Here is a 72,089-nt window from a genome sequence, read left to right as displayed (position 1 = left end):
CACTCCCTTCGCTATTCTTGTTGCTTGCAACTTTTCCCTGTCCTTACCCCTCACAGTCTTCTCTGTCCTTTTCTCTGTTTGCCATTGATTCCACTAGTTTGAGCCCTCATCCACAATCCTTTGCTTTCTCCCTCTTACTCCTTCCCTCATCTACCTCTATCCATCCTCTGTTTCTTCCATCCCCTAATTCCCTTTTCCCCCTCCATCATCTTCCTAATTTTGATCCATCATCTCTCTGCCGCCTATGTTTCCCACGTTTTGTTGCGGATCTACAAGAGGGTGTGTAGAGCTTTGGCTCGGGTGTTCGCACCACCAACTTTGTCAGCCCTTCTTGGTCTTTCCCGGTGTTCGCTCTTGTTGGCGATGTTGCTCGTGGGATCTCTTTGCATGTTTCCTTTGTTTCGTGGTGGTAGTTTATTTGTTGGTCATGGGATGATGATTTGGTCTTGTTCTTCCTTACTTCTTGGGTTCTTGCTGGCGTGATCTTCGATGCTTGTGGAGGGTGACAGTTCATGTTGATTGTTAAGTGGTTTTCTGTTGACAACGGCTGCAACTTCGAGCGGCCTAGTTTAGGTTTTTTTGTATGGAAAACTAATGAAAACACCCAAAAAGGTTTCCTTTTAATCATCAAGACAAAACAATTTGATAATACCCAAATTGGGCATGGGAAAGAAGACAAGGAAGACAAAGCATTTCAAAAAGATCACATGCATGTTCAAAACAAAAGCGAAAAATAGGCTCTAAGAGACAACCATGCAACAAGCTCACATGCATTTATCAAGACAAAGCAAAAGAAGACAAGCAAGTTCACATGCAAAGCAAAAGAAGACAAATAAGTCAGACCACGTTAAAGGAATAGTGCTAAGAATTTCAGCAATGGTAGAAGATGACAAGTACCAAGGAGATGTCCATACCATTCATTTGTAAAAAATTTAATTTTTTATATCATATTATCCTCATTCAGTGTATATAAGAAGAGTTCCATTCATTGTGAACATACACTGCACTAACACTAGATACACACCATACTTCAATCTTTATACACTCAAGCATCCAAAACCTTCCTAGCATCCTTTGTAAACACTTATTTGTAAGCACTTCTCCTTGTAAACATTCTATATATCAATAAAAGTTCAAGTGTACATATTCAAGCAATCTCCAAGTCTTAAGTAAGTTTTCTTTCTTTCTTTAGTGTGTTTGTTTAATTAGACTTCTAGTCCAAAATAGGGAAACACTATTGTAGTTATATTATTAACCTGCTAAACTGACGATCATACTTTGCTCGAGCACTCTGTTATAGTTGAATGCTTGTCATACAAATAACTGGACATTAACCAGGGTACCTTTAAGTTCTTTGTACCTCTAAGTTCAGTCGTTAAGGCCTTATACGTGCATTGTGAGTGGTCATCATGCTAAAACATGTCGAGTTTGATGTGCAAGGTTTTATGAATTTGGTATCAGAGCCAAGTTTAGCATTTTAGTGGTGTAATTATAATAGTAAAGTACCTTGACGACAGAAGTCATTAACACAACTGATATCACACTTGTTTAATTTTGTATGAATAACAGATATTATTGTCGTTGTAGACTTTGTCAACCACAACCAATAGGTACTTATTGTCCTAGACACCCAACTATAACTAGCATAAAGAGAAGATTAGCATATATATCCAAAAGAATTAGCAGGATTTTGAAGAAGCAGAAGTTTTATCTTGGTTATCTTGAACATCCTTCATTTATTTGTAAATATAATAACACAGAAGTGCAACATAAAGTTTTAGAAGCAAAAAGAACAACAGATCAAACTTTAGAGACACTGAGAGAAGAAAGAGAGTTTCTAAGAAACCAGTTAGCCATAACTTTAGAGAAAGGTAGACTGTGGTTTATGATAGATTACCTTAATTTAGAAATTAGTGAACCACAAAAGGAAAAATAACCTTAGACCAAAACAGTTTAGTTTGTTATTTTCCATTGAGAAAGCATAATCATATTTTGCATAGTGAAGAAAATTCACAAGCCAATAGTATTATAGATTTTATTATTAGTCAAGCATAAAATATAAAATTAGAAAATAATAAGCATAATAATTTGTTAAACTAGTTGTTAGAGCATTTTCAGAAAAATTTCATAAAAACAATTAGACAAAATTTAGATTATATTACATCTCAGTTAGCCGATAATAATAAAAGTATTCAAAGGTTTCCTAGCAAAAGAGAGATAAAAGAGATTATTGACCTCATAGATTGACACACCCCGACCTAGATAGAGAAATGCTGGCTGTCACGTGAGGGTGACGTAGCCATGTGCATAGTGTAGAAGCAATAGAGATATAAGGAAATGCAGATAACTAAAAACCAAACCAACTAGAGCACTAGATCAGATAAGGTGCAAATGCGATATTAAGTGTGAGTTCACAATCAGAGCATAAGTAGACTAAGTGCAGTCCAATAGGACGAATACTAATTATACAACCATAAAGATAATCCTACATTGGTGATAATCTGTCAGAATTGCCGTGAATTCCTCGTAAGCCACCGACAAGCACTCTTAACTATAACCTGGAGGGGCGCAAAACAGAAAGTGTGAGTGGGCGAAAACAAAGCTTTTCAAAACCATTTCATTTAACAAAAGTTCTAACCCCTCGCCGTAAAACCTATATAATTTCACAGAAAATAGAATGTATATATATAGATACATATCTCAAAACCATGCTCAGAAAACGATATTCCTAAGCATGCCATGCCAAATAACTCAAAATAACAGAATAATTAACTCAAGTGAAATGATATATCAGCCGGATCCACCTAAAGTAGCTTGTACGGCTGAATCTATAGCTCAACAAGTATACCTGCACACGAGTCGGAACCACCTAAAGTGCTCTGTACGACATGATTGGATGTAAATATATAAATATGCTCCAGTGCTACGATCACGTGAAGGTTGTACGAATAATCGTGGGTCACCTACGAGTCGGAACCACCTATAGTGGTTTGTACGATAAAACTGTGCACCTAACTTGGATCCAAGGTGAGCGTATGGTGTGAGAGGTGAACATCATGTGAAGGCCTATGCCTTGGCCACGAGCTGGAGCACTAACAACGGGGTGCAGGTTTATAAATTCTCAACACATCTCAATTCACATATAAACAATCTACAACTTCCCTGGTACTTACCTGGGCGTCCACATCATCAAATCACATTATGTATACTATAGTAATTCATACTCTAAATATAACTCAATATGCATGGCATTTCAAAACATAATTTCTTTTAAACGCATTTTCTAGGAAAAATGCCAAATGTATAAGTATATACTGAAACCCAAAAGCCCACTCACTGATATGTGGAAGGGTCGTAACCCCCGAGCCTTGCTTGACTGCACTCGTCCTCAGGATAGGTCTCATTTATATACGAACCAACTATATAAACGTTATTTAAAGCACATACACAAAACTAGGAAATAACTTCTCATACAATGCTCAAATGGGATGTTTGAATATACCAACGTGATCTACTCAACCTCAAGAACATCCCCATATTTTAAAAATAATTTTTGGACGTCCCACGCGCCGGCCAAACCCTAACTGAGCCTAACAGCTGTTAGGAATATTCCGTTAAAACCTTAATAAAAGTTAACGACGTTACCTGACGCCATTAGAATATTCTGTCAGACTTGACGGAATATTCTTCTTCGTCTTCCTTGGTTCGACGAAGACCGTTGCCGACGCCGTTGCGATCGTCGGTTTCTGGAAAATATTCAAACCTTCATTTCTCACTCATTTTTGCACCAAATCCATGAAATTTGTCTCCAAATGAAGATTAGAGTTAGTAGAACACATTCTTACCACTTTCAAGCCTTGAAATCCACCGGATCTCGCCGAAGAAACCTTGATAATCCTTCCAAAATTTGAAACTCGTCAAACTAAGCTTCCCGATGTCCAAAACACTCCAACTTTCTTCCCCGAGCTTCGTGAAGATGTTCTAAAGCTTCTTAGGACCTCAAAACTCCTTGAAAAGTCCACAATTACGATCACATGAACAGTGCTCAAAATCAGGGTTTTTCGTTTCTCGGGAAAACGAAGGCTTCACTTCATAGTTGTACAGACTTTCAAAAAAATCCGAGAGAATGAAAGAGGGAAGGGTCAACGAGGTTGTTTGGGTGTGTGTGTGTGTGGTCCTAGTTTGGGCTACCAACCAAAACAAACAAAAGCTTAAGTCCTAAATGGGTCCAAACACTTAGGAAAGATTTAATTGGTCCAAATCCTTAGCCCAATAACACAGACCACCACCAACACGCTCAAGGGCAATTTAATCATTTCACGCCATCGATAAAAATAATTTGGGACGGGCTGTGACAACCTAACCCCCTTAAGAAAATTTCGTCCTCGAAATTCAAACAATAATTACAAACCACTAATAATCATAAAACAACCTTGGATACATATCTCTCATCTGTTCCTCTGTCTCCCAGGTGGCTTCTTCTACCGATTGATTTCTCCACAAAACCTTCTCCAAGTGCACGGTCTTATTCCTTAGAACCTTATCTTTCCAATCCAAAATCGTCACTAGCTCCTCATCATAAGTTAAATCCGGATTAATTTCCAATGGTTGAGGAGGTATCACATGCGATGGATCAAAAACATAATGACGAAGCATAGAGACATGAAAAACATCTTGCACTTTAGATAACTCTGGAGGCAACTCAAGCCTGTAAGCAACGTCACCGACTCGCTCAGTGATCGTGCACTTAGCTTACCTTTTTTCCTGAACCATACCACGCCTCTCCACGGTGATAGCTTTAAAAGCACCCAATCACCAACTTTATACACTCGGTCCATGGCATGCTTGTCTACTAAACTTTTCTGCTGATCCTGGGTCGCTTTCAGGTTAGACTTAATTACCTGAATATTCTGAGTAGTCTCATCTATAATCTCAGGGCCCACCAAAACTCATTCACCAACCTCTGACCAACATAAAGGCGTACGACAAGATTTACCATAAAGTGCCTCAAATGGTGACATACCAATGCTCGAATGGTAGCTGTTATTATATGTAAACTCCATCAAATCTAACCGCTGATGCCAGGTGTTGCCAAACTATAAGACAGAAGATCTTAGCATATCTTCCAGTGTCTAAAAGTCCTCTCAGATTGTCCGTCTGTCTGAGGATGATATGTCGTACTATAAAGTAATCTTGAACCAAGAGCTTCCTGGAATGCTATCCAGAACTTAAAAGTAAATCTAGGATCATGGTCCGAGATAATACTAACTGGAACTCCATGGTACTTCACAATCTTCGATATGAACAATTCAGCTAATCGGCTTAAAGAATACTTCTCCCTCACAGGAATAAACTGTGCTGACTTAGTAAGCCGATCAACTATCACCCATATGCCATCATAACCATTATGTGTACGAGGAAGCTTGGACACAAAATCCATGGTAATATTTTCACATTTCCACTATGGAACGGGAAGTGGCTGCATTAATAAAAAAGGCTTCTTTCTTTATGCTTTGACTTGCTGACAAATGACACACCTACGCACATACTCAACAATTTCTCTTTTCATACCCAGCCACTAATAAAATGGTCGAATGGTATGATACATTTTAGTACCTCCTGTATGCATTGCATAAGCTGAAATGTGTGCTTCATCATGAATTGCTTTCTTTAATTCCATATTATTCAGCACATACAGTTTACTCTCTTGCATAAGCATGCCATCAGTCTCCCGAATTCTGAGATCATTCTTTTTCCCATCATTCCTTGCCTGAATTAGTTCCTGCGTTTCCTCATCATTCATTTGAGCCTCGAGCACTTGATCAATTAAAATTGGCTTGACTTGAAAATTAGTAAGTAAGGCTTCCTCTCGATCTTCCACTCCTAACTTTACTCCCGTGGACCTCAAATCCACAAGAAGATGAACATGACAAGCTTACAAAGCATTAATTCTCCCTTGAGACTTCCTACTAAGTGCATCTGCCACTACATTCGCACGACTAGGGTGATACTCAATCATGCAATCATAATCACTGAGCAATTCAATCCACCTTCCTTGTCGAAGATTAAGATCCCTCTAAGTAAAAAGATACTAAAGACTTTTATGATCTGTGAAGATCTTACATTTCTCACCATAAAGATAATGTCTCCAAATCATCAAAGCAAAGATGATAGCTACTAACTCCATACCATAAGTATGGTAATTCTTCTCATGAGGCTTCAATTGTCGTGAAGCATAAGCAATCACCCTACCATTTTGCATCAACACACAACCTAGACCATTTAGGGAAGCATCACTGTAGACCTCAAAATTACCACTATCATCTGGGAGTGCCAAAAAGGTGCATGCGTGACATAATACCTCAACTGCTGAAAACTTTGCTCACAATTATCATCCCACTCAAACTTAACTTCCTTTCTAGTCAACCTCGTTAATGTCAAAGCAATGACGGAAAAATCCTTAACAAACCGTCTATAATAGCCTGCTAGACCAAGAAAACTCTGTACCTCAGTGACGGTTCGTGGTTGTTCCCAATTCTCCACCGCTGCTACCTTTTGAGGATCTACTAGAATACCTTGAGCAGATATAACATGTCCCAAAAATGCCACTTGATTCAACCAAAATTGGCATTTGCTAAATTTAGCATATAATCGATGTTCCCTTAATCTTTTCAACACCAAAGTAAGATGTCGAACATGCTTTGTTTTAGACTTAAAGTATACCAGAATGTCATCAATAAAAACAATGACAAACCTATCTATATATGGCTAGAATACTTGATTAATCAAATCCATGAAAGCTGCTGATGCATTCGTTAATCCGAATGGCATCGCAAGAAACTCATAATGACCATAACGAGTCCTGAAAGAAGTCTTAGGGACATCCTCACTGCTGATCTTCAATTGGTAATAACCAGACCTCAAATCCATCTTAGAAAACACACAGGCACCTCGAAATTGATTAAACAAATCATCTATATGCGGCAACGAATAACGGTTTTGAATTGTTACTCGATTTAATTGCCTATAATCAATACATAGCCTCAAAGTCCTGTATTTCTTCCTTACAAACAAAACTGGAGCTCCCCAAGGTGAAGTACTAGGCTGAATAAAGCCTTTATCAACTAATTCCTGCAACTGGACTTTCAATTCCCTCAATTCAGTAGGAGCCATTCTATATGGAGTTAAAGATATAGGATCCGTACCTGGAAGCAAATCAATAGTGAACTCCGCATCTTGGTCTGGCAGCAATCCAGGTAAATCCTCAGAGAATACATCAGGAAAATACTTGACTACTCGAACATCCTCCACAGTACTAAAAGCAACATCATTTAGCACTACATGAGTTATATATCCCTAGCAACCTTTTGGTAACAACCTTTTTGCTCTTACAGCAAAAATAACACCATGCCTCACCCCACTACGTTCACCCACAAAAGTAACTTCAGGTAATCTAGGACAATGGAAAGTAACTATTTTCCCGAAGCAATCTATATTGGCACGATTATAATGCAACCAATATGTGCCTAAAATCACATAAAAATCAACAATATCTAACGGGATAAGATTAGCTGGCATAATTACCTCCTCCACCATCATTGGACATCCTGGATATACATAATCAAAATAACATCTCTCATCTCTAGGCATAATAAACTCTAAATGATACCTAGAGGTGTAGGATGAGGTTGCATCACTTGAGAAAATGTAGGACAAATGACAGAATGTGTAGCACCATAATCAATTAAAGCTCTAGCAAAGTGACCAAGAATGTTTAACGTACCCATGATCAAGTCCAGATGATTCTGAGCATCCTTCATAGAGATATTGTTAATATGTCCATGGGGTTGTTGTTGTCCCCCACGACCTCTATTAGCTTGATTACATCACCCCTGCACACCTCGCCCCTGACTTTGTTGACCAGATTACCTTGAAGATCCTGCACTATTGGAAGCAATCTCTACTTGTTGGGGCTATCCTCCTGGGTACCACTGAGATCCACTAGCTAGAATGGAAGGATACTGAGAATATCCACTCTGCTAATAAGGATCATGCAAATACTAATATGGTCCTGGAGCATAAGGAGTGGCATCGCCCTGATAATGGTAAGCACCACCTGGACCCATCTGACCATAATTACTAAACCCTGGAACTTGTTGGATCGGTGCTGGTGGTGGCATGAAGGCTGTTGAGGCCTCTGCTGATTATGGGGACAATTTATAGCTCTATGTCCCATCTGCCCATAAGTAAAACATCCACTGCTACCCCGCCTACACTTTCCAAAATTCCTATTATTACATTTGCGGCACAAATGAGCATTTCCTCTTCTAGAATATCCCTTCCTCTGGAATTTAGGACCTCTTGAAAATCTACCACCTCTCTTCTGACCAGTGGCACTAAAACCTCCGCTGGAAGGACTCGAACTAATTCCACTTCTCTTAAAGCTCAAAGTCTTGCGAGATCCTTGAGAAGACTGACCTTTACCTTTATCATCTCTCCTCTGATTCCCATCATTTTCTTCCTCCTCACTGTCGCTGGGCATATTCTCTAAATCTTCAATCCGTAGCAGAACCTCATAAAACTCTTGGTAAGTAGCACAGGAAGTTGTGGTCGCCATAGAACGCCATTTCTTTTTAGTACCCAATCTGAAGTGACGAAGCATCTCAACCGAATTAGCAGCAACCTCTGGGTGATAGCGAGATAAATCAGTAAACCTCCTGTAGTACTCATTAGCCTTCATCTTTCCTTGCTTCAAATTTGTAAACTCTTTTTCTTGTGAACTATATACTCTGGAGGAATGAATCTCTTATGAAATAACTGCTTAAAAACTTCCCAATCAGTAGTTTCTTCTGGTAACAACTAATAAGACTCCTGTCTCCACTAGGATACAGGCTGCTCCCTTAAAAACTAGGTAGTCATCTCAACCCACCTATCCTCCGGAAGATTTCCCTGTCTATGCATCAAACGGAAAGTCTTCTCCAGATGATTAATCCATTTCTCTGCTCCTTCAGACCCTTCATTACCCAAGAAATTATTCAACTTCAAATTATATACAATCTCCAGATAAGTCATTTGGGGAGGACGAAGCGAAGACTGAATAACATTAGCTATAGCTTCCCCTAATTGAGCAATATCAGGCAAACTAGGCTCAACTGAGGGACGTAGCTCTCTACGATGTAGCATAATTCTGATAGAAGACACCAAAATAATTAGAATATTCACAAGATATACAGGACTGCTAAACCTAGGCTCTAATGCACAACTGACACACCTCAACCTAGATCAAGGCATGCTGGCTGTCACGTGAGGATGACGTAGCCATGTGCATAGTGCGAAAGCAATAGAGATATAAGGAAATATGGATAACTAAAAACCAAACCAACTAGAGCACTAAATAAGATAAGGTGCAAGTTCGATATTAAGTGTGAGTTCACAATCAGAGCATAAGTAGCCTAAGTGCAGTCCAGCAGGACGAATACTAATTATACAACCACAAAGATAATCCTACATTGGTGATAATCTATCAGAGCTGTCATGAATTCCTCGTAAGCCACCGACAAGCACTCTTAACTAGAAGCTAGAAGGGTGCAAAATAGAAAGTGTGAGTGGGCGAAAACAAAGCTTTTCAAAACCATTTCATTTAACAAAAGTTCTAACCCCTTGCCGTAAAACCTGTATAATTTCCCAAAAAATAGAATGTATATATATAGATACATATCTCAAAACCATGCTCAGAAAATGATATTCCTAAGTATGCCATTCCAAATAACTCAAAATAACAGAATAAGTAACTCAGGTGAAATGATATGTCAGCTGGATCCACCTAAAGTGGCCTATATGGCTGAATCTATAGCTCAACAAGTATACTTGCACATGAGTCGGAACCACCTAAAGTGGTCTGTACGACAGGACTGGGTGTAAATAAATAAATATGCTCTAGTGCAACGATCACGTGAAGACTGTGCGAATAATCGCGGGTCACCTACAAGTCGGAACCACCTATAATGGTCTGTACGACAGGACTGTGCATCTAACTTGGATCCAGGTGAGCGTATGGTGCCAGAGGTGAACATCACGTGAAGGCCAGTGACCTGGCCATCGGCGGGAGCACTAACACCAGGGTGCAGGTTTATAAATTCTCAACACAACTCACATAATCATCAATTCACATATAAACAATCTACAACTTACCTGAGCGTCCACAGTGTCAAATCACATTATGCATACTATAGTAATTCATACTCTAAATATAACTCAATATGCATGGCATTTCAAAACATAATTTCTTTTAAACACATTTTTTGGGAAAAATGCCAAGTGTATAAGTATATACTAAAAACCAAAAGTCCACTCACTGATATGTGGAAAGGTCGTAACCCTCGAGCCTTGCTTGACTGCGCTCATCCTCAGGATAGGTCTCACCTATATGCGAAACAACTATATAAATGTTATTTACTGCACATACATAAAACTAGGAAATAACTTCTCATACAATGCTCAAATGGGGTTCTTGAATATACCAACGTGATCTACTCAACCTCAAGAACATCCCCATATTTTTAAAATAATTTTTGGACATCCCACGCGCCGGCCAAGGAAAGGCTAGACAGGCCCCCACGCGCGGCCAAACCCTAACTGAGCCTAACGGCTGTTAAGAATATTTCGTTAAAACCTGAATAAAAGTTAACGGCGTTACCTGATGCCGTTAGAATATTCCGTCAGACTTGACGGAATATGCTTCATAGTCTTCCTTGGTTTGCCGGAGACAGTTGTCGGAGCTACTGCAATCGTCGGTTTCTGGAAAATATTCAAACCTTCATTTCTCACTCATTTTTGCACCAAAATCCATGAAATTTATCTCAAAATGAAGCTTAGAGTGAGTAGAACACATTCGTACCACGTTCAAGCCTTGAAATCCACGGGATCTCGCTGGAGAAACCTCAATAATCCGGCCAAAATTTGAAACTCATCAAACTAAGCTTCCCGATGTCCAAAACACTCCAACTTTCTTCCCTGAGCTTCGTGAAGATGTTCTAAAGCTTCTTAGGACTTCAAAACTCCTTGAAAAGTCTACAATTACGATCACATGAACAGTGCTCAAAATCGGGGTTCTTGGTTTCTTGGGAAAACGAAGGCTTCACGTCTAATGAAATGTATGGATGGGTGCCTAAGCTCACAAGGAACATGAAAGCAGGCTCCTCGACGTCGATTCATGAAGAAATGGTCTGGTTTGTGGTTTGTCCGTACAGTTGTACGGACTTTAAAAAAAATCCGAGAGAAGGAGAAAGAGAAGGGTCAACGAGGTTGTTTGGGTGTGTGTGTGTGGTCCTAGTTTGGGCTACCAACCAAAACAAACAAAAGCTTAAGTCCTAAATGGGTCCAAACACTTAGGAAAGATTTTAATTGGTCCAGATCCTTAGCCCAATAACACAGACCACCACCAACACGCTCAAGGGTAATTTAGTCATTTCACGCCATCGATAAAAATAATTCGGGACGGGCTATGACATAGATAGTAAGCCTAAGCAAGTAGAACTTAGATCATTAGAAATAGTTGAGCAGTTAAAATTAGAAATTCAAAAAATTCAATTAGTGCAAAAGGATTTGAGTGAACAAGTAGATAAGTTGCATAAAAAAAATAGATAGATTATTAGTTTAATGATCGAATCTAGAACTAATACAAAATATATTCAAGCTTTGAAAGAAATTAGTAAGTTAGATAAAGATCCAGTAGGTTTAATAGATTTTTCAACATCAATAGGTAGTAGTAATATTCTCATTAGACAAAATAATTTAATTATCCAATTAGTTTTAAATTTAGCTGAAAAATTAGATCAAGTTGAAGAACAAATAGCAGAAATAAACCAAGTTTTACATAACGCATCTTCATCACTTCCACAATCTTTGTTAGAAAAATTAGAAAATTTAACTTTAAGTACAAATAATCATATTAGAAGACCTAAGATAAATCCTTTTGATAACAGAAAATGGAACACTTTAGGAGAAAAGGAAAGGAAATAGTTAGAACTGAAGATATTTATCCAAATCAAGCACAAGAATTTATTAGAAGAGGATTTAAAAAACACAGAAAAATAAATATAATTTGTACCAATTAGGTTTATTTGAAAATAGAAGTAGAATTGTAAGTAGCATCAGTCAACATGAAGTTAGCTGTATTGATAAAGAAGTTACACTTAATTTACTTAGTAAGGAAGCAGTTATGCATTTGAGAAAATCATATTTTAGTCAGATTCTGAAGGGAAAATTATGAGTTTTCATATGGGATTTCGAAAATGACTATCATGCATATACAAATCAAAATTTATATACGAAAGCAGCGGAAGCATTTAACACATAATATCAAAGCTATAGTCATGCAAATCCCCTTCAAGGTTCATAGGTTTATATATAATGCATAAAAACATTTAACTTTAGAACAAAGACAAGGAATAGATCTATACCTCTTGATCTTGATTTTAGACCAAGGATGGACCACCTCCAAGCCCTTTGATCCTTGAAGTCCTTGAGCCTAGCCTCCCTCCTTGCCTCCTCCACTTTGTTAGTAAGAGTGCTCCTAGGTTCTCTCCAAGTTTCCAAAGTAGAAAACCTCTAAAGATCCACACCCACTAGTGTAGTGAGATGGATGGAGGAATAACCAAAAGGGTGAAAAATGTGTTAGTAAAAACACCCCTAAGGTGGCCGGCCTTTGTAGTGTTTTCGAGAGATATTTCTTTTGCCTCTTTGTTGTTTTAAAACACACAAAAAAACCCTAATGAACAATATCTCTATAAAGTTCCTTATATAGACAAAAGAAACCTAGTCAACAACTTGACTAAATATCTCACCCTCTTCACCTTAAAGTGGCCGGCCCTCTTTGTGTTGTTTGGGCTTTGGGCTTTCATTTATTTCAAGTCATCCAATGCTTGAATAAAAGCCCAATGGGTTTAGGCCCAATGGGCCCAATTAAACCCGAACGTTTCTTTAAGCCCAAAACGATCTTTATCGCTTTTATGATTTCTTTAGACTTTCTAAATTAATCACAACACTTAATTAATCCAATTAATTATTTCCATCATCCATTAATTACTCACTACAAGAGTGTATCGGTGTACAATCATTTTAGGTTCTAATTAGCAAGGCAGTGAGGTGATTGGCATCAATCCAATTGATTATATTTAATTCAATCACTTAGTGAATTAAAACTTCATTTTAATTCACCTTTCTTCTTTGATGACTACATTTAATCATCTAGAAAAACTCACAAGCTATGAGTGACATCTAACCATATGTCATAGCTACCCAAGCTAATGTAGAAGTTGTTCGGAGAACCTATTCATTTGGAATTACAATGTAATTCGATCCTTCTCTAAAACAATACTCTCAATCACATCACTAGGGTATGGATATATTATGTCAAACCCCTAATGTGATTATTCCTTCTTATATGATTCAATTGAGTCGTATAGGAACGCTTTCCTTTATTACGCTTGATACTTCGGCCGAAGATTCCCGAATCATATCTTAGAGTATTCTTCCTCTCTTATCGAGGATTAGAGATTCCTTGTTGCGCATACACTTGCCTTCATGACTAAGTGGCTTAACCCCAACTATGCCGTTGACATTCTAATAGAGTGACTTTTGACATAATCAAAGATCAAGTACTTAACCACAAGACAACGACGATGCCTCAGGTCAAAGGACTACTTACATTATTCCAACCATTAGAGTTACTTGCTTGACATGTGAGTAGACCTCCATGCAAGTACTCTCGTTCGATTGTGTTCAGTGAACTCATTCCCTTAATGAGCACCTACATACTTGTCTTAGTGTCACCACACGAATGGGATGAGACTTTCCATCCTTCCAATTGAAGCAGACACAGTATGTACCGGTCTAAGCATTGTCGTATCCCTCCGACAATCCAATGACCAGGAACCTTTTGGACATAATGGTTATGTGAAGAAGGTCTCTGTAGTCTAACATCATTAGATTACTTCTTCAATCAATCCATTGTCCATGGATTCACTATTTAGGACATATATCGTTTATTGAGATAGTCCTAATTAGTATCTTTGCCATTTGATGTATAAGAGTCATCTATACATCGATTCATTTGTCCTGAAAGGTTTCTTCCAAAGATTGACTTTCAGGGCATATTTCCAACAGATTCATATAGGAACAATATTAATTGGAATAGCAGGATTAACCAGAGCACAATTAGGCACAAAAGCTTTAGTATACATATATGATGATAGATAGGACAATCACCAATAAGCGGCAATAGCAACAGCTGAAGTAAACTTAAGTTCAAACTTAGCAGTCATAGGATGTTTTCTAAATTATGTTATGACAATAAATGAATTTAGTAAATATATTAAAGTAATCATAAGAACAAAAAATTATAATATGAAAGGAGAGTATAAAAATTTGTGTATTATCTTAATGTATATTGATAAAGTGTCTGATAAATATAATCATAAGTTTAATTTAGAATTTCAAAATTTAGTTCAATATTTGGTAGTAAACATGTAAATATGATAGAAGCAAAACCCGTAGATAATAGCTTTTTAGAAGGAACTTAGTGGACATTACCTAATTTACAAGTAGCGAAGTAGACAACTAGATAAAGTACAAATATATGAAACTAGTACATGTAAAGCAACAATTAGGTTTAGTAATTACAAGCAACTAGAAAATATAGAAGAGGATGAGAGTATTCATATGGCTCTTGATAATTTAGATATTAATTTAGTTAAGCAAAATTTTGATCATATTGTAGATAAGCTTACAGAAGATATTGATCATTTAGATGAAAAACAATATTTAGAAAAATATAAGACATATGATTTAGGACTACATAGAATTTCGGACGAAGAGATGAAAAAATTAATTTTAAGAAATAGGAGTATAACATATTTTAGGATCAAAAGAATATAATAATTTATTAGAATTGAAAGTAGAATGTAATCCAGCAGAAGAAAGTAGTACATTAGGAGTAGAAAATCCAGGATATACAGGTAGATTGTGAAGGAAATATTTGTGAAAACTAGTTCATTTGAGCAACATCTATGCATGCTATTAACAATTAAAAGGCTGAATCATGCTTGTATACACTTAAAAACAAACTTTACCCATGAAATTCAAGGCCTAGTGAACGTGGTAAACCAAGACTCAACTCAAGAACAAAGTGAGTTGAGAAATATTATACCTTTGTTGATTCCTCTTTGCATAAACAAAGGCTAATCAGCCAAGAGATAAGGCCTTCATTCCTTACTTCTTAGCTCCATGGATTTCTTGGATGAGGATGGTAGAATGGATTCTCCAAGTTCCCAAAATAAAGAACCTCTAAGTCTCCACACCAAGGTAAGATGTGAAGAAGAGATGAGTGACCTAGAGGAAGGAAGATTGCTAGCTTCGTTCCTCTAGTGTGGCTAGCCTCTTAGAGAGAAAATAGAGCTTTGTGTTCTCATCTTTTCTCCAAAAGAAACCCTAATGATAAAAATGTTATAAAGTCCTTTATATAGTCCTTTCAATTAAGAGACAAAAGAACCAAACTTCATCCTCTAATGTGTTGGAAATGTGCCCTAAAACCAATCATATGATGATACTTTACGGACATTTCACATGTTAAACTAATCTAGTTTAATATCAAGGGCAAAGATTATTGTTTTAAGCCGTCTCATATAAATGTTATATGCTTAAACGATAAGTCCAAGGAATATGTAATTAGGAGAATGTAATTTAAACAAGTTAGATTAATGAGACCATTCTCTTTCGTATACATATCCTAAACGTTCCTGATCATAGGATTGCCAATTGGGCATTGACAGTCCGTTAAGATCAGTACATGCTATGTCTTCTCTTAGTGAGAGTGACTAGTCTCGAGTCATTGGTGTGATTGACACCAAGATAAGCATGTAGGTGCTCAATAACGAATGAGTCCACTAAACACGATCAACGAGGAGTTCTCATACTCATGTCACATGGGAACTCATGGTTGGGATAGTGCAAAGTAGTCATTTGACCTGAGGCATCATAATTGTCTTGTGGTTAAGTCCTTGATCTTTGATTATGTCAAAGTCACTCCATTCGAGGGTGTCCACGGCATAGTTGGGGTTAAGCCACTTAGCCATGGAGGCAAGTGAATGCGCAACAAGGGATCTCTAACATTCAAACCGTTTGAGGGAGAATACTCAATGATATGATTAAGAATCTCTGGCCAGAGTATGAATGAGATTTAGGAAGTCATTCCAAATCACATTCAAGGTAATCATATAAGTAAATGAATCACATTGGATAGTAGACATGAATAAACTATCAAACCAAACAATGTGGTCAAGAGTATTGTATTAGAGAAAGACCGTATTGCATTGTAATCCTAAACTGAATAGGTTCTCCACCTCTTCTGATTAGCTTGGGTAACCATGACATACTGCTAGGTGTCACTCATGGTTTGTGGAAGCCCTAAACGTGTATAATCACTAAAGGGAGAATTGAAAGTAAGTTTCAATTCACAATCGATTTGAAAGAGTTCTAATCGCCCACTGCCTCGCTAAAAGAAACCTAATGGATTGTACACCGTGTAAGGCAGAGATTGAAGAAACAACGGAGATGAGTAAGGATAATTAAATGGTTTAATTATTTATGGCAAGGATTAATTAATATGTTAATTAATCAAACGAATGAAGTTCGTTAAAAGACCACGGGTTAGTTTTGAGCCTCAAGGCCCAATAGGCTTCAAACGTCAAGCCCATTGACCTAAGTTGTATGACAACTTAATGACAAATAATTCACAAAGGCCTTAAAAGCCCAATGAAACCCTATAGCCGGCCATTTAGTTAAAGGAGTGGGTTTTGGACGTAATTACAAGTTTGCCACTCCAATGAATAAAGGTATAAATATGACTTTATAGCCAAAATTCATTTAGGGTTTTCTTTAGAGAATTGGAGAGAACATATCTCTCTCTTTTCTCTCTAAGAGGCCGGCCCCCTTGGAGGGATTAGCTAGTAATCTTTCTCCTCCAAGGTCACTCATCTCTTCTTCACATCTTACCTTGGTGTGGAGACTTAGAGGTTCTCTATTTTGAGAACTTGGAGAAACATATTCTTCCATCCAAATCCATGGATCTAAGAAGCAAGGAACGAAGGCCCTCTCCTTGGGTGATTAGCCTTTGCTTATGCAAAGAGGAATCTACAAAGGTATAAATTTCTCAACTCACTTTGATTTGAGTTGAGTCTTGGTTCACCAATCTACTAGGCTTTGAATTTCATGGTTCATGTCTTGTTTTTAAGTGCATACAAGCATGATTCCGCCTTTTAATTGTTAATTGCATGCTATAGATGTTGCTTAAATGAACATGTTTTTCACAAAATTTCCTTCATAATGTGGTTGGCCTTAAGGGTTTATTGGGCTTTCAAGCCCTTTGTGTATTCAAGTTGTCATACAACTTGAGTTAATGGGCTTGGCATTCAAATCCCATTGGGGCTTGCGGCCCAAAACTAACCCGAGGTCTTTAACAAGCTTATTGGTTTGATTTATTAACATATTAATTAATCATTGCCATAAATAATTAAACCATTTAATTATCCTTATTCATCTCCGTTATTTCTTCAATCTCTACCTTATACGGTGTATGATCCATTAGGTTCATTTTAGAGAGGCAATTGACGATTAGAACTCTTCAAATCGATTGTGAATTGAAACTTACTTTCAATTCTCCCTTTAGTGATTATACACCTTTAGGGCTTCCACAAACCAAGAGTGACACCTAGCAGTATATCATGACTATCCAAGCTAATCAGAAGAGGTGGAGAACCTATTTAGTTTAGGATCACAATGCAATAAGGTCTTTCTGTAATACAATACTCTTTGCCACATTGTTTGGTTTGATAGTTTATTCATGTGTATTATCCAATGTGATTCATTTACTTATATGATTACCTTGAATGTGATTTGGAACGACTTCCTAAATCTCATTCATACTCTGGCCAGAGATTCTTAATCATATCATAGAGTATTCTCCCTCAAACGGTTTGAAGGTTAGAGATCCTTTGTTGCGCATTCACTTGCCTCGATGGCTAAGTGGCTTAACCCTAACTATGCCATGGACACTCTCTGACGGAGTGACTTTGATATAGTCATAGATCAAGGACCTAACCACAAGATAACTATGATACCTTGGGTCAAAGGACTACTTTGCTTTATCCGAACCATGAGTTCTCATGTGACATGAGTATGAGAACTCTTTGTTGATCGTGTTTGGTGGACTCATTCTTTATTGAGCACCTACATACTTGTCTTGGTGTCAGTCATACCAATGACTTGAGACCAGTCACTCTCTTTAAAAGAAGACATAGCACGTACTGATTTTAATGGACTGTCAATGCCCAATTGGCAATCCTATGATCAGGAACGTTTAGGATATGTATACGGAAGAGAATGGTCTCATGATTCTTACTTCTTTATATCACATTCTTCCAATTGCATATTCCTTGGACTTATTGTTTAAGCATATAGCATTTAGATGAGATGCTTAAAACAATAATCTTTGCCATTTATATTAAACTAGATTAGTTTAACATGTGAAATTTCCGTAAAGTATCATCGTATGATTGGTTTTAGGGCACATTTCCAACAATCTCCCACTTACACTAGAGCCAATCAGCTTGGTGATCAGTGATGATACCTCTTCTGATTTCATTTTAAAAATGGCTGAGTAATAGGCCTAGCCAATGGATTATGTTTTCCATAGAAGCAACCTTAAGACTAACGACGTCACCATTATACATGATTCTCAATCATGTGGTTCAGTCTCTCATTTGAGTTCGGATCTTGATGAGACCTTGATTAGCTTTTGCCCCATTAGTGTCGTAGTGTCGGTATACTAGAGACACTTTCTGGTTGGAACAAAATAGAGAGTTGATAAATGAACTTTCCCATCCAAACAACATTGTTGTAAGGTTCTATATGGTGATATATTTTGCATGCACGATGGAACACACTAAAGTCATTACTTTTAATGTTTCCACCTAAATATCTCTTTAGTCATAATAAAGAGATATCCAATTATCTTTTCATTTAAAATGAAGTGACATCCAATGATGGATACAATAGTAGATTCATAATCTAATACATTTACTCTTCCATTGCGTTACTCTAATTCTTCCTCATTCTTAAGGAATCTATCCTTTAGTATTTCTTAAATACATAAGGACTCACTTGACAGTTGCCATGGTTCTGATCCTGGGCTTGCACTGATATCGTCTTGTACTGATCTTGGCACAACTCATATTAATGTTTTTCATACAATATGAAATACGTAAATCACCTTTCTGCGTATGCATAAAGGATTCTATTTACGCTTTATGCTTCTTTGAGAGTCAAAGGGTACGTTCTCTTTGAGAAGGGTAACTTCCTAGTCTCACTAGAATTGTCATTCTGATTGAAGTTTATCATCATATGTGAAACTTCCTACATCTATCGTCTATCAATAAGGATTGAGATAATCCAATTATATCTTGAAATCTATGATTATAGATTTCCATCCCATGTATATAGACTATGTCTCCCATATACATTCTATCGTTATAGAACGTTTAAAGTCATAACTTTAATGAAGAAGAATTCCTAAAATTAATATATTATATATATGTTTAAATTTAGGAATATGTTTAACTCCCACTAATCTTTTGTAAACCTAGTAAACAAAAGATTCATTTACATCTTATGAGGAATCAAACGATTTGATCTCTCTCATAAGATGCTTATAGCTCCCACTAGCTTGCTAAGATTCATGATGGATGGATCTCTACAACTTACATGTCTTGTGATTCCTAGTCTTAGACATATATTATCAAGACTATCAGGATAATGGTTTCATAAACCCATATTATGTACCAACATTGAATCACCGTTTAGTTGGAGCTAGCAATCTTCGAATTAATAGAAACCAAGACTACATCAAAGATGGTTTCTTCCAAGTCAACCAATCTTGTTGATTGCAGTCACCTTAAGCTACCATTTAGCTATGTAGGTTTCATCATTCATTAATAAAGAACAATGTTTTTCAAACAAAACATTTATCCATCTCTTAAAACTATAGTGATGGAATTAAGTTCCTTATTCAAATTGGAATGTAAAGACTATATTTGGTTCTCCAATTTCTTTGGTTGTTTATATGAGGAAGTAAGCACTATTTGCTTTCGTAGAGATCTATATTTGATTCACGTTCCGAATGTGAAGTACTTTCTCATCTCTCATTAATCTTCTACTTCTTATTAGCCATACTTTTACAACGATTGTAAAACAAAGTTACTAATACGGAATCAAACATTCAAGTAGAAGAACCAACTATTTTGAACTATTCAAGAACATTTTACAACACCTTCGAAAGGCGTGTTCTTGACACTTGCAAGACATTTCTTGCAAATACCCCTTCCAATGTCCATCCTTTCATTAAGAAAGTTTGTTCCCTTGGAGTTATTCACCTTCTTCATTTGACTTCTCCATTGACTACAATAGTCATGGTCCCTAAACTCCCACTATCTCTCTTGAAACTTATTTCACTTGTGTTATACACATCAAACGATTTGAGAGAGTGTGGTTATTGTTCACCATATAGTTTACAATAAACTTAGTGAACCATTTGGATAGGGACACAAAAGTGAAGTCCTTGCCTAGTTTCCGTCTCTTGAAGTGGTTTAACACTTCAACACTCAATGATTCAAATCATCATAAGTCCATGTTGATGGACTATTTTTGTCAATCAACCATTATGTTCTAAACATAATTACAAACTTTCAAGAGTCAAGGCAACTCTCATTTCTTCGTACAACAATTTGTAAGTGAAGAATCGTGGCACTTAAAGTGTCCATGCCCTTGTGTTTACTTCTCAAGTTCCTTTTTCATTTAACAAAGAAACAAGCACTAGTGTTTGCGTTAACTAAGGGTTGTTCAAAGCAAAACAACTTTTCTTTCTTCATACAACGATTTGTAAGTGAAGAACTATGACACTAAAAGTGTTGTCCTCTTTATGATAGACTTATCTAACATGTTCTTCCAATGATACATTATCAATAGGAAGATTGTGAGGATGAGACTACTTAGGTACATATACAATCCATTCAAGACAATCTATGGGATTGTGGCACCAAGTCCGGAAACTAAAGCATTCGGCTTTTCTTTGTCAAGTTTTGGATAACGTTTGCAAATATATCTATAAATAAATACATAACAAATATAAATTGATTGATTTTAAGCCATTTGATCTGGGTCTTTAAATCAAATAGCACCACCCACTATTTTTGGCAAATTCCATATCCCTCATCGGAATTCAAGAGTTTTGGAGGAAACTCTTAGTAGGGTATGGGATGCTCACTTTTACCAAGCCCACCTCACAATGATATGATGTTGGCTAGCAACAATAATAATGAGAGAGTATGCTTACTCATTTACATCTCATGTAAGTACCATCTTATTTGGCCTCTAGAGAATGATGCCTCACGATGATATGATGTTGGCTCCATTGCACTTAGTTAATTCATTCCCACCATGCAAGTTTGGGTAGGGGTTCAAGAACAACCTCAGAACGATATGATGTTGATCATTCTCATTGCCTACCTTCACAACATCATGTATGCATATAGGACGCCTCCTGAGTGAAAGCACGCACTTTGTACTCCCCCATGATGAAGTCGGTGTACGAGTCACAAACGATTGGAGCCTGCCACGGTGGAAGGCCACGAAAGAGTGTTCAAAGCCCTCTCATGCTTGTCAACTTAATAAAGGTTTGGTTGAGGGTTTTTAGGTCTCATCACATATTAGCATGCATTTTAATCACATTAAAACAATTTGGTCCTATTATAACTATTGGTCCATATGATTGATTTAGTAGTATATAATACTCCCACTATACTTGTAAAACGGTTTTTAAAGCAAGAATATATGGTACTACCAACATAAGCTTTGCATTCATTGATGGACTATTTAGTTGGCTTAGGGCCTTAGGATGACTATGAGCCATTGATTTTAGTTATGCGTTTAATCACATTAAGGCGTGTTTTCTTATTGGGCGTTGGACCCTACTACTCCAATTTCATGCATATCAAATAAAACAAGAAATGAGTACTTCAAAGTAAAGAAGAGCTTATGCTCTTTTATAACATTTGATCAAAACAAATTACTTTAAAGTAAATAAGAGCTTATGCTCTTTTACAACATTTGATCATACCAAATTACAACCAAAATCTAATCTACACATTCCCATGGTTCAAACAATTTGGGAGACGGCCTTTCGCATAGCTCAATTATCGTAGGCTTAGGTTCATAATCGCTCTTTCTTTAATTAATTAACGCTTTAACTAATTAAACTGGAATGCAACATTGTCATTTGGTTTTTTGTATCCATAGAATTGATTTAGATCGAGCTAAATAAAATGACAATCCAATTCTCATATAAAGATGAAAAACTATTTTGTTCTCAACTAATTTGGGCCAAAATGCAATACCCTCAACTGTTGGGCTATATTGCAAAGCACAAACTTTTGAGGTCACTTTGTAAAAACACAAAAGTCCACTACTTCATGTAATTACAATTAGAACCCAAAAATTTCAACAAATGCAAAAACTTCATTAAAGGAGCAAAACAATTTGTCCTTTAGTGATTTTAGGCCTTTACGTAAAAACGTAAACTTTTAGGTCAAAGTGCAAATACACAAAAGTATCAAAACTTTATGTAATTACACAAAAGCCCCAAAAGTACCCATCTTATAGGGTTGGACGGTTATTGTGAGTTGTAAGTGGTTGTATGGTTTTTGATGAAAAGCAAAGTCTTAAAAGTCAAGTAGGTTGAAAAGGTGATGGGTATGGTGTTGAAAAAATAGGTATGGGTGTGTAAGAGAAGTAGCAATCATGTACAAAAATTCAAACACATTTTCAACTTTCAATCACTATTTCAAAATTGTCTTGTTGATTGAAAAGTCACACCATCCATCATAAAACAAGACTTTATGTATATAACCTAAAACTTTGAATCAAAACACCAAACTTTTTGTTCTTGGTATGAACAAAGCAAAAACATTGAAGAACATCCATGAAAACCCATAAGAGCTCCACAAATGTTTTCACTCAATAAAACTCAAATTTTCACTACTCAAAAGGGGGTTAACATCCTAGGGTACTTAGGGGTTCCAAAAGTCACTTTAAAACACTTTTAACAAGACAAACATGAACCCAAAAATCCACCATTTGGATTTGGCCGAATATCCCCATAAACATGGCACCAAATTTTAGCTCCAAAATCATGCTCATATGAACTACATGTACAACATTTGAGATGGCAAATTTTCTAACAAAATTTACATTCAAAGAAGCAAGAATAAAGCTTGTAACCATTACAACATTCAAATCAAGGACTATGAACTACAAAACCCAAAAGGATTCACCAACCACTAGACCTAGGCTCTGATACCACTTAAAGGAAATATTTGTGAAAACTAGTTCATTTGGGCAACATCTATGCATGCTATTACAATTAAAAGGCGAAATCATGCTTGTATGCACTAAAAAACAAAACTTTACCCATGAAATTCAAGGCCTAGTGAGTGTGGTGAACCAAGACTCAACTCAAGAACAAAGTTAGTTGAGAAATATTATACCTTTGTTGATTCCTCTTTGCATAAGCAAAGGCTAATCACCCAAGAGATAGGGCCTTCATTCCTTACTTCTTAGTTCCATGGATTTCTTGGATGAGGATGGTAGAATGGATTCTCCAAGTTCCCAAAATAGAGAACCTCTAAGTCTCCACACCAAGGAGAGCATTGATGAAGAGATGAGTGACCTAGAGGAAGGAAGATTGCTTGCTTTGTTCCTCTAGGGTGGCCGGCCTCTTAGAGAGAAAATAGAGCTTTGTGCTCTCATCTTTTCTCCAAAAGAAACCCTAATGATGAAAATGTTATAAAGTCCTTTATATAGTCCCTTCAATTAAGAGACAAAAGAACCGAAACCCTTCATCCTCTAATGTGGCCTGCCTTAAGGGTTTATTGGGCTTTCAAGCCCTTTGTGTATTCAAGTTGTCATACAACTTGAGTTAATGGGCTTGGCATTCAAATCCCATTGGGCCTTGTGACCCAAAACTAACCCGAGGTCTTTAACGAGCTTATTGGTTTGATTAATTAACGTATTAATTAACCTTACCATAAATAATTAAACCATTTAATTATCCTTACTCATCTTCGTTATTTCTTCAATCTCTACCTTACACGGTGTACGATCCATTAGGTTCCTTTTAGCGACGCAGTGTACGATTAAAACTCTTTAAATTGATTGTGAATTGAAACTTACTTTCAATTCTCCCTTTAGTGATTATACACCTTTAGAGCTTCCACAAACCATGAGTGACACCTAGCAGTATATCATGGCTATCCAAGCTAATCAAAAGAGGTGGAGAACCTATTCAGTTTAGGATTACAATGCAATAAGGTCTTTCTCTAATACAATACTCTTGACCACATTGTTTGGTTTGATAGTTTATTCATCTCTACTATCCAATGTAATTCATTTACTTATATGATTACCTTGAATGTGATTTGGAACGACTTCCTAAATCTCATTCATACTCTGGCCAGAGATTCTTAATCATATCATAGAGTATTCTCCCTCAAACGGTTTGAAGGTTAGAGATCCCTTGTTGCGCATTCACTTGCCTCGATGGCTAAGTGGCTTAACCCCAACTATGTCGTGGACACCCTCTGACGGAATGACTTTGACATAGTCAAAGATCAAGGACCTAACCACAAGACAACTATGATGCCTCAGGTCAAAGGACTACTTTGCATTATCCCAACCATGAGTTCTCATGTGACATGAGTATGATAACTCTTTGTTGATCATGTTTAGTGGACTCATTCTCTTTTGAACACCTACATACTTGTCTTGGTGTCAATCACACCAATTACTTGAGACCAGTCACTCTCTCTAAGAGAAGACATAGCACATACTGATCTTAATGGACTGTCAATGCCCAATTAGCAATGCTATGATCAGGAACGTTTAGGATATATATACAAAAGAGAATGGTCTCATGAATCTAACTTCTTTAGATCACATTCTTCCAATTACATATTCCTTGGACTTATCGTTTAAGCATATAACATTTATATGAGATGGCTTAAAACAATAATCTTTGTCATTTATATTAAACTAGATTAGTTTAACATGTGAACTATCTGTAAAGTATCATTATATGATTGGTTTTTGGACACATTTCTATCAAACTGATCAACAATTTTTTAGACCAACAAATGAACAAGCAGGAGTAGATTACATAGAAGAAAGTATAATGAAACCACCTAGAAAAAATAGGATTCCATATTTGAGAGGGTTAGAACAAATTAATATAGCAAGTAATATATTAAACTTAGATAAAGTAGATCCACAAGATTGAGAGAGAACAATTGAGAGATGGGAAAAAGGTTGCGTACATGCAGCACTAATGTTAGATTTTAGTAATTCACAAAATATGTTAGATTATTTTGAGCATACTTTAGATGGTTTAGTTTTTTACTATTTCCAGTCATGGAAAGTTCAAAATTTAGAACAGCATCAGGTAGCTAAAACACATTTTAATATTGATGGTTTTGTTACTTTGATTAAACAAGAATTTTTAGATCATAATAGGCTAGATGGAAGAAGCAAACAAGAACAAATAAGAGCAATTAGAAATTTAGAACAATTACAAATTTTTGATGTACAATATATAGCTGAGTATACAACAGACTTTTTTAAATATTTAGAAAGAACAGGTAGAATTAGGTATATTAATTTATTAGATACTTATATGACAAAAATAAAAGGACCAATAGGAGAAAAGATTTGGAATGAATGGCAAAAGCATCTAAAGAAAAATGATATTGCAATAGGACCTAAAATTCAACATGTATATGATATACTTAAACAATAGTGTAGTCAAATAAAAGCTAAGAGCCAAATTAGGAAGCAATTTTATATGAGCTGTAAAAATATAGATTTACCACAACGGTATTGTTGTCATAAGAAGAATAAGCATAAGAAAATATACAAAAAGAAATATAAGTCATATAAACCCTACAAACAACATAAGACCTTTAAGAACATAGAAAGAGAAAATATATTCCAAAATAATTTAGGAAAATAAGTGGTAGACCTTAGATTAGAAAATATAAAGCACCAAAAGATAAGGGTAGTTGTAAATGTTATTTATGTGGAGAGATTGGACCCATTAGACCAAAATTTCCAAAATTAGGAAAACAGCCGAGAGAAAAATACATTTGATGGAGTTGTTTAAGTTAGAAGAAAATGAAGATATTCAGTCAATATACAGTTTAGATGATTTAAGTGATAAAGAGAGTATTTATAGTATATAAAGTATAAATATGATAGATTCAGAATCAGAAGATTCAAGAAGTTCAAATAGTGATTTAAAAGAGTATATGTGTGCATTCATAGAAGAACAACATGAAGAAGAGTATAAATATAAAAATTTAGGTTGGCCAGAAAAAAGTCATAAGTGTAGCAAGTTAGTTGCAAATAAATACTATAATACATATTCAATATTGTGTGAAAAGTGTTATAGTAATAGGTTATTAGAAATTAATTCAGTAAAATCACAAGAAAGTACTGAAATATTAGGAAATATTGTTTATAGTTCAGAAATTCCAAAAAATAGTTCTTTAATTACCATAAATTGTGAAATAGAAATAGCAAAAGAACACAAAATACAAACAACAACTATGATAGATACAGGAAGCACCAAGAGTGTCATGAGAGAAGAGTTAGTACCAGAAAAATATAGACAAAAATTAGCAAAACTAGTGAGAATAACACAGTTTGATGAGAGATCAGTCTATTTAACACATTGTATTAATAATGAGTCTATAAAAGTATAAAAACAACAATTTAATTTACCATTAATATTTGTTTCACTGGTAGGATCATACCCATTCATTTTAGGTTTAAACTTTTTGAAAAGTTTACAAGGTTTTTTATTTATGAATACTAACATAACATTTTGCAAAAGAGGTATCACAATAACTGACCAAAGTAATATTGTAGAAGCATACAAAAATATATGTATAGAAGAGTATAGTTGCCAAAATAATTATTATTTAGAAAACTCAAACGAAAATGATGAGCATAATAATATAGAAGAGTTTGATGAAGAAATATTTGAATATGAGTATCCGATTTTAGAAAAAGGAACCCATATAGAAATATTACAGTTAGATAGACCAAAGAGTTTAGAAGAATTATTACAATTAGCATAACAAACTAGAATTATAGGAGAAGACCCACAATTACATTGGAGTAAAAATAAAATACTAGCAAAATTAGATATAATTAACCCAGATTTAACCATTAAAACAACTGATATACCTTATAGTTTATGAGATAAATAAGAGTTTGAGCAGCAAATAAAAGAGTTTTTAAATTTAAATGTAATTAGACCCTCCAAGTTTAGACATAGATCAGCAGCATTGTTGTGAGAAAACATTCAGAGCTAAAGAGAGGTAAGGCTATAATAGTTTATAATTACAAGAGATTAAATGATAATACATATGAAGATAGTTATAAGTTGCCAAATAAGGATGAACTTATAAATAAAATTCAAGAGAGTAAATATTTTAGTAAATATGATTGTAAATCAGGATTTTGGCAAATATGATTAGCAGAAGAATCAATTGAGTGGACAACTTTTACTTGTCCAAGAAAACATTTTGAATGGCTTGTTATGCCATTTGGACTTAAAAATGTTCCATCGATCTTTCAAAGAAAGATGGATCAAATTTTTAAGAAATATGATAATTTTTGTAGTGTTTATGTAGATGATATTTTAGTACATAGTAAAAATAGAAATGAACATAGGAAGCACTTAGAGATAGTTTTACAAGAATTTATTAATAATGGAATTGTGATTAGCAAAAATAAAATAGCATTAGAAAAATAAGATATAGAATTTTTAGGAATGTATATCAAGTCAGGTACAATACAATTACAAGATCATATAGCTAAAAAAGTATTAGTATTTCCAGATAAGTTAGAAGATAAAAAAAAATTACAATCATTTTTAAGATTGTTAAATTATGCAAGAAATTTTATCCCTGATTTAGGAAGAAAAATAGCGGTATTACATAGTAAAACTAGCAAAACATGACAAAAATATTTTGATAGTGAAGATATTAAATTAGTTCAAAATATAAAGGAAGAAATTACTCAACTTAAGCCATTAACATTACCATTAGATGATAGTTACAAAATAGTTGAAACAAGTGCTTCATTATTAGGATGAGTAGGTATACTATATCAGAAAAAGCATAAGGAGTCACCAAAGTCTAACGAACAAGTTTGTAGATATTCATCAGGAAAATTTAGTGATGTACAGTCAAGATTACCATTAATAGATTTAGAAATTTTAGGAATAATTAACCCACTTGAAGCATTCTCTTTATTTTTACATAATGAAGTATTTACAATTAGAATAGATTGTCAAAATATAGTTTCTTATTATAACAAGATACATGCTAATAAACAAGCAACTCGAAGATGGGTTAATTTTATTGATTCAATCACAGGAAATGATTTTAAACCAATTTTTGAACATATAAAAGGTAGTGACAATATATTAGTTGATATCTTATCAAGTTAATTCGTTGAACATGAACGGAATATCGTGGATCATCATCCTCAAATAGCACAAGACCACAAGGTAGAAGAACACCTTTCAATAGAATAATGATGCACCATGGACCTCCATCATTCAATAGATTCCAAAATAGCATAAGTAGACCAACATCACCACCAGTACCCACTTTCAACTTTAATGGCACTCTTGTTGAAGGAATCAGAAATCCAACTCTGAGGTATAGGCTACGAGTACCAAGACTCACTAATAGACAACAAGTTCTCTTAGAAAATTTTTGGAATATCCAAATCAAACAATCAAGCATGAGGTTAGGTCATGAAATACTGATTAGAGCCTTAGAACAAGAGTTTGATAGTTTTAATTTTAATTTCCATCAAAGCCAACATCATATTCATTCTCTTGAGCACAACCTTCAAGTTATTACTTAGTAAATTTACCAAAATGAACCAAGAACTCCAATCTCTTAGATTGCAGCAAAAGGCACACCTTGAAAAGAGAATTGAAAATAGGTTTGGAAACTGATCAGCATAAGAATAAAGAAAAAGATGTTATTGAACCCATAGAACAAGAGACTAATGAGCCTATATAAGAGATTAAGATTAAGCTCTTAGAAGAAGACATTGAAATGGAGAAACATCAAAATAATGAGTAGCATCAGCATCTGCATCTGAGTGACAAAGAAAAACAAAAAAGATATGAAAGTTTTCTTAGTAATATATCTTTAGACTTAATAATAGATGATATCCTATTAGAAGAAATTTCAATAGCAAAATTAAGAATAATGCCACCAGATATGCAATGTGTTTTGTATCAATCCATCTTTGATCCAAAACCAGGGATGGATATTATTACAAAGATGTATCAACCATGTCTTTGTGATAGTACAAAGAGTTGCATTTGTAAACCAGAGGTTATCATAGTTGTAGCCAGGATTAACATGAGAGATTTTAAACCATGACATTTTAGTTATGAGCATCATAAAAAGCAAAATGTAGTAGAAGTTACCTCGGCCTTACTATTAGAGTTTGGTTATCTTGATAAAATCTTTATTAACCATATTTCCCAACTAGACTCATTTCCTGAAAAACTTATAAAAGTAGCAGAAGATTATCCAGAACAGTGAAAAGAAATTTGCATAAGTTTTTATCAGTAATCCCCCTGATTGGTATGCACATATGCATAAGGAGAAAGCTAGGCACATAGTCATAATTAATGAAGAGCCCTTTAGACTATCTTCTATCTCCCCACATAGGTGGACTCCTTCATACAAAAATATTCTAAGATTTCAAGGGATCTAAATGCTAGCCTTAGATGAGTTTGAAGATTTTAGGTATGATATGTTACTAGTAGCAGAAGAAGAAAAAATGTATATTTACAGTAAGACAAGAATCAATCATCAGCCATTCTAGAAGCCTCAAAATGGAAGCATGGAAACAGTAGATATGTATTACAAGGTAAAAGAAGATAGAGAAAGAGATGCAGAGCTAGCAGAAGGCGATGAACAGTACTGGAACAATTTGACAGAAGAAGAGATGCATAACATCGAAAACATGATGGAAGCATGAAGAGCTGACAACAAATTAGCATAATTTGAATAGCATCATTTAAAATAATGTATTTCCAGACAAAAATGTCAACATCATTGTGGATCCCACTATAATGGCATAAGAGTAAATAAAGAAAAGAGTTTGACCTATTATGGATTTGTCATACACAAAATGTCATTTTGATTAAGAATGAATAATGAAAATCCCTTTTCATTAAGACTCCCTTTTTGGTATTGTTGTTGTGTGGCCTTTTTCTCTGTGTTGATGGGCCTCTGTTGTATTTATTTTTGTTGGTGATGAATTTATCATTGGTATAAAAAAGTAAAAAAAATAAAAAAAAGGGAGTTAAGGGGCCTTCATGATTCTCTTGAGATGCCCTCAAGTCTTTTGGGAACTAGTGGATTTCCTTAAATCAAGGTTATTTTAAATAAATATTAAAAAAAGTGCTAGTAAAGATGATAAATTTGAAGCAAAGCTATTTTTAATTGATGGGTTTGTAACATGCTAATAAAACCCAATTAGCCATTGCAATATGAAAAGTTCGATTGTCAGATTGTCATGACATGACATATAAATATATATTTGAACCTAAAATTGGTGACGCCAACACTAGCCATTCTTAGTGTCTTCCCTTTAGATTGCACTTAAGAATAAGACCATAAAAATCGATATAAGTAGTTTATGAGATTATCAATCGTAAATCATTTAAGGAATTTCGTAATTTGTCAATATTTTTGATAAATTGTGACGTGCATGATCACATAACTACCTTTTCGAGGTTATTTTTGTCAAAATTAATTCCTCTATTAGGATATTGACAGATTTTTAGCATAAGAATCAAAATGATTTACGATGGATAAATTTAAGGACCTCTTTTATTGATTTTCATTGCCAGATATCAAAGTAAAATGTTATATCTATATAGACCATTTTAATTAAAAAAACATTTTGTTTATTCAAATGTGTACAGAGAGAAGTTGAAATATGAAATGGAAAATCACTAAGGAATGGAATGGGCCAACTACGCCTGGCAAACGGGTCGTGTCTATCGTGTTCGTGTAACACATGTTATCTTAACAGGTCGTGTCGTGTCACACCCATTATCTTAACGGGTCCTTAACAGGTCGAGTCACTTTACCCAACGGGAAAGTGACCCGACCCGTTATGGCCCGTTAAGAAAAATATTTTTTTTTTCTTAAATTTGCACATACCACACATTGCCACATAAATATTACTTCAAAACATTAAAACACATTTGTCGTTTAAGTACTACATTAAAAAATAAGAGCCTAATAAACAACAAACATCCATACGTTACTAGTCTATTACAAAATATTAAATGTGCAAGGATATGCAAAATGAAAGAGTTTTTGTTTCAAGGTTGTGAAGCCTTTCTCAAAACTTTAAACCTTGCCAATGGAACTCAAAGCTTGCATGTTATTCCTTTTACAAAATCCCCAATTTTCATCGATCATCATGACATAAGATTTTGTGATATCCACTAGTGTAAATATTTTAAATTGAAGATCAAATTATTCATTGTATTCTTATATGGTCAAGGAGTGTAGTTGTAAAAAATCATCAAAATCGGAGTTAAAATAACCGTTAAATTGTGATTTTTCGTTGATAACCGTCTAAAAGTTTTGTCCAGTTACTTGATCTTTGAATGTTTGTTTTTTGCGATTTTTGACGTATGAGATCTTGAAGCATATACAAACAAGTTTGACAATTTGATTGTTGAAATTAGTTTCGCAGATTGCGTATCCCATCAAAACGATATATTCACTAACATTTCGAGTTTGTTTATACTTTAAGTATAACATAAGATTTTGTGGTATCCACTAATGTAAATATTTTAAATTGAAGATCGAATTAATTCATTGTATTCATATAAGGTCTAGGAGTGTAGCTGTAAAAAAATCATAAAAAAATCAGAGCTAAAATAACCGTTAAACCGTGATTTTTTGTTGATAACCGTCGAAAAGTTTTGTCTCGTTACTTGACCTCTGGATGTTTGTTTTTTGCAATTTTTGGCATATACGATCTCGAAGTATATACAAACTTGTTTGACAGTTGGATCGTTGATAACCGTAAATATTTGAAATTGAAGATCGAGTTCATTTATACTTATCATTAAGTATAACATAAGATTTTGTGGTCACTAGTGTAAATATTTGAAATTGAAGATCGAGTTCATTCATTGTATTCATATAGGGTCAAGGTGTCAAAATCGGAGTTAAAATAACCGTTAAATCATGATTTTTCGTTGATAACCGTTGAAAACTTGTCCCGTTACTTGATCTTTAAATGTTTGTTTTTTGCAATTTTTGGTGTATGCGATCTCGAAGTATATACAAACATGTTTGACGGTTGGATCGTTGGAACTAATTTCGTAGAATGTTTATCCCATCAAAACAATAGATTCACTAACACTTAAGAGTTTATTCATACTTTCATTAAGTATAACATAAGATTTTGTGGTATTCACTAGTGTAAATATTTTAAATTGAAGATCGAGTTCATTCATTGTATTCGTATTGGGTCAAGGAGTGTAGCTGGAAAAAATCATCAAAATCGGAGTTGAAATAACCGTTAAACTGTGATTTTTCGTTGATAACCGTTGAAAAGTTTTGTCCCGTTACTTGATCTATGAATGTTTGGTTTTTACAATTTTTTGCTGATGCGATCTCGAAGCATATACAAACATGTTTGACAGTTAGATTGTTAAAATTAGTTTTGTAGAATTCGTATCCCATGAAGTTCAATGATATATATATATATATATATATATATATATTAAGTAGATTTAAATTTATTTATTTTGTATGTATAACACTTAAGAAATTGAATGGTATGTATATTTAAGCCGATCCAATCGTCACCAATTTTTAATATTTAATTTAATATATATACATATATATATATATATATAATTCTTATAGTTTTTAGGGGTATAAAATTGTATATAATTATTATAGTATTTTTTTAGGGTTATAAAACTATAAAATTAATATTTTGCTTATTGATGCGTAAAATAACTAAACACACAAATTAAACCCTCTTTTGACAATTGTAGTATAGATGTAAGTAGGGTATCGTTCTAGGCCGGGGATTAGGAGGGATTGCTAATCTATTCTAAATTAATTTAAAAATATTAAACAAGACTCAAGGACACAAAACTAGGCTAAAAACTCTAATAACTCGAAACACACTTAGAATGACTCAAAATAATGAAAACAATCAAATTAGACACTAGGAATTGAAATGGACGGAAATTGAATTAAAAGACTAACAACAATGAAAACTAACTAAATAATATAATTTAATAATGGGGGGGTTTGGTTTTAACGAGAAGTAAATTAAACTTAAATAAATTACAGAATTGACAAAAGCATGAAATTAAGGTGAAAGGATAGGTGACAGATTAGCTAGAGGGTTCTTCTCCACACATGACACATATGCAACCTAAATTGATTTTCAGTTGTTCTTTCAATAAATTGTAACTCTCAATACTTCAGATTAACCGTGAACAGCATTTTTTTAATCTTCAAGTTTTCCTTAAGTTATTGAATTGGACGGAAAAACGCATACAACAATTCAAAACATTCTTCAAAAGTCCCCTACGTGAAAAGCACAATAGAGATACAATCAAAGATCATTAAACTTTGTGAAAACTATAAGCATTGACGAGGCATTCGTTACTATGATTTGCATGAAACTTATGCCAAGAATTTACTTAACGTGATTGTGACTAGCAACCTTCACTACTTGTGAATATAAGTTCATAACGATTAGGTGAAACTCCCTTATATTCTAGCGTCAAATTCATGCATGTAAACCAAGTATGCATTCTTAATCGACATACAAAAATAAGCTATCAATCAAGCAGTTAAGCAAATTAAATCACAACTCAGAAATCACAACTGAAGGTAATCAATTCATATTACAAATATATTCATGGCTTTGAATTAACCTCTAGCCAAAATAAAATTAGTTACACATAATTAAAACAGAAATAAAATATAAGTTTGGAAAGATTTAACCAAGAAAAATGGAGTGAAGCTCCTTCTCTGTCTCTCTGTGCTCCCCCTGTCTCTGCCTTCCGCGCCTTCAGTTTTCTTCTTTTCTCCTGCGTCAGTCTGTCCTCCCCCCGCCCCAGTCCTTGCTGCTGTCACTCTCTGACTCTTTTTTTTTATTTTCTGTCCGTTTCGTTTCTCTTGGTCTCCGCCCCGACTCCTGCTAGTCGGTCTCCCCTTATTTTTCTATTCTCCTTTTCTCCCATCTGCTACGCCTCCTGGCCTCATCTTATTCTTCTTTCATTTTTTTATTCCTTCTTTTTTCTTTTTCTTGTCTGCCATGCCTCTTTCCTTTTATCATTTTCTGTTTTTCTTTCCTCCACCATTCCTTTCTTTATGTTTCTTTTATTCCTCCATCATTCCATGTCTCCCCTTTTATTTATTTTCTTATTCTTCTTTCTCCACACAGTCCGCAAGTCTCTCCCTTTCCTCTTTTATTATTCAATTTCTTGATAGTCCACTTCCTTCCTTCGTTTAATGCCGTGTTGCACTCTGTCTTATTTCTATTCTTTTTTGCCCATTTTGTTTGAAATTAATCCTACAACAAAATTAACTGTACATTAACACAAGGTAAGGTAAAATGCCACAATTTTAACACAAAAACATCCAAAGACTTTAGAAATGAATGGTATAAATGCATGAAATATATGAGTGATCAAATACCCCCAAACTTACATTTTTGCTAGTCCTCTAGCAAAACAAAGAAAAGATGAAAAAGTAATAACATGAAAAACATTAGCTTCCCTCTATGTGACCCTCATAGAATTTCATTCAAGAAAACAAATCATCAAGAACCATAGCTAGCATCAAGGAACTAATCCAAGTTCATCTTCCTTATTCAAATATTAGCAGTAATCTTTGAATCATCCTTGAAGTGTAGTGTGTGAGATAGCCATGCTAATGCAATTTCAAAATTTTTATATTTTTAAAATCATCATATGCAAACTAGCAACCTTCTCACGGGATATACACTCAATCACACATGTGTTTAGTTTAAATATGTTTCGCTCAAAGAATCAAATGTGAAATTTCTACCATAAGCTTGCATAAAGATCTCATCTCTACAATCATAATTGCAAAACTTAAATCAAGAGGACTTTTATTGGATGTAATGAGGTTTAGGGAGAGGGTTATTGAAATGAAAGAATAGGAAAACATAAGTTCCAAGCTACATTGCAAGCAATTCTTTTCTTTAGATTTATAAGAACTTAAGCTCTCCAGCAATTCTTCTAGCACCTCCAACCACACCCTTAAACTGAAACTTTAAAAACTTTTTATTTCATTTGTATACAATCTTTCTTTTTCTTTTTCTTTTCTTCTCTTTTCTCTTTTTTTTTTTTGTTTTCTTTTTTTAATACAAACATGAAATACCCCCACACTTATTCTTTTACCAAACACCTTCAAAGTACTTCACAAACGTTTCTCATAAGACAATCTCGCATTGCTCGCTTGGAAAGGGTAAGGAAAAAATGTTTCAGGTATAAGGGTAGACATATCTGGTGATAAGAAATAAAAGGCTCAACATACACGGCTCAAATTGGCAATCTAATGATATCATTTTTATTTGGGAAACATGGTTATTTGGGCCATAGTGGTAAACCTAATGCCTCTATCATTTCCAAGTTCATGCAATCAATGACAAACATTTCGAAAGATCGTTACGCAAGTTCTAGAGATGTATCTCACATAAGTTCATCACACATGAAAGATTAGGAGTGTATGAAAAATGCACACACTTTCAATCGGCTCAAAAACTCATATAGGATGTATATGGTCACTAAATTCACATATGAAGCTTTAAGTCATACTTTAGTTTCACATTAACAAGGCTATGTGCATTTGGTTTTTCAAAGATGGTCAAACATGTACAAAACTAACAAGAGAATTAGGAATTTCACAAAACACATGTTAACTAAGTTCTTGATGATCATGGTTCAAATTTGATCCAATTATATCATTGGGTCGGGAAACTAACAAAAATCTAATTCAAAACAATAAGGGAAACAAGACAATATTTTTGGATTTTTAAATTTTCCGATTTTTTTAAATTTTTTTTTTTAAAAGAAAACAAAACTAATTAAGAAAACAAAAAGCAACAACATGGAAACAAATGAAACTCGTTCGTAGTTGAAGGCACAAAAAAAATTTCAATTTGGTCATTTTTATACTCTTTACCCCCAAACTTAAACTGGACATTGTCCCCAATGTCAGAAAACACTATAATGCAAATAAAAATAAAATAAATAAATAATAAGAAACAAAATAAAGCAATTGGACTGAAAACTTCCCTAGTTTGCAGCAAAACCAATCGATGACCCCCCAAGCTAAAATTCTGCAATCAACTTCAAGGGTGGAAATAACCAAAAATTCCTGCAAAGAAAAGAAATAATTCAGTTAAGTAACGCAAGAAAATGTAAAAAAAATTGCAAACGAAAAATTGAAAATCACTATAAAAGACAATGAATAGAACTAATAAGTGATCATTGGTCGTGCTTGTCGACTTTCCACAGCTTTCCTCTTGAACGGGGTGACACTTAGCTTTTTACTTGCAAGTGATGATTTGATGATATTGTACGGCGAGGCTTTGCTCTTTAGCAATGTTGCAATTCCTTATTTGTTCTCCAAGCAGATGTGGCAGCTTCTCTAGTTCTTCATCTCAGACTCCTTCCACTGGGATGATTGTGCAAGCTGCATTATTCTCTGCTTGTTTCTTCTGCACGACGGGCAGGCACGAGGTAAAGGTGTTGGTCTGTTTCTTTCTTCAATCTTTCCAAGTGCCCACCTCTTGCTCTCTTTCTCCTTGTCCTTAGTTGAGGATGAATCAGCACGTTGTCTCCACATGCTTCGAGGTATCATCTTCACTTCCCTTAGACGTGAAAGACGAAGCAGAAGCATAAGATGATGAGTACTCGAGAGCAGGTGCTGGCTGGAGAAAGGACAGGGAGAAAGCATGATATGAGATACTCGTGCTCTCAACCTTTATGATATGAAATACTTGTGCTCTAGATGGGTTGTTTGCAGGGGTATCCCAGGGGATGAAAAATACAGAGTGACTTGAGAGGGTTTGTTGGAAAGCCATTTCAGAGAGGAAGAAGTGCTGAGAGGGTGTGCCTTTGCTGTGGAAGGCGAAGGTAGATACTTATAGGACTTTTCTTCACAACCGGAACTATTCCCTCACTCATTGTCGGCAGCCGGTGGATGGATGAATAGTACAAATTACGCGCTTTGGACAAAGCTGCCCGTAATTTCCGCAAAGCTGCCAGTTGCATGTGACGAGTGACGACACGTCTGGACAAATTGATCTTTTGAAATCCGGGGTTCGGCTCGTGGTTTCTGAGTAAGCCCAACTTTTAAGAAATGAAACGCCTCTTTTGAGAAAAGAATCCGACTTTTGAGAAAGGAGCCCCGACTCTTCGATTTGCGAGAGGACGCTTCTTCGATTTCTGAGGAGCGCCTCTTTGATTTCTTCTTTTTATAGAGGCGTTAATTTTGTTCCACAACACACTTGAGCTCCCTCCTGTAAACACTCCCTTCTTGCACTTCCAAATTCTTAATCTGTCCGATCTCTTTTTTCTTTACCATTCTGAAAAATGTCTGGCCCTTCCGATCGTTGTTTTGACTTGAACATTGGTGAAGAGGCAGCTCCGCCTTCACCAGACAACATATGGCGCCCATCTTTCATATCCTCTACTGGTCCTCTTACCGTTGGGGATTCGGTGATGAAAAATGACTTGACCGCTGCGGTGGTGGCCCGGAACCTTGTCACCCGCAGAGATAACAGACTGCTCGCTAGACGGTCTGATGAATTGGCGGTTAACGAGTCTCTGGCTCTTAGCGTGCAGTGTGCGGGTTCTGTGTCCAACATGGCCCAACGCCTATTTGCTCGAACCCGTCACGTTGAATCGTTGGTGGCTGAAATACAGAGTCTCAAAAAGGAGATTAGAGGACTCAAGCATGAAAATAAACAATTGCACAAGCTTGCACACAATTATGCCACAAACATGAAGAGGAAAATTGACCAGCTGCAGGAAAATGATGGTCATATTTTACTTGATCACCGGAGGTTTGTGGGTTTGTTCCAACCGCATCTGCCTTCGTCTTCTGGGGCGGCACCGCGTAGTGAAGCTCCAACTGATCAACCTCCGATACCTCCTCCTTCCGTGGCCCCGCCGACTGCTGAAGCTCCGCCAACTACTGAAGCACCACCTGACCAATGAATGCTATTAGTTTACACATCATTGTAAAATATTTTTACTTTTATGTTTTTTTTTTTTTTTTTTTTTTTTTTTTTTTTTTTAAATCAATGTAAAATAATGTAAAAAGACTTTGTTTAACCTTCCCCCACACTTAAACTAAATAACACAAACTCACAGAAATCAACCAAATAACACAACTAACTAAACAAAACAAAATGAAAGCAGTAAAGATAAGGGTGTAAGTTGAATGATTGGGTTGCCTCCCAAGAAGCGCTTGCTTTAACGTCCGCAGTCGAACGAATCTTTCCTTTAAACTCCCCTCGGCTCCAAAGCATGGAATTTATCTTTTAATGGGAGGTGATACTTGAAATGATTCGGCAATGGTTTAAATTTAAGAGTGGGTGCCTGAATCATCAAAATCAGAAACATGTTCGTATAAATTAAAATTAAAATTGGAGAAGATGGTTTACTTTCTTTTTCCGACACAAACTCAATGACAAACACCACATTTTTGAACATTTCCGGGACTTTGAACTTGGCCAGGTTTACTATGATGGTTGTGGCTTGTCCCGTGTCATCAAACTCAACTGCTTTGGGCTTGATTGTCTCATGCACAGCCTCTTGGATGTATTCTTGATATGCTTCAACCACTTCATTTTCTTGAATCCCTTTTTTTGGTGTGCAAGGTTCTTTGAACGTTTCAATACCATCGGGAACTTGTTTTGGTGCACCAAGAATTGGGATATCACTTTGCACCTTTGGAAGAGCTTCCACAATATCTTTTTCACTCTCTTTGATATTTGGAATCAAAAACCTGCAAGGACAAAAGACATTCGGTGGAATAATGTTAGAATGAAGTGAATTTAGAACTTCCTCACCTGAGTTGGATGACATAGGGATTTGAGGAGCTTGCAGCAAGAATTCTTCTAAACTGCCCAGGTCGTCCTCCACCTCTTCTACTTGCAGCAGCAATTCATCCATGTTCGGGCTGTGTTTGGATGGTTCTGGGACAGCTTCATCCTTCATGTCACCTTCCAAAGTGATGGCTTCATCGATTTCACTTTTTGCCTTTGAATTTGCAATGTTTGAGTTGGAAAGTTCACTTTGATCTCGAATCTGTGCCATGAATTCCACAATCTGCCCAACTTGCATATCCAATTCGTCCACTCTTTTGACTCGGTCTTGCATCTCCTGGTTTTGATTTTCTACTCCCTGATTCAAAGAGGTGAGTAACTTATTAAGTGTATCATTATCCAAGGACGTACCTGAATTGATTTGGGTTGATTGTTGTGGTGGCTGTGACGGTTCATATGGCTACTGATAGAACTCTTCTGATGGCGGCAATTGTTCTTCTTTTTGTGAACCCTGCATCAAAGAAATTAGTCCTTCAAGAATTTCATTATAATTCACGGGCATACTTTGATTTGATTGGAATTGTTGTGGGGGATGTTGTGGTGGCTGCATAGGTCTTGAATAGAACTCGTCTTGCTGCCAATATCCACCTTGTTGAAATTGTTGAGGTTCATCCCACATATAATCTGAATTACCTCTCCAATCTGAATTGTAAGCGTTGGAAAACATGTTGCCCCTTGATTGGTTATGGCCTTGATATCCCCAAACATCTTCATTTGCAGAAAATTGAGGACTTTGATATCCTTGCCCATAGGGCACATCAAGTGTAGGGACACTTGGCATTGTGGTCCGTTCGGCATTATGAGTCAATTGAGCAGTGAGCTGTGCCAATTGAGCTTGAATGGTCGCAAGTGCCATGTCTTGCTCCATTTGTACCTAAAATCAAAGAAAGAAAAATAAATCAAATATCAAAAGTAAAATACACAAACACCAAAATAAACATAAACAAAAACAAAAATAAAGGGATTAGCAAAGTTGCTAATCCCCGGCAACGGCGCCAAAATTTGATGCGTAAAATAACTAAACACACAAATTAAACCCTCTTTTGACGATTGTAGTATAGATGTAAGTAGGGTATCGTTCTAGGCCGGGGATTAGGAGGGATTGCTAATCTATTCTAAATTAATTTAAAAATATTAAACAAGACTCAAGGACACAAAACTAGGCTAAAAACTCTAATAACTCGAAACACACTTAGAATGACTCAAAATAATGAAAACAATCAAATTAGACACTAGGAATTGAAATGGACGGAAATTGAATTAAAAGACTAACAACAATGAAAACTAACTAAATAATATAATTTAATAATTGGGGGGGGGGGGTTTGGTTTTAACGAGAAGTAAATTAAACTTAAATAAATTACAAAATTGACAAAAGCATGAAATTAAGGTGAAATGATAGGTGACAGATTAGCTAGAGGGTTCTTCTCCACACATGACACATATGCAACCTAAATTGATTTTCAGTTGTTCTTTCAATAAATTGTAACTCTCAATACTTCAGATTAACCATGAACAGCACTTTTTTAATCTTCAAGTTTTCCTTAAGTTATTGAATTGGACGGAAAAACGCATACAACAATTCAAAACATTCTTCAAAAGTCCCCTACGTGAAAAGCACAATAGAGATACAATCAAAGATCATTAAACTTTGTGAAAACTATAAGCATTGACGAGGCATTCGTTACTATGATTTGCATGAAACTTATGCCAAGAATTTACTTAACGTGATTGTGACTAGCAACCTTCACTACTTGTGAATATAAGTTCATAACGATTAGGTGAAACTCCCTTATATTCTAGCGTCAAATTCATGCATGTAAACCAAGTATGCATTCTTAATCGACATACAAAAATAAGCTATCAATCAAGCAGTTAAGCAAATTAAATCACAACTCAGAAATCACAACTGAAGGTAATCAATTCATATTACAAATATATTCATGGCTTTGAATTAACCTCTAGCCAAAATAAAATTAGTTACACATTATTAAAACAGAAATAAAATATAAGTTTGGAAAGATTTAACCAAGAAAAATGGAGTGAAGCTCCTTCTCTGTCTCTCTGTGCTCCCCCTGTCTCTGCCTTCCGCGCCTTCAGTTTTCTTCTTTTCTCCTGCGTCAGTCTGTCCTCCCCCCGCCCCAGTCCTTGCTGCTGTCACTCTCTGACTCTTTTTTTTTATTTTCTGTCCGTTTCGTTTCTCTTGGTCTCCGCCCCGACTCCTGCTAGTCGGTCTCCCCTTATTTTTCTATTCTCCTTTTCTCCCATCTGCCGCGCCTCCTGGCCTCATCTTATTCTTCTTTCATTTTTTTATTCCTTCTTTTTTCTTTTTCTTGTCTGCCATGCCTCTTTCCTTTTATCATTTTCTGTTTTTCTTTCCTCCACCATTCCTTTCTTTATGTTTCTTTTATTCCTCCATCATTCCATGTCTCCCCTTTTATTTATTTTCTTATTCTTCTTTCTCCACACAGTCCGCAAGTCTCTCCCTTTCCTCTTTTATTATTCAATTTCTTGATAGTCCACTTCCTTCCTTTGTTTAATGCCGTGTTGCACTCTGTCTTTTCTCTATTCTTTTCTGCCCATTTTGTTTGAAATTAATCCTACAACAAAATTAACTGTACATTAACACAAGGTAAGGTAAAATGCCACAATTTTAACACAAAAACATCCAAAGACTTTAGAAATGAATGGTATAAATGCATGAAATATATGAGTGATCACTTATCGTGTATTGTGTTACCCATGTGTATATCCGAACCAACCCGTTATCTTAACAGGTGCTTATCGGGTTACCCGATAATGAATCGGATTGTTATCGTATCAACCCGAACACATGTTAATTTCATGTTGTGTCGTGTCGTGTCGGTGACGCACCCTGACCTGGAACGTCCACTAGGACCCCAAATTGAGTTGTGCTACCTTCGTCACCTTTTAGGTGTCGACCAGCACAGCTCAATTCGAAGTCCTAGCGGACGTGCCAAGTAGGGGTCCGGAATTGCCAGGCCTAGGGCCAACCATGACCAGTCACCACCATTATTCCAGCTTTAGACACATCATTGCCACTAAAGTTCTACTTATATATTTATGTATTTATTAAGCTTATCCCATCTTGTTTTCTTCAGGCTAGTTTAATCAACTCTTCTTCTCTTAGATAATTCATACTAATTAATTTTTAGAGGCGATTTATTTCCCTTTCCTAGAAGAATCTAATTCCAAGTCTACCTAAGAATTTGCATCAAAGCTGGAGATCTCTACACGTACTGCCCTTTCCTGCAAGCAGCCCAACATGTGTGGGGGCATTTGTGGAGCAAAAAATAATCGAAAAAAATATGGAGGCGACACGTGGATTCTCGGGGTAAGTTAAAAAGACAAAATTACCCTCAAGGCACACCAAGATTCCTATGCCCGAGCAATGGCCAATCATCCCTCAACCAAGTCAAAAGTGCCCAAAATAGGTAATAATTTGAAACCTATTTCATCCATCCTCATCAAATCCTCTCCACAAGGTAACTCCCAAACCATTCCTCTTTTATTATATTAATTAGCTAATCAATTAGGAAATTATTCTATTAATTAGCTAATTAATTGATTTATTATTCAATTATTCCTAATTAGTTACAAATCATGAACCTCACCCAAAATACCAACCAAGTGGCCGGTCTTCCTCCTTTTAAAAGGGCTGGCCATACCCTTATAAATACTACCTCATTCTCTCCAAACTCAATTCCAATTCTCTTGCTAAATTCTCAAAATTCTCTAAACACTTTTCTCTCAAAATTCTAACTTTGGCATCGAATTTTCTTTGGCCAAAACCCCCCCATTCATCGTGGGTGTGTGAGGCTCTTGGGCTTGACCTAAGGTGTTATTTGTTTTGTAGGTGCAATTTTGTCCAAGACCAAGGAGGAAGAATTTTGCATCCACAAATTGGTGCTTTCATTGAGAGTTGAGTCACACACTCATAAAAGACTCTCGCATCTAAGGTTTTTCATTTTCTTGTTCATTTGTAGATTTTTCGTACGTTCTTATTCTTAGAATTTTTATTGCTATAAATTCTTTGGTAAAACGTAAAAGAAAAATACAATGGCAAGAGATTCGGGAACCTCGATGAACGAAACTTCCTATGTTCAAAGATCCAGATCTAATGATGGAGGATGAGACGTAGCCCCACCACGACGATCCACAAGGCTCAACACGATGGTAAGAGGAGCAACTTTGCCACCAAGGAGCACCACCACCATGGCAGCCACAGGGATTACCATGGCAGTGGGGAGTGGGCCAGCTCTATGGTAGCGAGCCCATGGTGAGCAGGGGTAGCTAGGCAGCCACCAGCTTAGGCCCACGTCACTTTGCACCAGCAAGCCCAAGTCACTGCCCTAGCAACGCAAGCCCTAGCCTTGCACCCACATGCACCACAAGCCGAGCAGCCCACTTCCGTGGCCCAGCCTGCTCTCGTGGCCTTCCAAGCAGCCCAGGTCGGTCTAAGATTAGTTCAACCATCCCGGTGTCAAATTTCTGGGCTATTCATTGAACTGGGGGCATTTTCACCCCATTTCTTCATGGATTTTACATTTCCAAACTCAAATCTCACACCCGTAGTCCACTACACTTCCGTTACTCAAAGAGACATATTCCGTTCAATCTTTCTAACCCAAATGGAGAACAACACTTGTCTCGACAAGTTATAGAGTTGACAAACGCTCTCGTACAATGGACGACCTTAGTGAATCAGCTATTGCAGCGCACCAAGATGCAACATGCCCTTGACGAGGTGTCCCGAAGTAGGATAAGGGTAGACGAAAAACATCTCCAGTAGCGTCCCAGCAAGCAGTTACTTGACCAATCACGAACAGAGCATTCTAACGGAGTACACTCCTGACTAGGCCCTTGAGATAGCGTACTCTCCCGTCTTATCGCGTGGAGGAGCGTGCATTCTCAGTTAGGCCTACGGATAAACATACACTCACGGTTGGGGCCACACTCCGATAATCAACATGAGTAACCTTCCAGGCAAAATGTTCATTCATGGTAAGGCCCGCAAGGAAGAGCAGCCTAAACTAGTAGGTCATGATCGAGGACAGCCGAGAGCTCCGCCACCCCAACAAAGGAAAATTTAGGAAGAAGTAGAAAGGCTCCTGACCAAGTGATTGTGCGATTTCCTGCACAACGAAGCTATTGACAAGGTGCTCCAATGAGACATGACCAACATAAGCTAGTCATCTTTCAATGACAAGATCGAGTAGATGGGACTACCCTACATAGATTACTGGATCCAAAGACTACTTCTATCTTGACAAACGTAGCAGCTCAGCCTAATGGCACGCTAGGGGCAGACGGGTACCAGAAGGACACATCAGCCTAAGTACCAAGAACTAGGGGCAGACCTTGTTCTCAACTCTAGACGATTCAAAACTGAAATAGTACATCATCAGTAGCCGAGCATCACAGACCTAGTGGCCCAATTCTTCTTGCTGCACCCAACCTGGCCCAAGCCCTGCTTTCACAGCCGTGCCTACCTGCTCCACGGCTCCCAACAACCATTGATCTATCACCATGGCTCATAACTATGCCAATCTTGCCCTGTGGCTCACGCCAACCAAGCCTCAAAATGGCACACAACGAAACACCTGATGATGGGGTAATAATTCTAGGAGCAACTCACTACACTTACACCCTTACGAGGGTTCCATAAGCAGTTTGAAGTCTCAAGCAGATCGCCAAACAAAACCTCGCAGGCTGAGGATTATTTCAGTTATCCAGCAGTTCAGCTTTCTTAAGCTGCACTCATGACCACAACTTCCATGTTCTCCAGTGCAAGAGGGTAAACCAATTGCTTTCTAGTGTGAGAGGGTAAACTAATTGCTCTCTAATGCAAAAGGGTAAGGGTAAACCAATTGCTCTCCAATGTGAGAAGGTAAACTAATTGCTTTCTAGTGCAAGAGGGTAAACCAACTCCCCGACACCTAAAAGGGTATGCTCTCTAGTGCAAGAGGTTAAACTAATTGCTCTCAAGTGCGAGAGGGTAAACCAATTGCTCTCCAAGGCGAGAGGATAAAATAATTGCTTTCCAGTGTTATAGGGTAAACCAATTCCCTGACACCCAAAATGGTATGCTCTCCAGTGCGAGAGGTAAAACTAATTGCTTTCCAGTGCGAAAGGGTAAACCAATTACTCTCCAGTGCGAGAGGGTAAACTAATTCCCCGACACCCATCTAGGTAAGCTCTTCAGTTTGAGAATGCCATATAGCTCAAAAGATCGAATGCTTGAAGACTAACTAGGCAGCGAATGGTCAGGGGGCAGCAACCACTTTGCACTCAACAGTTCACTCATCTGACACTTCATTTTTAATAGCTCCATCCTTAACTGCTCTATCTACGGCAGCTGAGAAATGAAACTCAAGCAGTTTCCTCATTTTTGGCAAGCAACCTAAATGAAGCAGCCCAAACCATGGCCCATGCCACACCACTTCCTCGGCCCATGTTGAGCTAGTCATTGGCTTTAGTCAAGCCAAGTAGCACAATCAATGACCCCTGCCACACCACCTCCTTAGCCATGCCAATGGACTCTTGGCTCTTGCCAGTCGACGTGCCACACCACCAAAGAAGAAGACAAGGAGAATTAGGTTTTTTTTACATTGGTGCGGTACGGAGAAGAAAAAGAAATCAACGGAAGACAGTTCTTTGCACGGGCAAGCAAAGAAGAATTAGGGGTGATCATGCGATGGGCGATATTATTTATGGATAATCACTGCCTAATAGTTTTGTAAGTGTGACTCTACTTGGTTAATCTGCGGTGAGGGGTCACTACCTACTTGGTTACCTTCATAGGGGTGGTTCTGCTTTGTTAATCTGCGTTAAGGGACTATATTATTTATGGATCGTGCTTGGTTAATCCGTGATGGGCAATCCTTATGGCCATACATACTTATGGGTGATCATGCTTGGTTAATCCGTGGTTAATCCGTGATGGGCAATCCCTATGGCCATACATACTTTGGGGTGATCATGCTTGGTTAATCCGTGATGGGTGATCATTGCCTAATAGTTTCGTAGGTGTGACTCTGCTTAGTTAATCCGCGATGGGGGTCACTACCTACTTGGTTACCTTCTCAAGGGTGGCTCTGCTTGGTTAACCCACTATGGGGGACCACTTCCTGTTCGATTACTTATATGTAGGCTTCGGCTGAACTACGTTCATCTAACCCTAGTTTTTAGTGTATTTATGAACGATAATGTTTGAGAATCTTTGTGGTTTGAATTAGAAAAGCCGTTGGATGTCTGGGTGACTCTTTCGAAGCGTTTAGTGACTTGACTATGATTTCATAAGTATGAATTTATATTTAAGGTTTATAAACTATGATCGATGGCCTTTTTCTATTATTATCGCATACGTCGTATTATTGTCACTTACACGAGCTTCGCAGCTTATCCGAGTTCTTGTTTGCGCAATGCATCATTCCCATGGCGTATGCACTGATTGTACAAGTGATATGTTTGAGTAGATAAATAGAAGTCGCTTGGTATTTTGGTTCCTTTGAGTGGTCTGAAGTCCAATTCTTCGGAGATGTAGGCTTTTGCTGAACTGTGTTGCTCTAGCCCTGCATTTTGATGCATTGTATGTGTTATTGATTGATGTGATTGTGGAATGGTGTTAGAAATCATGTTTGTGTGAATGACATACCTGTGTGCATGGCAAGATGACAATTATTGTTTGGCTTATGGTTGATGTGTAGTGTGGTACGCTATGTTTTTTGCTAGAAGTATTTTACAAAAAGTTTAGAGTTTAACAAATGGTGAACTATGAATGACTTGATCCCAATTTAGGGTACGTAAGGTAGTCTAACAAGGAGGTTAGATACAACCATAAAGTATACGAAAATCACTACGCAATTCATAGCTTGAGTTGTGCTTTGTCCGTATCCCGAAGACGGGGTATGTTAGATATACGAATACTTGATGACGTCAAGTGTTGATCCAGGACATATGTCGGGATGGAGCGTTACATGTTTTTTGTTCATTCTTTTGGATCTTTGGTCTTTCTTTCAATGGTGGCGACGAATTTGCGGTGGTGGGCGGCTGATTTGGTGGAGGTGGTTGCTTATTATTTCAAGTCTAGGTTTTTATGTTTGAACGTTGCTATGAGCTACTCTTTTTGGGCATATTTGATTGTAATTTTTTTTTTTTTGTGGAGTTGGGTTTTTGCTTGGCTATTTTGGACTCTTTGTTTGAGTTGTTCTTACTTTGTAGTACCTTTCTCTTTCAATGAATTTTACTTTCTTGGCAAAAAAAAAAAAAAAAAAAAAGTAAGAGATGTAGGTCTATCCCTAAGGAACATGGATTCCCTCCCTCCTATTTCTCCTCTCCCATCTCCTCCTTTCTTTCTATAGCTTTTCTCTTCCCTGTTCTTTTCAATTATAAGTCTAAGTAGTGATGTGGCCTAATCTTGAGCTTTGAATTAGTTTGGCAATAAAATGAATGGCTGGAAAGAAATGAGGAGATATGAGGGGAGATAAATAGGAGGAGAGAGAATTCTCCTTCGTTACAAAGTGCTAAGCAAATGCAACTTTGTATTTGTTTTCCTTTTTTATTTGAATAAGCATTGGCTACTCAAAAAATGAGAATGCTTTATAATTAATTCACAAATTTTTTTTTTTGTGATTGGAATCATCAACGTTGTATGTCATTCTGCAAATATCATATGTGCAAAAAGTCAATGAAAATAAAGGTCATTTAGTCAATTAACTGCAGAAAATAGCTAAATGGTTCATAACACTTTTATTTATTTTTTCAATTCTAATTATATGTTTTTCTGCAGTTCGATGACTAAATGATCTTATATTTTATGAGTTTTTTTTATAGAGATGATTGTTGGAACCAAATCTGCTCACCGCCGTTGATGGTGGAGCCACAAATTCGAGTAACCTGCGAAATAAAGAACAATTGGGAGCAAGCCTAAGACAGAAGATGGCTGTACTGGCCAAAGGCTCTGTGACGTTCAAGTTAGTAAGTAATTTTAGACTCAAGAAGTGAGCAAGAGAGTTAAAGTGTTGAGATTGCGTTACCAGACATGAACCTTATGTGTATGTATTTTCTATAGGGACAGACCTTTTTAGGATAGAATCCTTATTCAAAGCTGGGAGAATCCTAGAGGATATCTAGAAGTAGGTATTGCACCCTCTAGGAGTTGTGATTACTTATGGTGCATGCCAATACCTAGATTGTAGGAACTCCTAGATTTATGAGGAATCTGGTTGTGTCCATATCTGAATCAGATCTTCTATCTTGCCGAACAAGTATGGTTATCCAGCGGAGTTGCTTGGACTTTGCCTATTGCCTTAGAACAGGATGATGGTGGCACCATTGCCCCGTCTGATCCCGCTCTGCTTGTAGCTAGTGATTTCATGACCTCACTTATGAGGTATCGATATTCGAATCAGCTTTACTCCGCCCTTAGAAAATCATGGTCCCACAATTGCCTCTAACTATGTATCTGAAAGGCAACTTGTTCCCTTTGAGGATGGATAGTTATCCAAAAACCATGTCTTTAAGAGTAAGCTAGAATACATACCGTTTTTAATCTTCTTTCTTCATTTGGTGATCCAATGTTTGGAGTGCAATATTGATGTTTCAGATTTAGATGCACGACCTTGAATAACGTGCCTTAAAGTTCACAATGATGAAACTTTATGCTCATTAAGTGCGCAAGAAAAGTAAGAAATTACCTTCGATATTCTTCACTGATTTTAACCGTTGGATTTGCTAATGCCAAGGTGAGTCAGTCTATATTCCAAATCTTTTCCTTTCGCTTTACCAAAGCCTCTAAATCACTCAAGGAAAAAAATGCTCAAACCTTCTTCATATACCAATTCAAAATTCCCTTAGATCATTTCGTTCTTCATCAATGGCATCCTCAAGCAAGACCTCTAAATAGTCCAAAATCTCGTCTTATAACCTTCTGCAAACGAGTCATACTCACGCTTGGGACTAGTCATACTCACGCTTGAGTTAACATAATACAATAAATAGTGATTAACAATAAGCTTTGCCCTTCATTAAACATATAATAGTTTAACACAAGAAGTATTATAAAAAGCTATTACATCAAATGAGTAGCTTTGTGGGCATACTTCCAACAAACTCTCACCCACCAAGGTTGACCGTGCTTGTCCTTTGTTGACGTCACCATATTTGAGCGTTAACACATTACATTGTCAAATAAGTCGTGGCACTTATGTACTTGATTTCAGGGCATGTCAATTCACCCTTACACATTAGTTGATATTGAAAATTTGAAATAATTTGTTACTCTATTGTTTATTTAATTAGGAGTTGGCATTGTTCGGTTTAGTCCAGTTCACCTCTCAAAGCGGTACTGGAACCCAAAAAAACTAAGGTTTAGTCCAATTTGATTCTTATCAATAGTAATAAAAAAAACCCGAATCAAATCGGACCAGAAGGTTTCAGGTCTAATTCGGTTTCCAAACGGTTCTGGGTCTTAGCTCATTTCATTTGCCTTTTATTTTAAACTTTATGAGAAGCCCAAAACATAGTTAAACAGAGACCGTATATGTGAGGCAAGCACGATGGTCTGAGAGGGAGGATGAGGAGAGAAGTTGAAGCATTGCTCCATCTTCTTTTTGCATCGCCTTTCAGTGCCTAAATCGCAATGGGAGGGAAAGAAACAGAAAATCGAGAGACTGTGAAAATTGAGAGAGAGAGAGAGAGAGAGAGAGAGAGAGAGATAGGGAGAAGGGGAGAGAGGGAGATGGAGAGGGGGAGACAACAACAACAACAAAGCCTTTTCCCACTAAGTGGGGTCAGCTATATGAATCCTAGAACGCCATTGCGCTCGGTTTTGTGTCATGTCCTCCGTTAGATCCAAGTACTCTAAGCCTTTTCTTAGAGTCTCTTCCAAAATTTTCCTAGGTCTTCCTCTACCCCTTCGGCCCTGAACCTCTGTCCCGTAGTCACATCTTCGAACCGGAGCGTCAGTCGGCCTTCTTTGCACATGTCCAAATCACCGGAACCGATTTTCTCTCATCTTTCCTTCAATTTCGGCTACTCCTACTTTACCTCGGATATCCTCATTCTCAATCTTATCCTTTCTCGTGTGCCCACACATCCCACGAAGCATCCTCATCTCTGCTACACCCATTTTGTGTACGTGTTGATGTTTCACCGTCCAACATTCTGTGCCATACAACATCGTTGGCCTTATTGTCGTCTTATAAAATTTTCCCCTGAGCTTCAGTGGCCTACGACGGTCACACAACAATGTTGGATGCACTCTTACACTTCATCCATCCAGCTCGTATTCTATGGTTGAGATCTCCATCTAATTCTCCGTTCTCTTGTAAGATAGATCCTAGGTAGCGAAAACGGTCGCTTTTTGTGATCTTCGCTAAATTGCTCCGGTCATTAGTGTGGATAAGTATATAAATGGATAGAGATAGGAAAGCAAACACAAGATGTACGTGGTTCACCCAGATTGGCTACGTCCACGGAATAGAAGAGTTCTCATTAATTGTGAAGGGTTTACACAAGTACATAGGTTCAAGCTCTCCTTTAGTGAGTACAAGTGAATGATTTAGTACAAATGACATTAGAGTACAAATGACATTAGGAAATATTGTGGGAGAATGATCTCGTAATCACGAAACTTCTAAGTATCGAAGTGTGGTATCATCTTGACTTGCCTTATCTGTCTCATAGGTAGATGTGGCAGCTTCTCTGGAAGTACTCTTCCTCCATCCAGGGGTGGTATCTTTAACTGGTGGAGATGCACAAGGTAATGTATCAATTTCACTTGAAGCTTACTTGTAGTTTCAGGCTTGGTCAAGCGCGATACAAACCATGTAGTAGGAGTCCCCCAAGTCGCCGAGCTAGGGGATTTGCTGAAAGAGGTGACAGACAAGGTAAGCAATCAGAGCTCCGGCTGATTGTTCACCTTCTCCCCATCTTGCAGCAGCATGAAGAATAAAGAGAAGAAAAATGAGAAGAGATGATATGGGATACTTTTGCTTTTGAAGAAGTAACTTTCCACAGGCTTATTCTTGAACTGAGCTGGAGGGTTTTCTGGTTTCCTCCAGAGTATAAGGCCGACTGAAGAATTTGAGGGTCAAAACAAGTCCATCAAATCTAGAGTACGTTCGACCCTGCTGATATGGGATACTTTTGCTTTTGACAGAGTAATGGATGGATCGGCACGTGTGCTGTTACGCTTGTCTCCACATGCTTCCTTGTATCCTTCGCACTTGCCCTATCTGTTCCTCAAGCAGATGCGGTATCTTCCCTGGCAACATAAGATGTTGAAGATGAGTACTCGAGAGCAATGCCAGGTAAGTAATCAGGTAAGGGGTTCCAGGCTGTCAGTTCCTGGCTGGGAGCTTGATTTCAAGTGCTGACTGATTGCTCTCTTTCTCCTTGTCTTGCAGGTAAAAACAAGGCCAAAGGAAAAGACAGGGAAAAAGCATGATATGGGATACTCTTGCTTTTAACCCTGATGATATAAGATATTCTTGCTCTAGTATAGCTTGTTTGCAAAGGTATTATCGGGGGGAAAGAAAGCTGAATATTTTGAAAGGCTTCGTTGGGAGTGCCCTCTCAGATATGAGGAAGGGTTGAGCATTTTTGCAGGTCTGCCTGTCCGTTGGGGATGAAGGTCGACATATATAGGAGTCTCCCTAACAACAAGTAGTAATGCTATTCCTTTACCCTGCTTGGTCATAGCATGGTAGTGGGAGCTGCCAGCTTCACATGTTTTAACTCTGTCAGAGCACTTTGAAAAAGTGGTATGTGGTATCTGGCTCTCGAGATTCGGAGAACGATGCTTCTTCGATTTTTGAGAAAGCAATCATGGTGGGGGTCTGGCTCTCGAGATTCGGGGAGCAGTGTCTCTTCGATTTTTGAGAAAGTAATCATGTTGGGAGTCTGGCTCTCGAGATTCGGAAGGCGGTGCCTCTTCGATTTTGGAGTAAGCAATCTTGTTGGGAGTGTTTTCTCGGATGTGAGTAAAGGTTGGGCATGTTTGCTAGTCTACCTTGCCACGAAGCACGGAGGTTGACACACAGGGACTTTCCAATTATCCAGCAGTGGTACTGTTCCTTTACCCTTGTGGGTAATAATATGGTAGCTAGACCTTCAAAATTTATGTGTCTAAACTTTGTTAGTGCTGTTTCTTTGCTATTCTTTTACCTTTCTTGGTCAGAGCGATGTAGTGGGAGCTGCAAGCTTCACGTGCTCAACTTTGGCAGAGACTTTGACAAAGTTATCTGTGGTACCCATGAGCTATTGTTGCGTGTGGGAAGTGGGTGATTGAACAGTAAGATTCATATGCTTTCTACTTCACCAGAAGTCTTCGACAGAATGCCCATAATTTCCGCAAAGCTAAGTGTGCGTGTGACAGGTGCTGACAAGGCTAGAAAAGAAGGTGCCTCTTCGATTTCTGAGATCGGCCCTCGTGGTCTCTGAGCAGCCCAGCTTTTGAGAAAGCGAGCACCTCTTCGATTGATTCGGAGAACGATGCCTCTTCGATTTTTGAGAAAGCAATCATGCTGGGGGTCTGACTCTCGAGATTCGGGGAGCCGTGTCTCTTTGATTTTTGAGAAAGTAATCATGTTGGGAGTCTGGCTCTCGAGATTCGGAGGGCGGTGCCTCTTCGATTTTTGGAGCAAGCAATCTTGTTGGGAGTGTTTTCTCGAATGTGAGTAAAGGTTGGGCATGTTTGCTAATCTACCTTGCCACGAAGCACAGAGGTTGACACACAGGGACTTTCCAATTATCCAGCAATGGTACTGTTCCTTTACCCTCTCTTCGATTTTTGAGAAAGTAGTCATGTTGAGAGTCTGGCTCTCGAGATTCGGAGGACGGTGCCTCTTCGATTTTGGAGCAAGCAATCTTATTGGGAGTGTTTTCTCGAATGTGAGTAAAGGTTGGGCATGTTTGCTAGTCTACCTTGCCACGAGGCACAGAGGTTGACACACAGGGACTTTCCAATTATCCAACAGTGGTACTGTTCCTTTACCCTTGTGGGTAATAATATGGTAGCTAGACCTTCAAAATTTATGGGTCTAAACTTTGTTAGTGCTGTTTCTTTGCTATTCTTTTACCCTTCTTGGTCAGAGCGATGTAGTGGGAGCTGCAAGCTTCACGTGCTCAACTTTGGCAGAGAACTTTGGCAAAGTTATCTGTGGTACCCATGAGCTATTGCTGCGTGTGGGAAGTGGGTGATTGGACAGTAAGATTCATGTGTTTTCTACTTCCCCAGAAGTCTTCGACAGAATACCCATAATTTCCGCAAAGCTGAGTGTGCGTGTGACAGGTGCTGACAAGGCTGGAAAAGTAGGTGCCTCTTCGATTTCTGAGATCGGCCCTCGTGGTCTCTGAGAAGCCCAGCTTTTGAGGAAGCGAGCGCCTCTTCGATTTCTGAGATCGGCTTTCGTGGTCTTTGAGCAGCCCAACTTTTGAGAAAGCAAACACCTCTTCGATTTATGAGATCAACCCTCGTGGTCTCTAAGCAGCCCAGCTTTTGAGAAAGCAAATGCCTCTTCGATTTCTGAGCAGGCGCCTCTTCGATGTCTGAAGCTCCGTCAAGTGCAGCTTTTTATAGGGGCTGGCATTAAGTTCCAAAGCACACTTGAATCTCCACCAGTAGAAGCTCCATTCTTGCACTTCTAAGATCTTGATTTGTCCGACCTCTTCTCTCTTCAATACCTTTGAAAATGTCTGGCCCCTCCGACCGTCGTTTTGACTTGAACCTTGTTGAAGAGGTAGCCCCGCCTTCTCCAGACAACATATGGCGCCCATCCTTCGTCTCCCCTACTGGTCCTCTTACCGTTGGGGATTCCGTGATGAAGAATGATATGACCGCTGCGGTGGTGGCCAGGAACCTTCTCACTCCCAAAGATAACAGACTACTTTCCAAACGGTCTGATGAGTTAGCTGTTAAGGATTCACTGGCTCTCAGTGTTCAGTGTGCAGGTTCTGTGTCTAATATGGCCCAACGCCTATTTGCTCGAACCCGCCAAGTTGAATCATTGGCGGCCGAAGTGATGAGTCTCAAACAGGAGATTAGAGGGCTCAAGCATGAGAATAAACAGTTGCACCGGCTCGCACATGACTATGCTACAAACATGAAGAGGAAGCTTAACCAGATGAAGGAAACTGATGGTCAGGTTTTACTTGATCATCAGAGATTTGTGGGTTTGTTCCAAAGGCATTTATTACCTTCGTCTTCTGGGGCTGTACCGCGTAATGAAGCTCCAAATGATCAACCTCTGATGCCTCCTCCTTCTAGGGTTCTGTCCAGTACTGAGGCTCCGAATGATCCCCCTCCGATGCCTTCTCTTTCTGGGGCTCTACCGACTGCTGAGACTTCTCCTAAGCAACCTTTGTGAAGGCTCCATCTTGTTTGTTTATTTTGACTCATGTATATGTACATATTTGTAGCTTATCGGGGATATCAATAAATAAGTTTTCCTTCATTTCAACGTATTGTGTTAAATACACCAAAGCCTTCTTCGCTAAGTTCTTTGAATTTTCTTTTGTTGAAGCTTGTATGTTGAAGCTTTCTGAGTGGAGCATGTAGGTTGGGGTAGTGTTCCCTTAATTTTTCGAGTGAGGAAAACTTCTCGGTAGGAGACTTGGAAAATCCAAGTCACTGAGTGGGATCGGCTATATGAATCTTAGAACGCCATTGTGCTCAGTCCTGTGTCATGTCCTTCGTTAGATCCAAGTACTCTAAGTCTTTTCTTAGAGTCTCTTCCAAAGTTTTCCTAGGTCTTCCTCTACCCCTTCGGCCCTGAACCTCTGTCCCATAGTCGCATCTTCTAATCGGAGCGTCAGTAGGCCTTCTTTGCACATGTCCAAACCACCGTAACCGATTTTCTCTCATCTTTCCTTCAATTTCGGCTACTCCTACTTTACCCCGGATATCCTCATTCCTAATCTTATCCTTTCTCGTGTGCCCACACATCCAACGAAGCATCCTCATCTCCGCTACACCCATTTTGTGTACGTGTTGATGCTTCACCGCCCAACATTCTGTGCCATACAGCATCGCCGGCCTTATTGCCGTCCTATAAAATTTTCCCTTGAGCTTCAGTGGCATACGGCGATCACACAACACGCCAGATGCACTCTTCCACTTCATCCATCCAGCTTGTATTCTATGGTTGAGATCTCCATCTAATTCTCCGTTCTTTTGCAAGATAGATCCTAGGTAACGAAAACGGTCGCTCTTTGGTATTTCTTGATCTCCGATCCTCACCCCTAACTCGTTTTGGCCTCCATCTGCACTGAACTTGCACTCCATATATTCTGTCTTTGATCGGCTTAGGCGAAGACCTTTAGATTCCAACACTTCTCTCCAAAGGTTAAGCTTTGCATTTACCCCTTCCTGAGTTTCATCTATCAACACTATATCGTCTGCGAAAAGCATACACCAAGGAATATCATCTTGAATATGTCTTGTTAACTCATCCATTACCAACGCAAAAAGGTAAGGACTTAAGGATGAGCCTTGATGTAATCCTACAGTTATGGGAAAGCTTTCGGTTTGTCCTTCATGAGTTCTTACGGCAGTCTTTGCTCCTTCATACATATCTTTTATAGCTTGGATATATGTTACTCGTACTCCTTTCTTCTCTAAGATCCTCCAAAGAATGTCTCTTGGGACCCTATCATACGCTTTTTCCAAATCTATAAAGACCATGTGTAAATCCTTTTTCCCATCTCTATATCTTTCCATCAATCTTCGTAAGAGATAGATTGCCTCCATGGTTGAGCGATGAATGAATATGATAGCTGAGAGAATATGATAGCTGAGAGATGAATGAAAGGTTATGATGACTTAGGGTTTGAAACATTGACTAGATTTTGGGCTTGGTTGACAGTGCTAAATTGATTTGGAGTTACATTTAGACTTTTTTGTATTAGGCTTGAATATATAGATAAAAACAAAGACTTAATGGATATGGGCTTTAGGTATGGTACTACAAAGGCCTACAACATTAAATTAAAAATTATAATAATAATAATAATTTAATTCACTTGGTCCAGTTCGTTTCAGACAGTTTCATGAATTTCAAAATCAAGACCAAAATTGGTATGTTCTGAATCGGTCAGGTTTTTAATCTGCTTTTGACATTTTTGGTCAACACAATTTTTCACGGTTTTTTTCTTACAATTCGGTTTGGTTTTTGGGTTTCATAGTTTTAATGTCTTGTAATACTAATTTCTAGTGGCAATATGATATGTTTTATGGGACAAGTCGTTTCTCCTTGTGGTTTTGCTTCAATAAACTTTTATTTTGGTGGTACACTGGAGTATACAATATGTCACAGCCCGTCTCAAAGTTTTACACTCGTGATGGTGAATTAACGGAAATGTCCCTAGTACGTGACTAAGGTATAATTTTCACGTTCGTTATATCTAAGCTCCTAAACTTTGGTAATTAGAGTGGAGATTTAGACTTAAATTTTATGATAGAATTTTGTAGTTGGGGATTGGGTAGGATCCCACACACCTCAAATCCTTCCCTCTTTCCCGTACCCTGTCTCTCTCTCTCCTCCCTCACGAACTCTCACTCTCTGTTCTCTCCCTCTCAAGTGCACGGACAAACTCCAAAACCACCCTAAACTTCTACCAACGACGGAGTTAAGACCACCATCAAACTCCTGGAACCTCCACGATCACGATGGTATCCATTTCAGGTAAGTTTTGCTTCAGAAAACCCTAGTTTCAAAGTTCCCGTGAAATGGTACTGTTCATGATCTTCTAAATGACTACGTTTTAGGCTAAAACAAGATCACAGCGAGCTTAGTGAGGTCCCAAGGAAGCTCGAAGTGCTTCGTTGGAAGTTTTTGGACGTAAGAACACGGAGATCGACAAGTTCAAAGTTTGGCCGGAGCTTTCGAGGCATTTTCCGGCGAATCCCCGGCGAGTTAGGAGTCGAGGTAGGTATCAATCTCTTCGTCGCGTCAAGTACTACAACTTTCCTTTTTGTTTCACTCAATTTCGTTGAGTATTGAAGAAGTTATACTCATTTGAAAAATACCCAGTTTCCGGCGACCTCCGAGGCTTTCGAGGCAGTTTCCGGCAAAACCACGGCGAACTAGGTGTTGTGCAAGGTATCATTCTCTTTGTCTCTTCAAGGGCTACAACTTTCGTTTTTGAATCACTTGATTTCGTTGAGAAATGACAAAGTTATGGCAATTTGAAAAACTGCCCAGAAAACGGCCGCCGGAAAAACCAGTCCGGCGACCCAAGGAAGAAGAAGGTGCTACAGTTAAAAAAAAATAAATAAATAAAATTATTTTAAAAATATGTCGACGTCCGTGACGTCGAGTAGATCACCGTGGTATATTCATATACCCAAATTGAGCACCGTATGAGAAAGTTATTAAGGATTGTTGGTTAGGTGTTCGAATAACGTTTTATAGTTTTCACATTAGGTGAAAATGTGAATTGATGATCCGACCGTTGGATCATCACCAAACTTTGATACGTTGTAATACGTAATATTTGAGGATTATTGGAACTTACGGATTGGGAATCCGAGTTACGGATCTTCCGGAATTGGAATTGTAAGTCCATAATATAAAATGTTAACCGTCACTTAGTTTTGGAAATTGACGGAGATCCGACCGTTGGATGGTAATGAAATTTTAGGAAGTTGTCCTAGAGGTATATTGTGGACCTCTAGAAGTTATGGATTTAAAATCTGAGTGGTGGATTTTCCGGATCGAACTACGTAGTGACGTATTTTATATAAGTTATATATTCTATCGATATGAATTCTGAGGTTGGAATTAATTATTGTTTTAGGCGCCGATCGTCATGACGCCTTGATGTGTGGTGCTAAGGAGTTGTAGGGCGAACTCCAGGTGAGTGGGCAGTTTTGTTTTCCGTATATATATATACTTGACGTTTCCCAGAAATTGAATTGAAATGAAAATAAGTTTAAAATGAAATGCATATGAGTTATGTGGAAAAACGGGAAGTGAAATACCATGCATAGAATTGATATGAAAAGTATATAGAAATGTGAGTTGAAATGCCATGCATGAATTAATATATGATGCATATGTATGAATTGGTGCGGTGGACGCACATGTGAGTATTTATTTCTGTTATGATGATGTTGATGTATATTGAGCTCAAATCCTGCACCATAGTTTAGTGCTTATAGTATTCACCGCATCGCACGCTCGTCTTGGATCCAAGTAGATGCTAGTCGTACAGTCCACGCGGAGTGGGTACGACAGGCCAGTCGCGAGAGTGTTAGTGAGATTCCGACTGGTGGGTGACCTTAGATTATGTGCACAGATGATTTATGAGAAGCACTAGAGCGTAACTTGTGTGCAGAAGGCCGTACAGGTCACGCGGAGTGACTCCGGCAGAGTGTGAGAGTGATAGATTTTGAGCTCTAGGTTCAACCGTACAGGCTATTAGAGGGCCTCCGGTTGATTACTTTCTTGCACCTGATATGATTATTGTTGATGCATCCATACTTAACTGTTGAATTAGACATGGCATGGCTTGATTGATAAAGAAAAATGTTGAGATAGTAAAAAATGAAGTTTTGAGAATATATATGTATATTTATATTTTACATTTCTGGGAAAGTATACAGGTTTTACGGAGAGGGGTTACAACGTTTTGAGAAATGTTTGGATTTGGAAAAGAATTGTTTTACTGACCCACTCAATTTTGGTTTTGCGCCCCTCCAGGTTCAGGAATCACAAAGGTGTGGCGACTACGAGGAATTCGACGGTGTTCTGACAGATTGGACAAAATTAGGACTCACCTTCGAGTGTATTAACTTATAAATTGTATAATTAAAGCTTCCGTACTGTGCAAATGGTTACGTCACTCTCACGTGACGGCCAGCATGCCCTCCTTCGGGACGGGGTGTGTCAGTTGGTATCAGAGCATGGTTGCAATCTTAGACATCTTGAGAAGTTCTAGTGAATTCTGTCAGAACTACACCGCCTCGTAGCAAGCCACTTAGTTAGAGGAACTTAGTCTCCCTAATTTAGCGGTTTTGGGGGAAACTATTACTATGGTGATTCAGTCTATTGTCTAAAGGGACATTTTAAGATGGGTAATGAGTTGAACTTGAATCACCTTATGAAATGATGAACCTGAGGGAACGAAGTGACGGTTTAACCGTTTGGAAAAGATGTTTCGGAATATGCAAGTCAAAGGAAATTTCCTTCTGACAGGGGTCGAGACGACTACCTGGTTTTGAGTATGAATTTGTATCCTGGTGGAAACAGGATTGTTAATTGTTGTCACCAGAGGAATCAGCCGATTTAAAATTGTTTAAGGACTTGTTTAAGGAAAAGTTTATCCCTCCGGCATTTATCGATGGTAGTAAACAAGAATTTACAAATATGAGACAAGGAAGGTGATGATCGAGGGATATTATAGAAAGTTTTCAGACTTGCCTCGTTCCATCCATATATTGTTGTTAATTTGGTGGAGGTGTTATGTTGTTTTAGGCTGGGTGACAAAAGGAAGTGGTATTTTTGGGGTGATCACTATCCATTGTACTTCTTACCAGGAATATACGAGATGCTGTTGAGTCTTGAGGACTCTGAGAACATGAACAACGAGAATAAAGAAGAATAAGAAATGAATGGGAATCAAAAGAAGACGATAAAGTTAATGATTCGTCATATCAAGGATATAGAAAGATTCAGAGCTTCGAAAGAAGTGAAGCTAGAGTTAATTCTTCCAGCTAAGGTTTTAATGTCGCTGGTCAGAGTAAAAGTGATGGATATACTGGTAATCCCAGATATTTGAGACAAGGTGTCTCGAGTAAAGGAAATGTACCTTGTGCAACAGGTACAAAATTAACACTTTGGGAAATGTGAAATTAATGAATGTGTTTATGTGAACAGAGGGGACACAGAATTGTGAATCGTCCCTAGAATCAGTTGTACTCAACAATTTTCCATGATATCATAGTGTCGATTCAGCAGAGTTATGGACTTAGTAGTTTGGTCGGATTGACCGTGAGTACAGAGAGATTTGATGAGTTATATGTTCAGCTGTACAGACCATGAGAAGTGGATTCGACTGACACATGAGAAATTGGTGAGTTATAGGCTCGGCCGTACCGACCACGCGGAGTGGATCCGGCCGACGTATTATTGAGATAAGAGTTGAATCAGTCGTATTGATCATTCTAGTTAACTTCGGCTGATATATTTCTTATTATGTATGTTATTACCTTGAGAATAGTAAATAAATGTAGTTGAGACGAGTGTATGTATTTTGCATTGAGTATCAAAATAGTAATGTTATATCTTTGAGAGTGGTTGCCTACTTATCGAGACAACGATGATTTATCAGTATTGCGGGCTGCAGACCGTAATATTAATAACTTATTCGTGGATTCGTTAAGTAAGTAACCCGGTAGATTATTTTATGTTAGTATTATACTTATTCAGAATGCTTAGTAGTAATAGAGTATGTATTGTGTCGGTTAAATTATTTCCATTAGATTGGTTGGTTATAATTGTGACAAGACGGAATGTTAAGGGAAACCAGTACTTTCCATCGATCTGGATGACCAGAGATTTCTTTTGTAAGTATGCAAAGTGGATTGAGTCAGGCCGTTATTTATGCTGTGAGAGCAAAGAGATTGTTTTTGAAAGGCTGCCCAAAAATACTTAGCTCATGTGATGCTAAATGATGTTGCTCGGAGTAGTGTGAAGGATGTTAAAGGGGTTAGACTTTTCTTGATGTCTTCCTTGAAAGTATACCTGGATTGTCTTCAGGCAGAGATATGAGTTCATTATTGATTTGTTACCAGGTATAAATTTATATTGGAGATTGGTTCAGGATGAGTTAAGAAAATTGGAAATTTAGTTGAAAGAATTGGTTGACAAAAGTTTTATTCAACCTAGTACAACACTTTTGAGGAGCCCCAGTTTGTTGGTGAGAAAGAAAATGGACTTTAAAGACTATTCATTGATTATAGATAATGGAATCGGGTAACGATTGAGAACCGTTATCCATTGTGGTGTATTGACGCTCCTTTGATCAGTTCAAAGGTGCTTGTATATTTTCAAAGATTGACTTGAGGTCTGTTTATTATCAATTGAAGATTATGAGTAACGTTGTTCCTAAGATTGTTTTTCTGGACTCGTTATAGTCTTTATGAAATTTGGTGATGCTATATGGATACTCATGCTGTTTTATGAATTATTGGATGAAGTATTCCAATAATGCCTTGATAAATAGATATCATTTTCATTGAAGATATTCTGGCATATTCTGAGCCAGAGCAGAGCATGTAAACGTATTAAGTCGATGAAGCAAAGATTGAGAGAATGTTGGTTGTATGCTAAGTTTAGCAAAGGCTAAAGTTAAATGAATCAAGTGGCATTCTAAGATTTGTTATATTCTTAAGGTATTCAAGTGAATCCTTAAAAGGTAACAGAAATTAAAAAATTGGAACAACCACAAGCCATAATTGAGATTCAGAATTTCTTAGCTTACCAGGCTATCTTGGATGGTTGTGATTTTTCAGTCATTGCTTTGTCATTGACGAGACTGTTGAGAAAAGAGGTTATGTATGAGTGGGAAGGAAATTGTGAGCAAAGGATTCAACAACTGAAGTATTTCCTCACTCATGCACGTATTTTAGTATTCCTAGAAGATAGTGGTAATCATAAATTTTTAGAAATGTTTCTTGAATGGTATTGGAGGCATGTTGATGCAAATGTTAGGGTGATTGCATACGTTTCACGATAAATGGAATCTCATGAGATGAATTACCCTACTGGTGATTTGGAAGTCACGATTACCATCATTGCTGTGAAGTTATGGAGACATTATATTTTAGTGAGAATGCAAGATTTTACAAATCAAAAGAGTCTCCGATATTTGTTTACTCGGAAGGACCTTAATTTTAAACAACAAAGGTGGATTGAGTTACTTAGTGATTATGATTGTACGACCAGGGTGATCGTAAAATTGTTCTAGCTGAAGCACTTGCTGAGAAGACTACAGTAAGATTAATATCTGGCACGTTTGCCAAGAGTATCATATTGTGGATTGAAAACCAACGGAAGAAAAATTAAGAATGGAAGATCGAGAAGAAGTTATACTTGTTAAATTTCAAGTTAGGCCTATTTGGTAAGGTCGTACTCGAGACTCAAATGCTTGACGAAGGAATTCAAGAATTAACCGAGGCAGAATTGGATGGTATGTTTATGCAAGAGAATGGGACGTATGTGCCAAATTATGTGGAATTAAAGAAAGCAATTTTGACGATGTACACTGTTAAGTTTTTGAGTATGTTGGTTACTTCTAAGTTTTGGATAGCGTACAAGAAGCTTGGTTACCAAGTTACCTTATAGTACACCTTTGTGTTGGACAGAAGTTGTAAAAAGAGTTCTTGCGGGCCCTGAGACTATGGACGAGTCTCCTCAAAATATTCAGGTGAGTAAGTTAACCTGAAAGTAGCCAGGAATGACAAAAGAGATTAACAGATGGATATGCCACTAATCGAGTGTGTAAGGTAAATGGTTTGATATTTTTGGAAATTTCACCATGAACAGAAATAGTAAGATTCAGAAAGGGAGACAAGATAAGTCTTGAACACATCAGTCCGTTTTGATCATTAAAGGAATCGACAAAGTTGCATACAAGTTTGTGATGCCTTCAGAAGTGGCTAAGGTGCATAACGTATTTTATACTTCGATGCTCTGTCCCTATGTTGCAAATTCATAGCATATGATTCCGGTTCAACCTTTGGAGATTAATCCGGATTCAACTTGATAAGCAACCAATGATAACTTTGGATTGGAAAAAGAAAGTCTTGAGAATTAAGACAGAGTAAGTGGTAAAAGTTTTGTGAAGAAAATCATTCAGTAGAAAATTATGTTAGAGAAAGAGAATCGGATGAGAGAGATTTACCCGAGGAAAATTTATGAGTATTGGTGGATTATGATTGTATGAAATTTCGGGGACGAAATTTTATAAGGTGGGTAGATTGTCACAGCCCGTCCCAAAGTTTTACACTCGTGATGGTGAATTAACGGAAATGTCCCTAGTACGTGACTAAGGTATAATTTTCACGTTCGTTATATCTAAGCTCCTAAACTTTGGTAATTAGAGTGGAGATTTAGACTTAAATTTTATGATAGAATTTTGTAGTTGGGGATTGGGTAGGATCCCACACACCTCAAATCCTTCCCTCTTTCCCGTACCCTGTCTCTCTCTCTCCTCCCTCACGAACTCTCACTCTCTGTTCTCTCCCTCTCAAGTGCACGGACAAACTCCAAAACCACCCTAAACTTCTACCAACGACGGAGTTAAGACCACCATCAAACTCCTGGAACCTCCACGATCACGATGGTATCCATTTCAGGTAAGTTTTGCTTCGGAAAACCCTAGTTTCAAAGTTCCCGTGAAATGGTACTGTTCATGATCTTCTAAATGACTACGTTTTAGGCTAAAACAAGATCACAGCGAGCTTAGTGAGGTCCCAAGGAAGCTCGGAGTGCTTCGTTGGAAGTTTTTGGACGTAAGAACACGGAGATCGACAAGTTCAAAGTTTGGCCGGAGCTTTCGAGGCATTTTCCGGCGAATCCCCTGCGAGTTAGGAGTCGAGGTAGGTATCAATCTCTTCGTCGCGTCAAGTACTACAACTTTCCTTTTTGTTTCACTCAATTTCGTTGAGTATTGAAGAAGTTATACTCATTTGAAAAATACCCAGTTTCCGGCGACCTCCGAGGCTTTCGAGGCAGTTTCCGGCAAAACCACGGCGAACTAGGTGTTGTGCAAGGTATCATTCTCTTTGTCTCTTCAAGGGCTACAACTTTCGTTTTTGAATCACTTGATTTCGTTGAGAAATGACAAAGTTATGGCAATTTGAAAAACTGCCCAGAAAACGGCCGCCGGAAAAACCAGTCCGGCGACCCAAGGAAGAAGAAGGTGCTACAGTTAAAAAAAAAAAATAAATAAAATTATTTTAAAAATATGTCGACGTCCGTGACGTCGAGTAGATCACCGTGGTATATTCATATACCCAAATTGAGCACCGTATGAGAAAGTTATTAAGGATTGTTGGTTAGGTGTTCGAATAACGTTTTATAGTTTTCACATTAGGTGAAAATGTGAATTGATGATCCGACCGTTGGATCATCACCAAACTTTGATACGTTGTAATACGTAATATTTGAGGATTATTGGAACTTACGGATTGGGAATCCGAGTTACGGATCTTCCGGAATTGGAATTGTAAGTCCATAATATAAAATGTTAACCGTCACTTAGTTTTGGAAATTGACGGAGATCCGACCGTTGGATGGTAATGAAATTTTAGGAAGTTGTCCTAGAGGTATATTGTGGACCTCTAGAAGTTATGGATTTAAAATCTGAGTGGTGGATTTTCCGGATCGAACTACGTAGTGACGTATTTTATATAAGTTATATATTCTATCGATATGAATTCTGAGGTTGGAATTAATTATTGTTTTAGGCGCCGATCGTCATGACGCCTTGATGTGTGGTGCTAGGGAGTTGTAGGGCGAACTCCAGGTGAGTGGGCAGTTTTGTTTTCCGTATATATATATACTTGACGTTTCCCAGAAATTGAATTGAAATGAAAATAAGTTTAAAATGAAATGCATATGAGTTATGTGGAAAAACGGGAAGTGAAATACCATGCATAGAATTGATATGAAAAGTATATAGAAATGTGAGTTGAAATGCCATGCATGAATTAATATATGATGCATATGTATGAATTGGTGCGGTGGACGCACATGTGAGTATTTATTTCTGTTATGATGATGTTGATGTATATTGAGCTCAAATCCTGCACCATAGTTTAGTGCTTATAGTATTCACCGCATCGCACGCTCGTCTTGGATCCAAGTAGATGCTAGTCGTACAGTCCACGCGGAGTGGGTACGACAGGCCAGTCGCGAGAGTGTTAGTGAGATTCCGACTGGTGGGTGACCTTAGATTATGTGCACAGATGATTTATGAGAAGCACTAGAGCGTAACTTGTGTGCAGAAGGCCGTACAGGTCACGCGGAGTGACTCCGGCAGAGTGTGAGAGTGATAGATTTTGAGCTCTAGGTTCAACCGTACAGGCTATTAGAGGGCCTCCGGTTGATTACTTTCTTGCACCTGATATGATTATTGTTGATGCATCCATACTTAACTGTTGAATTAGACATGGCATGGCTTGATTGATAAAGAAAAATGTTGAGATAGTAAAAAATGAAGTTTTGAGAATATATATGTATATTTATATTTTACATTTCTGGGAAAGTATACAGGTTTTACGGAGAGGGGTTACAACGTTTTGAGAAATGTTTGGATTTGGAAAAGAATTGTTTTACTGACCCACTCAATTTTGGTTTTGCGCCCCTCCAGGTTCAGGAATCACAAAGGTGTGGCGACTACGAGGAATTCGACGGTGTTCTGACAGATTGGACAAAATTAGGACTCACCTTCGAGTGTATTAACTTATAAATTGTATAATTAAAGCTTCCGTACTGTGCAAATGGTTACGTCACTCTCACGTGACGGCCAGCATGCCCTCCTTCGGGACGGGGTGTGTCACAATATCTATAGCTTTTAACTATCACATATTTTAAATTTTGATAAAAAAATTTAACGATTTAAATGTCCGAGATATCCTATAGTAGGAAGCAGCAAAAAAAATATCCATTGTAGAATTCATATGTCCACCATGTAGTTCTTTTTGTAGAGCTTTAGTGCATGGCTTGAATATTGAAATTGAAATTTTTATTTTTTGAATAAACGATATTATCTATGTATTTTAAACTAAGGGAGAGAGGGTGTGTTTAGCCTCACAATGAATTAATAATAATGTGGTTCAAATTCGTCTTTAGTGAGAATCGAATTTAAGACATCTCATTTATAGAAAAAAATGAATACTACTAGACCGTTGTATTAAACGGTGAAAATTGAAATTGAAATTGAAATAGCGAGAAACAAGCAGTATGAATATTGTTGTAGCCGTTACTGTTCCCACTCTCAAAAAGGTTCAAACCCCAACAGCAAACCCAAATTAGAGATAAACAAGGTATAAAATATCAATGATATTGGAAATATCGGTAGTCCAAAAACACGGAAATTTCGATGGAAATATCAGGATATTATGGATATCGATAAAAATTGAATAAAAACCACGGAAATTGTAAAAAAAAACTTGGAAATTTTTATTGAAACTTTGCATGATGTTTATTTAGTCAAATATCTATTAGTTTATCACAAAAAATTGAAAGGAAATGCATTGCATGATAGATATAATTGATTTAAGTTGATTATATAGTGAGCTGGCAAATATTGTGAGTGTAGAAAATATGTAGTAATTAATGAAAGAAGTTTAAACACACCATAATCATTTATATATAATGAATTAGTACAATATTTTACACTTTATACATTGTATGGTAAGATACATGAGTGACTTAGTAAGGTCTAAAATATCGATAGTCTAAAAACACAGATATTTTAATAAAAATATTAGAATATTATGGATATTTTAGACCATTGAAACAAATTAGACAATTAGACAATTAGACAATTAGACAAGAGCCCGCAAAGCCGACCCCACCTCCAAAAACTGCCACTCCATTCCCGCGAAATTATCAACTCCCCTCACTTCCTCTACGTACTTGTTCACGCCTCTACATGGCGCGTTTACATCAAACGCCCTCCGAACCCAATGCTCTCCTCAAACAAACCGGGAATACGACGCGAGCGGACACTCGAGGGGTGCGTAGTTTGGTCAAAAGCGTAGGTTAGGAACTTAGTAGAGACGTAGGAGAGCCATCCACCTAGTGCGCACATTAGCATGGATGGGGAGAAATTTTTTATTGTGACGGGAACACCGGTGGTATATCATTTATTTTTATATAAGTGGTAGAAAATTTTATTTTTTAAGTTATTAATTTTTTAATACACGAATCTTATAATTTGTATAATAACACATGATGTACCATCTCGTTTATCGATCATATTAAAAATTCTCTTGTGGGTGCGATATATTATTGTGGGAGGATGAGGATTACGACGCTCGTTCGTTGATCTTAATCTTTGACATTGTCACACACACACTCTCTGTTCTGTTTAACACCCACATTCACACTAGCTCTCAGACAGCAGAGAAAGAACACAAATATTAATTGGTTTGAAATAGGGTTGTGACTTTCACACCTTGACTACTTTTCCCGCACTCTTCTTTATTTTTTAATAGTTAATTGGTATCCTACTATTTAATCTTTTATATATACCTTTCCTACTTTTTGATGGTAATTAATGAAAGATTAAATAGGGAGGGATATACATGAAAGATTAAATAGTAAGATACTAATTAAGTACTAAAAAAATAAGGAGAGGTGTGGAAAAAGTAGTTAAGGGTTGTATGAGAAAGTTGTTTTTATTTATTTTATATTTTAAAAGAAAGTGAGAATTTTTTTGTTCGAAAAAGAAAAGGAAATATATTAAATGAGGAATTGGCCAGAAGACTCGAAATACCAAAACAATGATGAATGATAATATTGAATGAAAATAATGAGCACATGAATATATATAAGCAGGATGGAGGAGGGAGTGGAGCAGTGATTTGAAGCATTAGAGGAAGCAACAAGTTGCAATGGTGAATGATGAATAAGTGATTGCGAATATATTTATTTATTAATGAGAAAGATTGAATTAGAATAATAGGGGGATTAGAAGGTTGAAAATTTTGTCTATTTTATTATAATAAGCTGTCGTGCTCTCTCTCTCTCTCTCTCCCTCTCTCTCTATCAAAGTCGATGATGGGACTTGCAGAGCTGAGACTGTCTACCGAGATCAGCAGCAGCTAGAGCGAGGGTTTCCGATTCAACTTCCAATTGCTCTGCTTCAGTTTCAGATATTCAGTGAGTTTCTGATTTCCTTTTGTTTTTTTGTTTTTGTGGGAAGGAAGAAGGGGGAACTGGGAAGAGATGTTTGGTTTCCGAGAATAGGGAGCAGAAGAAGAAGAAGAGAAGTAAAGCAACTAGTTTGTTTGTAGTTGTTGTTGGGTTGACTTAATTAGTATTGTGTCCCAATCTCAAAATATATGCCGTCCTTCCACCTCTGCCTGCTTCTTCCATCTCCTTCTCTCTCTCTGTTCAGGTGTTGTGCAGTTTCAACGCATGATACAATATTTTATATGGTATAACAACGTTTCGTTTCTGTGCTTAAAGTATAGGAAACCATGATGCTTCTCAAAGCTTCAAGTTATTCCATCGTTTTATATGATGCATATGTATATACATACATACATACATATATATATATATATATATGTATATGTGTGTGTGTGTGTGTGTGTGTGTATCACCTTAGCAACTCTACACTAGTGATAATTTCTTCAGAAGCTACGGATACTTCTGTGAGCTTCCGTCCCATCGGAGTTTTGCGATATACTTGTTTCTCTCTATTTTTATCAAATTGTAACGCAGCTTTTTTTTTGTTTTACTATTTAGCAATTCCAGTATACTATTACTTACGTTTGAATTCGTATACATTTAGACCTTATTTTAGATGGATATCGGTTTTGGCATATCGATCGACTTTTATATGTGTAAAATGTTCATTGGGTTTCTTCCATTGCCAGTAGCATGAATTCTCCATCCACCCAGTTTGTCACCTCAAGAAGGATGGGAGTGTATGAGCCTATCCACCAAATTAGCATGTGGGATGAAAGCTTTAGGAGTAGTGGCAATTTTAATGCCTCGGCATCCATGATACTGGATGAAGACATTAAACTACATAACCAGGTGAACTTTTGCAATTTATGCTTTTTCTTCTTGTTTCCTGGCGCACGTACGCCCATGTTGGTCTGTTTTCTCAACTCTTTTGTTGTCATTGGATTTCTCCAGTCAGAGGACACTTCCCATGGAATTCTGGGACCTTCTAGCAAGTATGACCAAGAAACAACTAAACCTACGGACAAGGTAAGAACACCGGAATTCTGCTTCACGCTCATGGTGACCTCTTTTCTTTCTTTAACAAAGCATGTAGGTAACTGTACTGCCAGCATCGCTTCTGACTCTTCGCTGATGATTCTTCTTTATGATATATAGATATTTCATTTCGATATATGCCCACTTCATAATTTGTCATGATCTGTTGTCATTTTTTGCACGTCGTCAAGAAATACAGATTTACAGATCAACATTTTTTTAAAGTTTGATGAAAGAGTCTCACAATATAGGTTAAGAGGTGGAATGACCTGCAATTCCTCTTTTATTGTCATGCTTGTTTTGTTAATGTTCACGATTTCAGAGATTAGTCATGATTCATGAATGGAGAATGAAATTGGTGAAGTATTAGTTGAAGTAAAATTCATCATGGTAGCTAGTACTTTCACACCAGCAGCTTAGACATTATTTATGTGTCGAATATTTAGGTACAAAGACGTCTTGCACAAAATCGGGAGGCTGCTCGTAAAAGTCGGATGCGAAAGAAGGTAGGAAGTGTACTATGTATTTAAAAGGATATCATACATGCAACTAGTGATACAATGGACTAATTTTATGAGTTTTCCTACACAGGCCTATGTTCAGCAGTTAGAAACAAGTCGTTTGAAGCTTGTTCAATTAGAGCAAGAACTTGACCGAGCAAGACAACAGGTTGGTAGGAGATTACCTTGCTTTTATGTAATAACAATTTATTGATTGATTTCGAAGAAAAAAAATAATTGATATAACTTCTCTCCTTGTAAATTATAGCAGGGCGTGTATATTGGCGGTGGACTGGATAGTAATCCTCTTGGATTTTCTGGCACCATAAACTCAGGTTTATTTGTTAGTATGCTTTCTGCTATATCTTCATTGTGTTGTGTCATTGCCTTTATTACATGTCCTCGTATTCTAAAATTTGAAACTCCAAGTTCTGCAGGCGTAACAACATTTGAGATGGAGTATGGACAATGGATGGAAGAACAAAACAGGCAAATTTGTGAACTGAGGACTGCTTTGCACGCTTGTATAAGTGATGTGGAGCTTGGATTCCTTGTGGATAGTGGCATGAATCACTATTTTGAGCTTTTCAGCATGAAATCAACTGCTGCGAAAGCCGACGTTTTCTATGTGGTGTCTGGGGTGTGGGAAACATCAGCTGAACGGTTTTTCTCATGGATTGGAGGGTTTCGCCCTTCAGAGATTCTTAAGGTAATCTATGTTTGGGTGAGGGACATTCAAATCCCAAGGGAGCAGACCTCAAACTGTTAGATAGGCCATTTTTAGTAAGGAACGGACCTCAAACTGTTAGATAGAGGGGATTAGAGGGATTTGGAAATCACTCCTTGAAATGATCATTTACAAATCTCTCGTACATGTCTTTGCAAGTCTCATTACTAATCTCCTATAACTAACATTTTGTGGTTCATTTGTTACTTACTTGGCCTCAATCTCTTGGGATTTGGAAATCCCTCGCCAAAACATGGCCTTACTGTTCTATTGGAAATCCCTCAATGCAACAATTTCATTTAGCATATTTTTTGAACACTAAGTTCCTGAATTTGAGTATATATATTACAGGTTCTTCAGCCTCACCTTGACCCGTTGACAGACCAACAAGCTTTGGATGTTCACAACCTTAGACAATCATGTCAACAAGCAGAAGATGCTCTTTCGCAAGGTATGGATAAACTCCAGCACACTCTGGCCGAGACTGTGGCAGCTGGTCAACTGGGCGAAGGCAGTTATGTCCCGCAGATGGCCAATGCCATGGAGAGATTGGAAGCTCTCGTGAGCTTTGTGACCCAGGTAATGTTATATGCCACCATCCAACTGTTTCCTGTTGGAGTTTTATTATTCCATGTTTTCTGACTAAATGATATTTTAACCCAAACAGGCTGATCATATTCGGCGGGAGACCTTACAGCAGATGTCGCGCATCCTCACAACCCGCCAGGCTGCTCGAGGCCTTCTTGCCTTGGGAGAGTACTTCCAACGCCTTCGGGCCTTGAGCTCGCTCTGGGCTACTCGTCCTCATGAGCCTGCCTAATTTTGGCATCAAGAGCATTCAAAGTGATGAGGCTCAGTATATCAGCAGGATAATCACCACCAGAAAAGAAACCAGAGGTGCTTTGGATACTGTTGTTCCATACATATGTGGACATAACATAATCCAAGCTGCTGAAATTTTTCAAGCAGCATCCCATATTTTCAGAAGCTGTAAATATGGATGGCCATTTTGTCTGCACGAAGCTTGTACGTAAATAAGTTCATTTTCGATGTCTGTATACATTAGAGAACGAGATTTATAGAACATAGGATTTGAGTCTTATCGATGGAACTGGATCATGTAAATTCTTCTTTGAGGGTTCCGCTCTATTTGAAACGGGTGACATGTACACCGTTAGTGAGGTCATCGTTGTGCTTTGAACATGGACGGTCTTGTTCTGGAAAGGTGTTTAAAGTTGGTCTTGATAGTACTTGTTTGATATATATATGTTGATGCCATTCACCTGATGATGGACATTTATTGTCAGTGGGATGGGATGCTCATTTTCAGGTACGTTGTCGAAATTTTCAGACGAGTGCAGGCATCGGAAAAGAAATTTTCTACCGGCAACTAGTGTGAGCAATCAGAGCTGTAAGCGAGAGCAAACAAATTTGCGTGTTCTGGCAAAGGTGGCTGGAGAA

At 37.4% G+C, this 72,089-nt stretch overlaps 2 protein-coding genes and 2 long non-coding RNA genes across 7 annotated transcripts; 2 read left to right on the top strand and 2 right to left on the bottom strand.

Annotated features, from left to right (window-relative positions):
- Positions 1-34,092: 34,092 nt before the first annotated feature.
- Positions 34,093-40,411, bottom strand: LOC126633042 (uncharacterized). The gene is made up of 2 exons (XM_050303619.1): positions 38,965-40,411; positions 34,093-38,504 (listed from the first exon to the last, which is right to left on the bottom strand). The coding sequence occupies exons 1-2, from the start codon at positions 39,680-39,682 to the stop codon at positions 38,434-38,436; spliced, it is 789 nt and encodes a 262-aa protein (XP_050159576.1). The 5' UTR covers positions 39,683-40,411; the 3' UTR covers positions 34,093-38,433.
- On the bottom strand, positions 34,093-42,102 carry LOC126633275 (uncharacterized). The gene is made up of 2 exons (XR_007627015.1): positions 41,629-42,102; positions 34,093-34,455 (listed from the first exon to the last, which is right to left on the bottom strand). It is a non-coding gene; the product is annotated as an uncharacterized LOC126633275 (long non-coding RNA).
- Positions 42,103-56,748: 14,646 nt separating this feature from the next.
- Positions 56,749-66,099, top strand: LOC126633211 (uncharacterized). Its single transcript, XR_007627002.1, has 9 exons — positions 56,749-57,116; positions 57,200-57,359; positions 57,465-57,533; positions 58,231-58,289; positions 59,136-63,793; positions 63,877-64,036; positions 64,142-64,210; positions 64,907-64,965; positions 65,812-66,099. It is a non-coding gene; the product is annotated as an uncharacterized LOC126633211 (long non-coding RNA).
- A 1,870-nt stretch (positions 66,100-67,969) lies between these two features.
- LOC126632799 (transcription factor TGA4-like) lies at positions 67,970-71,878 on the top strand. Of its 4 annotated transcripts, none has more exons than XM_050303525.1 (9): positions 67,970-68,330; positions 69,056-69,215; positions 69,318-69,392; positions 69,848-69,907; positions 69,993-70,070; positions 70,170-70,236; positions 70,339-70,610; positions 70,980-71,207; positions 71,296-71,878. In XM_050303525.1, the coding sequence occupies exons 2-9, from the start codon at positions 69,057-69,059 to the stop codon at positions 71,446-71,448; spliced, it is 1,092 nt and encodes a 363-aa protein (XP_050159482.1). In that variant the 5' UTR covers positions 67,970-68,330; position 69,056; the 3' UTR covers positions 71,449-71,878. The 4 variants fall into 4 exon arrangements, with proteins under 4 accessions (XP_050159482.1, XP_050159423.1, XP_050159360.1 ...); XM_050303466.1 differs by having other exon boundaries at positions 67,971-68,330; positions 69,053-69,215; XM_050303403.1 differs by lacking the exon at positions 67,970-68,330 and adding an exon at positions 68,359-68,608 and having other exon boundaries at positions 69,053-69,215; positions 70,173-70,236.
- Positions 71,879-72,089: the final 211 nt, after the last annotated feature.

Source organism: Malus sylvestris, chromosome 1 (genome assembly GCF_916048215.2).
Source record: "Malus sylvestris chromosome 1, drMalSylv7.2, whole genome shotgun sequence".
NCBI classification, from domain to species: domain Eukaryota; kingdom Viridiplantae; phylum Streptophyta; class Magnoliopsida; order Rosales; family Rosaceae; genus Malus; species Malus sylvestris.
Note: the sequence above shows the minus strand (reverse complement) of the source record. Positions and strands in the feature narration are given on the sequence as shown.

Bases quoted from the DNA above. Each gene is read 5' to 3' on its own strand.
- LOC126633042 (XM_050303619.1), bottom strand. From the start codon at position 39,682: ATGCAAGACCGAGTCAAAAGAGTGGACGAATTGGATATGCAAGTTGGG. The intron at 38,505-38,964 runs GTAAACCATCTT...TTCATTGGTCAG, and splicing joins GTTTGTGTCGGAAAAAGAAA to GTGGTGCTTCAGTAGTTGGC.
- LOC126632799 (XM_050303325.1), top strand. From the start codon at position 68,589: ATGATACAATATTTTATATG. The intron at 69,908-69,992 runs GTAGGAAGTGTA...TTTCCTACACAG, and splicing joins AAAGTCGGATGCGAAAGAAG to GCCTATGTTCAGCAGTTAGA. The intron at 70,611-70,979 runs GTAATCTATGTT...TATATATTACAG, and splicing joins GCCCTTCAGAGATTCTTAAG to GTTCTTCAGCCTCACCTTGA.